Here is a 72089-nt window from a genome sequence, read left to right as displayed (position 1 = left end):
GACTAAATAAAAAAAAAAAATAATCTCACTATTTTCAAAATGTATTATTTCAATCTTTAAAGACTGAAAAAAATAGTGCAACTTTTATAAACCATCATTAGGGGTCCTTTTTAATGAGCCACACAAGCTAGGCAGACAAGAGATTTCATAATGAAAAGAGCAAAAGCTCTTGTGTCTTCAGTTTTTAAGTTGTTTATTCTTGTTGTTACACAGAAGGTCTCTAAAGATATTCTTCTAAAACAAATATTTACTAAATCTGAGAACATGACTAGTCAATTTGACAGTATTCTCTGTGATTAGATATTCCCTAGTTATGTTTTATTCCTATGGTGAGGTATGAAGAAGGACTAAGGTTCTGCTTTGATAAAATCATTGAGGTTTATAAATAAATCAAACTGAAAGCTAACCATTTAATTAATGTACAAAGTGTACATGTTCTACATCTTTGAAATCACATATCAGATGACAAGAATTTTATAAAATATTTAAATAAACTAAAATCTGAAAAAATAAAACCCTGGTTATTAGTTATTCATCATCTCCCATGAATACTCTCAATATAGCAGCCTTTCTATTTATCAAATTATATTCTTTTTTTTTTTTTTTGCCATACGCGGGCCTCTCACTGTTGTGGCCTCTCCCGTTGCAGAGCACAGGCTCCGGACGCGCAGGCCCAGCGGCCATGGCTCACGGGCCCAGTCACTCTGCGGCATGTGGGATCTTCCCGGACCGGGGCATGAACCTGTGTCCCCTGCATCGGCAGGTGGACTCTCAACCACTATGCCACCAGGGAAGCCCTATATTCTTATTTTATATATTTATTTTTAGAATACTTTAATGGTAACTTACATAGATTAAAAACACGTTTTTGAAAATAATACATTTTAAAATTTAGGTGAACAATTTATGTTAATATTTTAATGAAGAAGAGATCTTTTGTGAATATCAGGATCTTGGTCCATTTAAACAAATCAACTAATTTAACCATATATTTAGGTATATACGGAAAACATGAAAACTAAATTAAAACTAAAATCATTTAGATCAGTAGAAATCTTTTCTTACAAATACTTGAAGAGTATGTTGTATCCCTCTGTGAAGTAAACAGAGATCAATTTCAGAGAGATAAATATTTGAGCCAAATCAACTTATCTCTCTGAATGAGAACTCAGACTAAACCAGGGGCATGGCTATATCCTGGGACACCACTGATTAACCTTAAGAATATGCTTATAGTATTCCATTTCATAATTATGAATATAAGTTCATTAAACTGCCAGAATAGACAAGATAAATTGAACAATCTACATTGGATTTTTATATTTTACTTCAAATTCAAACTTAATTAATGGATGAATTATATTGACTATTGATTATATCTTGGTTTTAGTGTAGAGAAACTGATGATATTCTAGAAAAATTCCACTTACTTTATATAGGATTCTTCCTAAAGTGCATATTCAAACACGAGTGTGTCCAATGAATAGTATAAACTTTTAGCCTTATAATATTTTTAACCAGGAAAAAATTAACCTGATGACACTATATAACTATTTATATTGATCAGTATGTTCCAGAAAATGTAGCATACAAAATAAAATATACTTACAGAATCATTTTCTTTATGGAATTAATTTTCTCATATTAGTTTAAAAAAATCAAATTTCCCATGATAAAATACACATATGCATACACATGCAATAACCTGAAGTATCCATCTGTCAGTATTCTGGCTCTGTAATATTCAGAACTTGAAGATAAAATTATTCCATTTGGTTTTGTCACGAAAAAATTATTTAATTCACCTATTAAGTTGCAAAAGTGTATATATTTTAAATATCATGCAGTAAGAATAAACAGAGAAGTCGCCAGAACATTTTTAATATCTGTTGTTTGAATTATTTGAGAAACAATATTGTGTGATTCCTTAGAAGTACATTCATAGGTTATCACTGAGTCCAATTTGTTTTTGCTGTTACTCATTTCTTCTCTGATTCTTTCACTCCTTTTTCTTAAAATCTCTCCATATATGTGCTTTCACCTAGTAACATAATTGTTTGATTAATTTTCTTTAATAGAGTCTTTTAAAAAAATCTAAAATAGATATAATGACAATATAAAAAATTTTAATTGGATAAAAATTGACATGAAATGTTTATTAACAGAATATGACTGAAAATATTTTTCCAAAATATTTTCAAAATATTTTTCAATTTTATTTTGTTAAGAAGAGTTTAGATCATAGCCCTAGAGTATATATTTTAACTTTATTGGTTTTAATTAAGCCCCAAATAAAGTGGTAAACCTGACAGTAATTGCTAATTATTAATTATACAAAGGCTGCAGATGACCATTTATAAATACGACTTCTATTGGGACACATTCACATTGTTTTACTTGCATGTCAGTAGCATTATATTCATATATAACTAACACAACGTTTTAGTAGTGGAATTGTTCATTTTATGTTGATGTGTTTGGAGCTGGCATTGGTTAGAAGTTGTATTTCATCACTTTCACCAGGTTGCTGTAACTTCCTTATGCCAGACTTTTCCTATGGGTAAAGTGGGAAAAGTTTTTTGACCTATGTGTGTTGTTGTGAGGTTATTCAATATCATTCTATTATTTTAGAACATTTTATCCAATTGTTTATTTCAAATCTGTGTTGATGAGTAACTTAGTCATATCTAATGCTTATTTAAAAACTATATTAGAAAAGGGCCCAAGATGGTGGTGTGGGAAGATGCAGAGTTAGCTTCTCCCCACAACTAGGGTACCACTGGCTTCTGGTGGGGGACTCTGAAGCCTAAGGAGATGGGAGGAACCCCAAAGTACCAGTAGGACCCCCAAAGAACTGGTAGGAAGTAGGAGGACTGAGGGGGGGAGGAGAAGTGAAGGCCAGACAGGATCTGCGCCCCTAAGGCTGGGGAGATCAGTAGAGGCAGGCGGGAGGGGCCCTTCCAGACCAGAGGAGCAAGAGAGGAGAGGAGGGCATTTGCCCTGCCCACTCGAGCCCAGGAAGCCTACTGGGCTCCCAGGTGAGGTCCCCTGCCCTCTGAGACCAGGGGTGGGGGGCACGCCTGGGTACCTTCTGTTCCTTGAGCCTAAGCTCCACCTTCCACAGCCCCCAGGGCCTTTTCCACCCCTGTAGGGCCTAAGCATAGGCCCTGCCCACAGACTAAACCTCGCCCTTGCTTAGGCCACACCCTCCACAGCCAAGGCCTTTCCCCCCCCTTTTTTTTCTTTTCCCTCCTCCTCTTTTTTAAAATTGTGCTACTGATGTACCTTCCAGTTGTTGATTCATCTATATTTTTATTTTTATATTATTTCTAACATATCTGTTAGTTTCCTAGCCTAATTTTATTTTTAACTTTGTTATTGTTCTCTCTCTTTGTTTTTGAGAAACCACACCACTTGTGGGATCTTGGTTCATGAGCCTGGGGTCAGGCTGAAGCTCCTGAAGTGGAAGTTCCAAGTCCGAACCACTGGATTAACAGAGAACCTCAGATCCCAGGGAATATGCATCAGAATGAGGTCTCACAGAGTTCCTCATCTCAGCACCAAGACCCAGCTCTACCCAATAGCCTACAAACTCCAGTGTTGGAAGCTTCAAGCCAAACAACCACTAAGACAGGAAAACAATCCAACTCATTAAAAAAAAAAAAAAAAGAGACTGCAAAACAATATGTCACAGATGAAGGAGCAAGGTAAAAACTTATAAGACCAAATAAATGAAGAGGAAATAGGCAATCTACCTGAAAAAGAATTCAGAGTAATGATAGTAAAGATGATCCAGAATCTCGGAAATAGAATGGAGGCAAGGACTGAGAAAATACAAGAAATGTTTAACAAAGATTTAGAAGATCTAAAGAACAAGCAAACAGAGATGAACAACACAACTGAAATGAAAAATACACTAGAAGGAATCAATAACAGAATAACTGAGGTAGAAGAATGAGTAAGTGAGGTGGAAGACAAAATGGTGGAAATAACTGCTGAGGAGCAGAATAAAGAAAGAAGAATGAAAATAATTGAAAACAACCTCAGAGACCTCTGGGAAAACACTAAATGCACCAACATTCGAATTATGGGGGTCCCAGAAGAAGAAGAGAAAAAGAAAGGGTCTGAGAAAATATTTGAAGAGATTATAGATGAAAACTTCCCTAACATGGGAAAGGAAATAGTCACCCAAGTCCAAGAAGCACAGAGTCCCATCCAGGATAAACCCTAGGAAAAACACACTAAGACAAATATTAATCAAACAAACAAAAATTAAATTCAAAGAAAAACTATTAAAAAGAGCAAGGGAAAAATAAAAAATAACATACAAAGGAATTCCCATAAGGTTATCAGCTGATTTTTCAGCAGAAACTCTGAAGGCCAGAAGGGAGTGGCAGGATATCCTTAAAGTTATAAAAGAGAAAAACCTACAACCTAGATATCTCTATGCAGCAAGGATCTCATTCAGATTTGATGGAGAAGTCAAAAGCTTTTCAGACAAGCAAAAGTTAAGAGAATTCAGTATCACAAAACTAGCTTTACAAGTAGTATTAAAGAAACTTCTCTAGGTGGAAAACACAAGAGAAGAAAAAGACCCACAAAAACAAACCCAAAACAATTAAGAAAATGGTAATAGGAACGTACATACTGATAATAACCTTGAATATAAATGGAATAAATGCCCCAACCCAAAGACACAGACTGGCTGAATGGATACAAAAACAAGACAAATATATATGCTGTCTACAAGAGACCCACTTCAGATCTAGGGACACATACAGAATGAAAGTGAAGGGATGGAAAAAGATATTCCATGCAAGTGGAAATTAAAAGAAAGCTGGAGTAGCAATACTCATATAAGATAAAATAAACTTTAAAATAAAGACTGTTACAAGAGATAAGGAGAGACACTACATAATTATCAAAGGATAAATCCAAGAAGAAGATATAACAATTATAAATGTTTATATGAATATAATGCTACTGACATGCAAATGCACCCAACATAGAAGCACCTCAATGCATAAGGCAAATGCTAACAACCATGAAAGGAGAAATTGACAGTAACATGATAATGGTAGATTTTAACACCCCACCTACAGAAATGGACAGATCATCCAAACAGAAAATAAATAAGGAAACACAAGCTTTAAATGACACAATAGATGGATAGATCTAATTGGTATTTATAGAACATTCCACCCAAAAGTGGCAGAATACGTTTTCTTCTCAAGTGCACACGGAACATTCTCCAGATAGATCACATCTTGGGTCACAAATCAAGCCTCGGAAAATTTAAGAAAATTGTATCAAGCATCCTTTCTGACCACAACACTATGAGATTGGAAATCAATTACAGGAAAAAAACTATAAAAAACACAAATACATGGAGGTTAAACAGTGTGCTCTAAATAACCAAGAGATCACTGAAGAAATCAAAGAAGAAATTAAAAAATACATAGAAACAAATGACAATTAAAACATGATGACCTAAAACCTATGGGACTCAGCAAAAGCAGTTCTAAGCGGGAAGTTAATAGCAATTCAATCTCACCTCAAGAAACAAGAAAAATCTAAAATAAACAATCTAACCCTAAATTAAAACAACTAGAGAAAGAAGAGTAGAGAAAACCAAAATCAGTAGAAAGAATGAAATCATAAAGATCAAAGCAGAAATAAATGAAATAGCAATAAGGAAAACAATAATAAAGATCAGTAAAATTAAAAGCTGGTTATTGGGGCTTCCCTGGTGGTGCAGTGGTTGAGAGTCCGCCAGCTGATGCAGGGGATACGGGTTCATGCCCCGGTCTGGGAGGATCTCACATGCTGCGGAGTGGCTGGGCCCATGAGCCATGGCCACTGAGCCTGTGCATCCGGACCCTGTGCTCTGCAACAGGAGGGACCACAACAGTAAGAGGCCCACGTACCGCAAAAAAAAAAAAAAAGCTGGTTCTTTGAGAAGATAAACAAAATTGATAAACCCTTACCCAGACTCATCAAGAAAAAAAGGGAGAGGACGCAAATCAAGAAAATTAGAACTGAAAAAGGAGAAATCACAAATGACACTGCAGAAATACAAAGGATTTTAAGAGACTACTACAAATCACTATATGCCAATAAAATGGACAACCACGAAGAAATGAACAAGTTCTTGTAAAGGTACAATTTTCCAAGACTGAACCAGGAAGAATTAGAAAACATAAACAGACCTATCACTAGTAATGATATTGAAACCGTAATTAAAAATCTTCCAACAAACAAAAATCTAGGAACAGATGGCTTCACAGGAGAATTCTATCAAACATTTAGAGAAGACCTAACACCAATCTTTTTCAAACTCTTCTAAACAATTGCAGAGGGAGAAAAACTCCCAAATTCATTCTAAGAATCCACCATCATCCTGACACCAAATCCAGAAAAATATAACACAAAAAAAGAAAATTATAGACCAATAACACTGATGAACATAGATGCAAAAATCCTGAACAAAATACTAGCAAACAGAATCCAACAGCATATTAAAAGGATCATACACCATGATCAAGTGAGATTTATCCCAGGGATGGAAGGATTCTTCAATATATGCAAATCAATCAATGTGAAACAACACATTAACAAATTAAGGAATAAAAAACATATGATCATCTCAGTAGATGCAGAGAAAGCTTCTGACAAAATTCAATACCCATTTAGGATAAAAAATCTCCAGAAAATGGGCATAGAGGGAACCTACCTCAACATAATAAAGACCATATATGATAAACCCACAGCAAGCATCATACTCAATGGTGAAAAACTGAAAGCATTTCCACTAAGATCAGGAACAAGACAAGAATGTCCACTCTCATTACCCTTATTAACATAGTTTTGCAAGTCTTAGCCACAGCAATCAGAGAAGAAAAAGAAATAAAAGGCATACAAATTTGAAAAGAAGAAGTAAAACTGTCACTGTTTGCTGATGACATGATACTATACATAGAAAATCCTAAAGATGCCACCAAAAACTACTAGAACTAATCAATGAATTTGGTAAGGTTGCAGGATACAAAACTATTGCACAGAAATCTGTGGCATTCCTATACACCAACAATGAAAAATCAGAAAGAGAAATTAAGGAAACACTCCCATTTACCACTGCAATTAAAAGAATAAGATACCTAGGAATAAACCTGCCTAAGGAGGTGAAAGACTTGCACTCAGAAAACTATAAAACACTGATGAAAGAAATCAAAGATGACACAAACAGATGGAGAAATATACCATGTTCTTTGATTGGAAGAATCAATATTGTGAAAATGACTATACTATCCAAAGCAATCTACAAATTTAATGCAATCCCTATCAAACTACCAATGGCATTCTTCACAGAATTAGAACAAAAAGTTTCACAATTCGTATGGAAACATAATAGACCCCGAATAGTGAAAGCAATCTTGAGAAAGAAAAACGGAGTTGGAGGAGTCATGCTCCCCGACTTCAAACTATAACACAAAGCTACAGTAATCAAGAGAGTATGGTACTGGCACAAAAACAGAAATATAGATCAATGGTACAGGACAGAATGCCCAGAGATAAACCCATGCACATATGGTCACCTAATTTACGACAAAGGATGCAAGAACATACAATGGAGAAAAGACAGCCTCTTCAATAAGTGGTGCTGGGAAAACTGGACAGCTACATGTAAAAGAATGAAATTAGAACACTCCCTAACACCATACACAAAAATAAACTCCAAATGGATTAAAGACTTAAATGTAAGACCAGACACTATAGAACTCATAGAGGAAAACACAGGATAAACACTCTTTGCCATAAACCACAGCAAGATCTTTTTTGACCCACCTCCTAGAGTAATGGAAATAAAAACAAAAATAAACAAATGGGACTTCATTAAACTTAAATGCTTTTGCACAGCAAAGGAAACCGTAAACAAGACAAAAAGACAACCCTCAGAATGGGAGAAAATATTTACAAATTAAACAACAAATAAAGGATTAATCTCCAAAATATACAAACAGCTCATGGAGCTCAATATGAAAAAAAAATTTAGTTAAAAAACAATCCAGTTAAAAACCATCCAGTTAAAACAATCTAGTTAAAACAACCCAGTTGAAAAATGGGTGGAAGACCTAAATAGACTTTCCATAAGGAAGACATACAGATGGCCAAGATGCACATGAAATGATGCTCAACATCACTAGTTATTAGAGAAATGCAAATCAAAACTACAATGAGGTATCATCTCACGCAGATCAGAATGGCCATTATCAAAAAATCTAGAAACAATTATCAAAAACATTGTTTTGATAATCTAGAAACATTATCAAAATCTAGAAACAAATCTAGAAACATCTGACAATCTAGAAACATTGTTTTAAAAATCTAGAAACAATTATCAAAAACATTGCTTTGATAATCTAGAAACATTATCAAAAAATCTAGAAACAATAAATGCTGGAAAGGGTGTGGTGAAAAGGGAACTCTCCTTCACTGCTGGTGGGTATGTAAATTGATACACCATTATGGAAAACAGCATGGAGGTTCCTTAAAAAACTAAAAATAGAATACCATATGACCCAGCAATTCCACTACTGGGCATATACCCTGAGAAAACCATAATTCAAAAAGAGACATGTACCACAATGTTCACTGCAGCACTATTTACAATAGCCAGGACATGGAACCAACCTAAATGTCCATTGACAGATGAATGGATAAAGAAGGTGTGGCACATATATACAATGGAATATTACTCAAGCATAGAAAGAAATGAAATTGAGTTATTTGTAGTGAGGTGGATGGACCTAGAGTCTGTCATCCAGAGTGAATAAGTCAGAAAGAAAAAATAAATACCATATGCTAACGCATGTTTATGGAATCTAAAAAAAAAAAAAATGGTACTGATGAACCTAGTTGCAGGGCAGGAAAAAAGAGGTAGATATAGAGAATGGACTTGAGTACATGGGGTGGAAGGGTGAAGCTGGGGCGAAGTGAGAGTAGCATCAACATATATACACTACCAAATGTAAAATTGTTGGCTGGTGAGAAGCAGAAACATAGCATAGCGAGACTGGCTCAGTGCTTTACGATGACCTAGAGGGGTGGGATAGGGAGGATGGGAGGGAGGCTCAAGAGGGTGGGGATATGGGGATATATGTACGCATATGGCTGATTCACTTTGTTGTGCAACAGAAACTAACACAGTATTGTGAAGCAATTACACTCCAATAAAGATCTATTAAAAAAAACTACATTAAATTCTGAGTAGATAACTGTATGGGTAGGGTGTAAGAGGGGAGACATATTTATTATCTAACAATAAAATTTAGCTTAGAATGACTGTCTTCTATAGACATGACCTTAATTTACCTGACGTTTTATAAGGATCAAATTAGCATCCATCATTTAAATGTCTGTAATTTTCTATTATGTGTCTTTGAAATTTAACATTTGTTAAACTGCTCCTATGAAAAGGCACTTTGAAAACAGGAAAGCAATAAATGCAACCCTGGAATAGCAGGTTTATAAATGCATAGTGACAGGGTTTATTAATCACTGCAGTGAAATTAACAGTGCCTAGTTAAGATAAAATCATTCTGTTCATGGGCTTGAAGAATACCACAGAGACCTTTAAATGTATAAATGTGATCTACTATAAATTCAGTTTTAAACTTTAAAAATAATTATGAGGTTCAGTAAATTTCAAAGTCAAAAATATATTTGAAATATGGGGTATATTTTTCCTAACAAATCTAAATAATGCCTTTGAAGAACTCTGGAATGAACAGCTCAAAATCAACTGTAGTTACCAGGTACAAACAAGTGAAACTATGACACCGTGGAAGGTACATGAAAATATCAGATTATATTTGAAAATGGTTAGAGATGTTCGTTTTTCTCCCCATGATTTTAAAAACAAGTTATCTATAAAATGATATAAAACCAAAAATAAAATTCATGAAGACAGACATACAGGAAGGTACTGTGTTTATTTTAGGTATATATGATTAAAGCTACAGAAGCCATGTGTGACTCACTGATGCATCTGATATCTGGTTTCCTGTATAGCCCAAGCTGAGTATTTTACTGAAACCTCCAATAATCTCCAATACATAATATGTTAATATGTTTAAAATATCCTTATACAATTAATATGAAGTTCTAGCTTATAAATGTTCAGATAGTGTTAAAGAGAAGACACATCTAGTGCCACTGTTATGAGGAGTGAGTCATAGAGAACTATTTTATTAATTTGCTTTAATTTCCTGATAAGTTCCATAAATCTATGCAAAGTTGTATGAATTACTTTCCAAACAGTGCAGAATTCATTAATCCAGCATTTAGCAACTATGCTAATTATTGAGAAAAGTTAAGGACTGAGTCATTTTAATGAAAAAAATAATAAGGGGGATGATATTTAAAAGTCACAAATAATTCCTAAAATGAAATAATGGATAAAATGCTATGATTATAAATGATATAGAGTATATACTTTAACTCAAGAGAAATGAAAACACCATGTTCACACAAAAACTTGCATATAAACTTCACAGCAGCATTATTCATAATAGCCAAAAAGTAGAAACAATACAAATGTTCATCAATTAATGGCTGGATAATAAAATCCTCACGATCGAATATTATTTGGTAATAAAAAGGAATGAAGTACTGATACATGTTCCACTACAAGTGAACCTTAAAAACATTATGCAGAGTGAAACAAGCCTCTTACAAAGGCCATACATTGCATGACTGCATTTATATAAAATGTCTAGCACAGGCCAATTCATAGACAGAGAAAGTAGATTAGTGGTTGCCTCACTGTAGGAAAATAAGGGATGACTGCTAAAGGTATGGAATTTCTTTTTGGGGTGATGAAAAAGCTGTAAAGTTGATTGCAGTATTGGTTGCACAACTCTGTGAATATGCTAAAAACCACTGACATATACGTTAAGTGGGTAAATTGTACGGTTTGTAAATTATAGTTAATAAAGCTGTAACCAAAAATAAGGAGTATATAGAGTAAAATAGAAATGTGCTAGTTTTATGACCTTGAAATAATTATAAAACTGTTTGAGATACATTATTTTTTAATTTGTAAAAAATGAGTAAGTGCTTGACAAACTGAGTTACTGTGAGACTTAAATTACATGAGGCTATGGTCATACATGAAGTGTCAGTCAAATTATTAGTGGGCTTTTTTATTTGTTATTTAATCTCACAGCAACGACATGAGGGAAGTATCATTATGCCCACTTTTAAGAAGTATTTAAATATATTGCGTTATTTTTGTATGACAAAGTATGCTGAATACTAAACAAAAGAAATGTGTTTATATTTATCATGGCTCATATCCCATTACAGGAACAAAGTCATGTAAAAATTTACAGTGTTAATTATTTCATTATAATCATGTCAATTATCTAATGGAGAAGTAAAAGTGATATGAAAGCATCTAATAGGAAACCTAATCTAGTCTAGTATGTCCAGAAAGACTTCTTCATTTCCAATTTGATTTGTGATAGATAAATTGGAGTTAGACCATAATAAGAAAATGTATAACAGTAATAACAGTATGTGAATTTTCTGAAAGCTGTATGGGCTGAGTTTTCTGAGAACTGAAATTTGATCATTCTGCTTTGATGTTGGTAAGCAATGGGGAAAAAGCTCTGGATGCCTTTGGGGAGTTAGTAAGAGGCCAGTTTATGTTATAGGATATATAATTTATAATATAGGATATAGATCTCTATTACAAAGGCAACAAGAAGTCGTAGAAGAATCATCAATGGGAAAATGACACGATCAGAACTGGACTGTTACTTCTTTTTGAATTATGGCAACAGAAGTGTGTGTTGAGTGAGGGGGCAGCAGTAATGGTTCTGAGCCCTCAACCACCACTGCCCCAAAGATAGTGTGGACAACTGCCTCCTGTGGCATCTTTCCATTTCGTGACTGCCTCTGAGAAGAAAAGGGAGGCTGCTTCATACTTTATTTATACCCACTGAAACCACAATAGTGGGAAAATGAGCAGCATATTCAATACTTGAAGCAACTTCAATTATGAGGGCTGTGTAAAATCTAAGTCATCTATAAATTAAACCTTCTCCTACATAATCTCATGCCCTATTTTCTACAGTAAGGCTGCATAGTGGTTCTTCCCTCTCTTCTTGTTGTTGAGATAGTCTTTTCTCCCACACTATTCATGAATAATTCTTTCAGCTTAAAGTTTTTACTCACTATAACATTTAATAAATTTTATTTTCCCACATGTCGGCCATATGAAATACATCTTATTTTTATTAGTATATATGCCATACACAAAATATTTCCAAGCATGGTTGACAGTAGAGAGAGACTCTTACAGGGTACATTTTCCATATGAATTATGATCTAAACCACTTTTCCGATTTTAACACAATGCCTTCCCTTCCTGAATATATCTATCAGTATTTTTCATGAGAGACACTAAAGTGACCTGGAAAATAAGGAGTAAGTAGCTTTTAGAGTACCCAGATAATAATAGTCTATTAATTCCTTTGGAAACTTTTTTTTTTTTAATGAGGCATCCTAATTCAGAAAGATATGATACTTAAGCAGCCATCTGAAAAAAAAATACATGTTTCCCTGGTATATTAAAGGATGGTTATTTTCCAGGGAGAAGAGAGAATGTAGAGAACAACATATAATAGACTGTGCAGACGGAAGAGCAAGAAGCTTCACTGTCTTGTTTGTCATCACAGAAGAGCAAAAGAATCAGAGCTGAGCAAGCATGTAAACACACTGCTCTTGCAGTGTGTTTAAAAATCATTTAACTGGTTTTATTTGTTTATAGAATTGTGATTATTAACATATATGTTTATTTCTATATTATTATTTTGTGTTATTTATAGCACACATTTCCCTTTTTCATTTTTCTCATTTTCTTCCTTCCATTTACCTAGTTTTCTACCGTTTTATGTCTAATTTTGTTCTTTTAATGGTTACCCTTATAAATTGAGCACACTTTCAGGAGATTATCTTTCTACTCAACAAGCAGTATTTCTGCCCTGCAAACCGGTTCATCTGTACCATTTTTCTAGATTCCACATATATGCATTAACATATGATATCTGATTTTCTCTTTCTGACTTACTTCACTCTGTATGACAGTCTCTAGATCCATCCACGTCTCTACAAATGACCTAACACAGATGTAGAGAACAAACGTATGGACACCAAGCGGGCAAAGTGGTGGTGGGGGTGATGGTGGTGGGATGAATTGGGAGATTGGGATTGACATATATACACTAATATGTATAAAATAGATAACTAATAACCTGCTGTATAAAAAATAAAATAAAATTCAAAAACAACAGTATTAATAAATAAGAATATTTTAACTTAAATTTCATTCATCCTTAGTGTCCATACTATTGCTGCCTGAAACTCAGTTCTCGTTTTATTAATGTCTTCAATATATTTTTGTCATTCAGTTATTTTTTATGATTGTCCATGTATTTACCATTTATTTCCTCTATAATACTTAATTCCCCTTTCTTGCTTTAATTTCTTTCTCTCTTAAATTTATCCTTGCTATTTCTCTCATTGAGTAACTGTTGGTAGCAAACTTTCTCAGTTTGTCTGTCTTAATGTTTTTTCTTATTATTGGAGATAGTTGAGCTAGATGCAAAATTGCAATATGACATTTATTTTATCTCAGTCTTTGAAAGATACAATTTTATGTGTTTTGTTGTTGTTACGAAAAGTTTTTTTCACTTTAATATTTTGTCTTTTGTAGGTAACTTATTTTTTTTTCCTTTGGATACTCTTAAAATCATAAAATCTTTTTGCCTGTAATAATTTCTATTTTATTACATATTTCTAAGTATTATTTTACTTTCATGGATTTTTTGTTGTTTTTGTTGTTATCAGTGTTCAATCAATTAGGACATTTATCTGTTCCAGAAAACTTCAGTCATTATGTATTTAAATATTATTTATTCCCATTCTTTCTACTTTCTTGTTTTGAATCTCCTAAAAGACCCACATTGGCTTTCTTATTTTGTCATGTCCCTTAATCTCCTTTTTAAAAAAATTCTATTCCAATCTCTGTGTTGTATTCTGAATGCTTTCCACAATTGTATTTACAATGACAATTCCAACCACGTCTAATTTTTAACTCGTTGTCTTCCTACTAAATTTGATTTTTAAGTTAACTATTTGGTTACATCTATCTTAGAATTTTATTATTTCATACTGAAGTAAAATCTGTTTACTTATTGTATATTACTCATATAATATAGTTGTAAATTTTCAAATCTTTTCTCTTATACCTCTGACTCTATTTATGTTAGAACTATTTCCATTTGTATATTGTTTATGGAACTAATTTTCTAAAAGATTGGCTTCTGTTTTTAATTTATATTATTTGAATTACATATTGGTACAAAACAAATTCTAGACTGAAATAGATTTAAAGCAATTCTTAGAAAGATATTTTCATTTTCTTTCTCCCTCCCCATCCGCCTTCCCTCCCTCCCTTCCTTCCTTCCTTGCTTCTTTTCTTCCTTTTTTTCTTTTTTCCTCATGCAATGTGCCATTGGGGTTTTACCAGCTTGGAATTGGTTTGTAAAATAATTATTCACCTTGGAAATTCTTACCTTTATGCTCAATATACATTTGGACTCTATGCCATTATGTGATATATTTTGGTTGTTAATTCCTAACAAGTTTTTAATATATGTGAGTGTGTGCGTGCATGTGCCCACGCACACGTGTGTGTTTTCATCCGCTGTTGCATGCTATGGCTAACTTACTTTAGTTTTTAAGGACCTATGTTATTTCATTTATTTATTTGATTACTGGTCTTTAGTTCCTTTGGTAATAAGTGTGAAACTTCCGGAACCTTGGCTTTATGCAGTGATCTTACTTCTGGCTACTGAGCTTTCTTGGGTCTAAACACAATTCTCCTGACTTTCTGTCTCAAATTTCAGCCATTGGTCATTAATATGGAATCCAAACCATCACACTCCTTTGCTTCAAGGCCTGTTGTCTCTGGATTTAATGTCTTCTTGAGCAAACCAAGTCTGTGATGCATTTAATAACTATTTTATAATAGATGAGTTAGTATACTCAGAATTTTCATGTTTCTAATAAATATCTATTTTGATCAGGCTCTGACATTTCCAAAATTGGAAACGACTGCTATTATTTCTTTGCTCACTACATAAATTTAAAAAATGTGTCTAAAATAATGTTGAATTAAGTTTTTCAATATTGTGAGTAGACACTTGCTGTATATACCATTCCTTTTGTCTTTTATTTTTCTGCTCATAGTTATGAAGTGAACTGGAAGTTTATTTCTTTGTTAAAAAATCTCTAATATTTTCCACACAGGCTGGTTAATAGGCTTATCAATCTTCAGTTTTAGCTGAGTCTATGCCTAGAATTTGAATATTATGTTTAAATGAGAAAAAATGAATGACAGCTGAATTATTTATCAGGACTGTAGGAGTTTAAGTCAAGTTTTCAAGGATTTATCACATACAAATGCTACACTAAATCCTAGGTCTTCTTCTAAAAATTAAGTAAATATAGATTATTTTAAGATGCTATCCATAGGAAACTGACACGTGTTTAAAAATTTTCTGTTCCTTAAAACTATTATTTGAACTATAAAAAACTCAGGGGAAAATCATTTATTACTGAAATACTGACAATCTTAGCAACCTGGCACTTTTTTTTTTTTTTTTTTTTTTTTTTTGCGGTATGCGGGCCTCTCACTGTTGTGGCCTCTCCTGTTGCGGAGCACAGGCTCCGGACGTGCAGGCTCAGCAGCCATGGCTCACGGGCCCAGCCGCTCCGCGGCATGTGGGATCCTCCCGGACCGGGGCACAACCCCGTGTCCCCTGCATCGGCAGGCGGACTCTCAACCACTGCGCCACCAGGGAAGCCCAACCTGCCACTTCTTAAATGAAGTTTTAAGAAAATTGTATCTCCATCAATATACTCTCTATCAATCCAGAAAGCATGGGTAAAAAATATAATGTGAAAACATGCAATTCTCAAGGGGCTACCTTAACAGTAGGGATTTCGGAGAGTGTACTGTTTTTCTTGAGATTTTCTTGGCATAAAAGATACTAAAGTCGGGCACCCCTGGTGGCGCAGTGGTTGAGAGTCCGCCTGCCGATGCAGGGGACACGGGTTTGTGCCCCGGTCCGGGAAGATCCCACATGCCGCAGAGCGGCTGGACCCATGAGCCATGGCCGCTGAGCCTGAGTGTCTGGAGCCTGTGCTACGCAACCGGAGAGGCCACAACAGTGAGAGGCCCGTGTACCGGAAAAAAAAAAAAAAAAGATACTAAAGTCATTTTGTTCTTTTCAACAATATTACTCCATGTCTACTCATAGCACAGCACATTAGCTTGTCAAGAAAAATCATCACCTAGCAGATCCAAATATGTTTATAACATTTTTATGGGTTCCTTCTAATGGATGCATGTCATCAAGAAAAACCATTTTGATATAACATTTATGCTACACAATGATGTTTCATAGTCTATATGAGATTTTCCATTTACAAGAGTTAGAGAAATTTACATATAAAGTGGGATAGTCCAAAAAGTGCCACATCATTAAGTTAAAACATAGCACAACATACCCATTAGTTTAAAATTCTGTTGCATTTCTTTTTTTTTTTTTTTCTGCGGTATGCGGGCCTCTCACTGTTGTGTCCTCTCCTGTTGAGGAGCACAGGCTCCGGACGCGCAGGCTCAACGGCCATGGCTCACGGGCCCAGCCGCTCCGCGGCATGTGGGATCTTTCCGGACTAGGGCACCAACCCCAGGCGGGCTCTCAACGACTGTGCTACCAGGGAAGCCCTGTTGCATTTTAGTTAAGCAATTTCTGCATGCTATCATATTTCCACAGATAAGTACAGGAAAACAAGAAGCCATAAGAATGATTATTTGAGATACACAGGGTGTTTTTTTTGTTTTGTTTTTTTTGCGGTACGTGGGCCTCTCACTGTTGTGGCCTCTCCTGTTGTGGAGCACAGGCTCCGGACGCGCAGGCTCAGCGGCCATGGCTCATGGGCCCAGCTGCTCCGCGGCATGTGGGATCCTCCCGGACCGGGGCACGAACCCACGTCCCCTACATTGGTAGGCAGACTCTCAACCACTGTGCCACCAGGGAAGCCCCACAGGTTTGTTTTTTAAGGTACTGGTTTTTTTTCCCCTAATGTTCCCAGAGCTTTTATCAGCTATGCCTAAAAAGCTTCTCTGCTCTCCGTCCTTCCACACCATGTTAGTAATGGGACTAGCACCTTGTTGTAACATACTGCAGCCTGGGAAAGATACATCCTTCTCCAAAAAGTCATCACCTTGGATGTTCACTAGAAAATTTTGTGATCTTTTACTTTATCCAGAACATAAATTTGTTCAAATGAGAAATAACCTGGGAATGACACTGGATTCAGTCTTATTGATTCAGCACAGTAACAAATCTGGGTAACAGGGAATACACTTGTTCCCTCCTCATTACTCACAAAATATTTGCATCTTGAAGTGGCCAGTTAGAATATTTTATTCAGGCATGGTTTTTCATGTCACAGCTCCTTTAAGAATCCACAGGGAGTCTAAAGGAAATGTCTATGCATTTGTATTAAACATTGTGAAACCAAAGATTCCCAGTATGGTCTCTGGAGTGTCACACACCCTGCTCCTGAGATAAATTTGATCACTTTCCTACTTCTCTAAATGGACAAGTTACTGGAGAAAATGTTAGTTTTTATGGATGTATTCCTCGCTTTTCTTAGTTTACTTAAACTTTTACTTACCTAAGTTACTGACACACATGTTTTAAATTCTTCTATTCCTTTGTCTAGTGATTTTACACAATGCTCTCCTGACTACTAATGGGTCACATATATACAAATGTTTATAATATAAATGTAACAAAAATGTCCCAGTTATATACAATGAAAACTAAAAATCATTGCTCTGAGAAACTAAAAAGGCCAAAATAAATGGTGAGATGTACCATATTTATGAGTTAGAAGACTCAAGAGGTTAAAATGTCTCTTCTCTCCAAGTTGATTTTGATTCCAATCATAAGCAGTCTCTGTGTGTGTGAGTGTGTGAATGGTAATATAATTCTATTTTTCATGTGAAAATGAGAAGTGCCCAGAAAAAAACAAGGAAACCTTGAAAAAGAAGAAAATAATAGATGGGCATATATCACCACATTTAAAATCTAACTATAAAGATATACTGGCATAAGCACAGTCAAAAGATAGGTTGAATAGGCATTCCAGAAAATGATCGGCACATATATATTGGCCTGACTTGCAGCAAAATGGCCATTGCAGTTCACCGGGGAAATGATGGTCTTTTTAAGAAATGGTCCTAAGTGAAAGTGAATCTCTATATGAAAAAATGTACTTTGACCTTATTTTTCAAAGAAGGGAAATGCTTATTGGAGTGGGGGGACAAGGGAACATCACTCTTTCTCTGACATCTCCTATTGTAACTTCATGATTTATGAGTAAGGATGCTGGTCAACCACTGTCAAATGAGTTTCCAGTTCTCCACATTGCTGTAGTTGAGGGCTCAGACTTGGCCCCATCATTGGGGGTATCCTGTGTCTCTGGCTGCAGTGGGGAAGGTATGCAGAATCTGCAGGCATCTCCAGGTGGCCCAGGGGCTATGGGCGAAAGCAGCTTGTACACCTAACGACTCTTGCTGTTGGTGACCTCTGAAACCTCTGCATCCTCAAACACTGTGATTAGCAGTGAGCTGGACGAGCGTTGACACATTAGCAATGAGAGGCTACTGCACATCCAGGCGCTACAGATTGACTACAGCAGTGTGTTCTCCCTAAACCGAGCTAAATCACCACTCCAGTCAAACAGCTTGATCACACACTTATTGGCTTCCTGCAGTCTCCCTCTGCCAGCCCATCCATCTTCCTCTTCTTCCTCATTTGCTGGTGGCAGAAGTGGGCAGATGGCCTTTTGCCGGTGGCCACAATGATGGAGCAATCCATGCTGTGGGTATCTGAGTGGGTCTTCCAGGCTTCCTCAGCCAGATGCACCCTGTCCTTGTAACTCTTCTCCAACAGACACTGCGGAAGGGCATCCAGTTTGTTCCTGGTCTGGGACATCTTCAATTCTTATTTCTCTACTTTCACCTTCACCGGGAATTTAGTTTGGGTCTCACTACACACAAAAATTAAGCTCAGATGCTATAAATATTCATAGAGTGATAAAACTTAGAGAAAAGAAGGAAGAATACATGACCAGGGTACAAAAACATTTGTTAAACACATCACAGAAATCAATAACCGTAAAAGTAAAGATGGATAGTTTGCTCATCACTAAAATTGATAACTTCTATCAACCAAAAATCACAGAAGAAGGAACAAGCCAGAAACAGAAAATATTTGCAGAACTTAGTAAGTTCTCCTATCTGGATTTTTTAATCCCATAAATTAATAAAACAAAGTATAAATAATCTGAGAGATAATAATAATAAATGAGGATATCAAAGACTCCTAAGAATAAAAAAAGTTGTTTCAGCACAGTACTTATCAAGTAAGTGCATATCAAACTATAAGAAGGACAGACACACACACTGGAATTATAATTAAACGGTGATAATAATAAGTGTTGGATAAAATGTGAAGTCAGAGGGAATCATAATTTTCTAGATGGAAGTAAAGATTGATACAATAAGTTTTGAACACTCTTTGACAATACTGTTAAAACTAAACAAACACCTATTTTATGACCCAGCATTTATACTCATAGGTATGTGCGCAAAGGAAATGAGTGCCAATGTCCACACATACACACACGCACAAAGTGAAATTATTTTCATAGCATTTCATGCATAACAGTTAAAAAACAAAAACAACCCAGTGTCCATTAGTGGTAGAATGTATTACTAAATTATGAAATACCCATAAAACACAATGCCTTTTTTTTTGCTAAAAAAGCAAAAACACACACAAAAATAACTTTTTACACACAACAACACACAAAAAAGTAAGCACAAATAATATATACTCCATGATACCATACATATATAGTTCAAAAACAGTCAAGATTACTTTGTGTTGTTAGAACCGCCTTTGTTGGGGACCTACTGACTGAAAAAAAGATTAAAGGATGCTAGAAAAATCTTGATAAGGGTTATGATAAAACAAATGTACATCTATGTAAAAAGTCATCTAGCTACAGTTATTTTAGTGCTTTTTATCTCTCTATCTCAAAGTTTTTAATAAATAGATCATAGCAGCTTTTCTTCTAATATATTCATTTAATGGTAAAAATTTTATGTTGGTTACAGTAAATGGTGTAAAACCTGCAGCTTGTACTGACACTTCAAGTTGCAATTCCTAATTAAGGTTATTATTTTAATAATCATTGTTTAAAATTTCATATATCACTAAGACATTTACACGGGTTAATTGTAGCTTTTCTTTCTGTACATCAAGTACATACACCCTAGAAGACACCAGAGAAAGAGCTTGAAAAATATATTTATTTTTCAAATGCCATAAATAAATAAATACTATCTATTTAATATAGTTAAAAATATCAGTGACTAGTGAGTCAACAGTCAAAATCTAGGGGAAAAAATCTAGAGGCTTAAAAACAAGCTTATTATGCAATCTTTTAAAATATCAATGCCAGTATTTGATTCCAACTTTAAAACACTTGCAGTGTATACATCTGAATAAGGTAGACACCATAGGATATGTTTTACCAGGTGGCAGTTAGAATTGCTTTTGAATGCATCCATGGTTTAAATACTTGAAGAAACACACACATATTAATATCTACTCAGCAAATATCTAAGATCTACAAAATGATCGAACACTATAGATGTTAATCTTTTACAAGTAGCGAAAAAGATCCCCCAAATACAAGAAAAACATTGGCATTATATAAAAAGAAATGAGATGAACAACAATTCTAAGTATGTTTGCACATCCAAAGATGGGACTGCCTACAAACCTACCCAACGTAATACTCCCATATAAAATATTTATAACATTTTATATTTGGATTAACTGCTTAAAGGAGATTTTAAATTGTAGATGGCATGTAACCACAATAAGAATAAAAATAGACCCCAAATAACAATACACTCTTATAATTTATTCTTCTCAACAAATAAAAATGAATGCCTTTTACTTGGTTTTTATGCCTAACCATTTCTTGGTTTTCTTGCTTAACCATTTTTATGCCTAACCATTTAAGTAAAGATCATTGTTTTAAGTCATTTATTCAAGTATCAATAGCAGGATACTTGAATAATGTGATGCCTAGTTAAATGATAAAAGGTAACTTATCTAATATGTATAAAATAGATAACTAATAAGAACCTGCTATATAAAAAATTAAAATAAAATTCAAATAGAAGAAAAAAAGGTAAAATATGTTTTATTAGAAAACAGCACAATTAAATAGCCACTCATGTGAAAAGCTACAAATAGCTCTCAGGTAACCTGGTAGAATGTTACCTTAAACTACAAGTACATATTAAACTAGCAGTAAGAAATAGTTTTCAAAACTGAGCAGAATATAAACCAAAATAGCAGTTATCTATGGGTGGTAAAATTATGGGAGAATTTTTCTTTTTCTTTTTTTTAATATACATTTTTTCCAGTTGTCCACATTGAATACAAATGCCTCTGAGACAAAAAGCACCATGATCACATGGACAGCAACCACAGGAAAAAATATTGGCATAAACACAGTTGTCTCTATACCAAAGGCTCTTTCAAATATATGCGATTTAGTAGTAAAATATAACCCTATAGGAACAGTGATTATTAAACCAGTGAGAAACAGAAGCAGCTTCAGATAGAAACTCTCATATGTGAAAAGTTTGCAGCATGTTCAGCGCCGCTTTGTCACGGTTCAAGCTGGTTTCACTGGGCCAGCAGTGGGCAGGTCAGAAGTACCCATCTGACTTTATGATCTAATGGATGTTACACATGAAACGCTATTGAGATTTGGATGTTTTACCTTCTTGAAAGGATAATTTAAGTTTCTCATGTCCTGAAAACATAATAGAGATTTTCAGCAGAAATTTTTTTTTTCAGAAAATTTTTGATGGAAGAAATTTTTGCATATTGGGGTACGGGGAAGCCATTCTGGCTTATACATAATTTCACCTGAAGTTTATGTGAAATAGAACAGCCTGACTTGTGGCCTGTCAAACATACATTGTACATCTGCTTTAATCATTAAAGTAAAGAATGTCCACTTTGAAGATAGAAAATGCCTCCCTTCCTATGACAACAATGTTGCCATGCCTTCAAAGATAAGTTTCCCTTCCCAGATGCCAGGGTCATGAGACTTTCTGTGTACATGCTAATCTGTAACTATACACCTCTGTTGAAACCTGAAGGAACGTACCCCTGTCATGTTTGATGAATGTTTTTTGTTCTAATAAGGTATAAAACTGTACTGAAAACCATGCTTGTCTGGAGCAGTTTCTTCCTTGGTAGAGGCTGCACTCCTGAGCTAGTCCTCAGTTTGGCTTGAATAAAACTCTATTCTATTTCTTAGTATAGATTCTTTACTGATTATTTGCGTCAACATTGCAATATCTAAAAGAGATTCAATATCTAAAAACAAATCAAATGGAAATTTTAGAATTTAAAATGAAATTAGGATTTCAATATATCCTTTTAAAAGCAGGCTAGACCCAATGTAAGATTATTGAATTGAACACACAGAAATAAAGAGAAGAGATAAATAAAGAGAATGGATAGTGCAGAAAAAAATGGAGGGGGGGGGGAAGAAATATGTGAGAAGCATAAGAAATTCTAAAATATATATAATTTAAGTGGAAATATTTGAAGAAACACTAGCTAAACATTTTCTAAAAAACATAATAGACATTAACCCCCAGATTCCTGAAGTACAATAAAACTAATAAAAAGAAAATCACACCTAGGCACATCTTAATACAGCTGCTGAAATACAAAGAAATTTTTTAAAAAATGCTTTGCATGAGAAACACTTTTTTTTTTTTAATGGGGACACAGAAAATGTGAGATTAGAATAGACATAAAATCTATATCACACAAATAACAACCAAATAAATCTTTGATTACATACTGATATTTGACAGAGTAGGCTTTAGATTAAAAATTGCTAGTGCTAAAGAGGGATGAAATGTATTTATATTTAATTTTGTAATATAATGTATCTACAACAATGCCAAAGTAGAGTAGATGTTCATTATTTGCTGTTTCTATGCCTGAGTATAATACATACACTAAAGTAAAAATCATCCAGTTTTGTGGGCATATTGTTTGTTTATTTTGTTCAAAAAGTAACCAGTACTATATTGGAGATAGAATTTTCACTTGTGCTTTTGAAAGTAATCTAAAGTAATCTACTCCACGAAGGACACTGATATACACTTACAGATATGCTGAAATAGTATTTACAATTGCCCCTAAACCAAAATCCTAGAAACAATATTAATAACTAGAAATATAGGTTGAATTAGACAAATTCTGTAGTTTCAAGATAGCCTTACAATGGAAAACCATAGAATAATAAAGCGAAGTTGAAGATATATATTGAGCATCATCTTGCTTATCTAAAACACATTCTCACTTTTGAATACGTCTAAAATATATTTGCAATTTTATTTGCATCTATGTATAATCTGTGCATATGTATGGAAGGATACATAAAATATGTTGCGCTTACCTCTGAGTAGTTGGACTGCGAAACTGAGAGTGGTAAAAAGAGAATCTTTATTTTCTTCCTATTCCCTTTGAAACTTTGTATAATTTTGCTTTGCTATGATTTGTGTGTGTGTGTGTGTGTTGATGTTTCAAAGAACATTTTTTCCTTCATAGAAAAATAGAAACATGCTGTTTTTAAAAAAGATTGCCAACACACACACACACACACACACACACACACACACACACGGTAAAAAAGTGTTCCACAACACTCGCATTATCAGGATTACAGTGAATTGGTTTATCCATTTTGGATAGAATGCTACACTAAGCATATGTCACTGTTTCCCACAGCATTATGAAATTACAACTGTACTTTGCCAAAAAAAGCCAGATGGTCATGATGTACCAATTGCTTATACTGACTATTGTGCCACATTTCAAGCCTGAAATAAGGCTGAAATAGGATGCAAAATACCACCAATTTCCCAGAACAGATTGTTAGAAGATATTGGCCAATATGAATTTCCAGGCATCATCTCCACCTTGCACATTTCACTGGATGTTTAAAAAAATAGTAAAATAATAAAGCAATTCTATGTCTAGAAGGAATAAGCAGCATTTAATATTTATTCTATATCTTCAATGAATGGTATGGAATTGTCCCTTAGATGACAATCGTATTTTCATAACACTTTGTGGGTGCTTGTGAAATCTGCCTCAGTCTTCCAGAGAAAACCTAACTTATTTGATCTATTTGGATTTCAGTTCTCATCCTTAAAAGAACCATCTCAACTAAAATTTAAAAAAATAATGTAAAATCATGTTTAAATGCTCAACTTCAAACTACCATATGAAATAAACCATACACTTATAAAATGTAAAGGTTATTTAATGATTAAAATACACAAAAATGTAGGAAAAATAATTTGCCTTAACACCCACCTGACTCTTCTTAAATATCTCATCCAAAGAATGCTTATAAGAAAGTGAACTTCTCCCTCAAGATGGTACTGAACCAGGACTTCACTCTTGCTGATCTACATTTTCAGTTGTGTGTTTTACATGGTAAGTCACAGGGATGCAAAGATTGCAAAGCATCAACTAAAAAACCAAAATTCAAGCTGGCACAGCAACACTCTACTACACCTTACCACTGTCACTCATTTTATATACAACCTTTCTTCTCTTTAATGATTTTGCTTTCCAAATCTTAAACCTCAAAACTATACCACTGATGTTTTCTTGCATGTTCTCTAGGCTCATAAATCAGAAGTAGTGTTTACCTCTTTTAGATTTTTGATCCTGAAAATTTGGAGTTTACTTAATATTTGCTTGGCTGCATTTTCTTGCTTTGTATACATTCAAACAGTAAATTTTTTTTTTATGGCCAGTATCTTGCAAAATTCTATTAACGTTTAAAAATCAAATAAAATATAGTTTTAATTAAATTGTTATTATTTTACTTTTCAATTTTCCTAGGCAAAGTGCTAATAATAAAATTGTAAGAAACATTTCATTAAAATGAAAAATGTTTTAAATTATTTCATATTATGTAAAATATTGACATCAGGACTACACAGAAGTGTCATTAGGTCCGTAAGATTTATAATCAAGGCTTCAGGAGATCTTTGGTTTTCTTCTGATTTCTCTGTCTCTCATTTTGCGGGGGAGGGCAGCTTAGGGTCTAGCTGCCTTTACTTTATATTTAAAAATTACATGTTTAAATCAACTCAACACTTGATAAAATATTTGTTAGCATTTCCTTAGGTTTATTTTTCTTAACTCATATTTAGCTAATTTTAAGAAACCATATGTTTTTATACTCAAGATTTAAAATTTTGTATAAAATTGATAACTTTAATACTTTAACCAAATTTTAGTGTCCCTGTACTTTGGTAAATATATGACTAACTTAAAAATTTTTTAAGTAACTCCTAATTTTTTGTTGTTTTGGCTTAAAGGTAATATCTATTACTCACTAAATATTTATAAATACAGAAGTAGAGAAGAAATGGCAGTATCTTTTATAACCTCACCACAGACAAACACATGAACAGATAATTTTCTTCATAGTCTCTCCACAGTCTAGGATCGAGAAAATGCAATAAATCTTTCTGTGCCTGAAAAGCACTATTCACATTTCTATTCAGAACAAATAAGATGTTTGAATGGGTACCATGAAGTGGCTTCAAAAGGTATTTAGAATAGGATGATAGGATAAACATTATAGGAGACAGGTTTCAGCTTGGTTTCAGAGGAATCTCTTTGCTGTATTAAACTGGATCAGAGTATATTATAGCTACATTGCTGAAATCTGTATCTTTGATAGAGTCCAGTACCTTTAATTTTCCCCTTCCTGGGCGTGTCACGTATTTTAGAAAAAAATCAAGTTTCTTTACTTGATTTAATATGTAAAAAAGTATTGCCCTTGCTGTCAAACACTTTATATTTTGTAAGTATAATTAATAGGTTATACCAATCTGTTTAACCAAAAGATTAAATAAAAACCACATATCATGGGAAGCACATACAAAAATTTAAAATATTATGAATTCTACATTTATAACTAAAAGAACTGCTTTTAAGTTATTCAGCAAATAAGCAGATTACTTAGTAATTCAAATAAAAATATATCACACGATGTTTCAGAAACAATTTGAAGAATTATATGTAATCCTCTAACGTTTCTGTAGTATTTAAATAAAGCTTCTCATAGAATTAACATTACATACTAAACCATTAAAGATTTTCTTTCTCTAATGTTGCCTCAGTTTTCTTATTTTTGTTTGCATTTATTTCTAGAAATATTATATACATGGTTCCCTTTTCATTTTAGATAATTTGTGGTCTAAAAGTTAAATTTTAGGTTACTAAGAGACTTTAAAGGGATTATGTAAATTTTTTTCATAGATCATTGTAATTCATTAAAAGAACATGTTTTTAAGTGTTATTATGATACAAATCATAACCATAAAATTCACCTATTTAAAATGTATTATTCAATCTTTTATTAGTACGTTGGCAGAGTTGTGAATATATCACCACAATCTAATTCTGGGGAATTTTATCAGCTCCCCAAAAAACTCTGTAAACATTAGTAGTCACTTCCCATTCTATTTTACCCACTTTACCCCCATCTTTAGCTCTAGGCAACCAATATACTTTATCTATAGATTTGCCTATTCTGAACATTTCATACGAATGGAATCACATACGGTCCTCTGTGACTCACTTCTTTCATTTAGCATAGTATTTCACAATTTATCCATGTTGTAGCATGTATCAGTACTTGTTCCTTACTTTGGTGCTATGTACACCTACATACTGGACAAAACTCAACGAATGGCCAGACATGGAAAAGCTTTTACATAGCACTATCAGTGTTCATTATTCCACTAATGTAATGCAGTTTAAGTAAAACTTGTTTATGCACATATTACATTCATTTCTCTTTTATAATTTACCATTTATAGATACATTTATTTTGCCTCATTCATTTTTAGTTTTCCATGAATTTTGATTACATATTACATATATGCCCTGTATTATCAATGTAGTATTTTATTGTTATGATCGGCCAAAAAAGGCAAAGCAAATAAAGCAAACTAAAAATTTCAACATATAAACTACACAAGAAGCAAAACAAATTGTAAAAAATTAAAACTCATGTGTAAATAGTAAAATGATTATTAACTTTCAGAGGCAGCAATTATTTGCTGATTATGGATTTGATTTATATTATATTTATTTAAATATTTAATTATATACAATCTTATTTCAAGCAAGATGAATAAGGGTAATAACCTGAACAGATTTTTTTCTCAATATAACAGGGAAAGATTTAGAGATAAGGAAGGAAGGAAGGAAGGAAGAAAGGGAGGAAGGAGGAGGAGGGAAAACAGAAAAGAGCAAAGGGGGAAAGACAAGAGGGAGGGGAGGAAAGCAGGGGAGACAGAAGAAAGCAGAAAAGGCTGGGAAAAAGGAAGAGAAAAAAATGGAAGGAAGAAGACCTTACATGGGTGACTCAGCTATATCTTTAAACATTAGGAAAGATGTGGAAAGCTAAGTGACAAAATTAATATCAGCTACATTAAAGGTTTTAGAAAAGAGTAGAAACATATTGTCATTTGTTTCATGTTTTAAAATTTATTTTATCATGTTGTATTAAAAAATATCTGCCCAACTTGTTTTCTTTATCTTTCATTATGTATATATTCATCTAGAAAAAGGCATATAATATTTATCCAAGACTAGATATCACTAACAAGATTTATCTAAGACTAAATATCACTAAAAATTGATATTTTTCTAATGTATTTGTATAAATATATATTATTTAACCTTTTAAATATTTATTAGGTGTTTTTAATCATATTTGTCCTATTTACTTGTTTCAGACAAATTGTATTGAAGTTGTTTTTTGTGGAACTGTATTTCCGTGAGTTTCTTGAGTTATTTTAATCATTATAATTGAATATTTTTGAAGATAGTTTATCTGGTACACACATAATCATGACTTGTATGTTTCTGCAATTTTATTCATTTCAATTTACATAAAATGCCTCATATAATATTTAATACTTATTGTCTTCAATGCTATTTGATATAATATTAATATTTATTGATATTATAATTATACAACTTTAATAATTATTAAACAAAATTTGAAATTATGGGTAAAATTTCTTAAGACTGTATTTCATCATATATAAGGCATCACTATGCTATGCACTATGCAGTCTTATTTCATCTATCACTAAGAAAGCAAAAACACTGCCAGTAAAACTGTATGAAAATGATTTCTCATTCCTGCATTTTTCTTAAATAACATTGTCTTCTGGACCATCGAAGGCATTTGTGAAGCATCATTCTTCCCCCCCACCAAGTGGTACAGAAGTATAATTAACAAATAAAAATTATATATATTTAAGGTATACCACTTTATGTTTTGATTTACTTATACATTGTGAAGTAATCATAACAATTGAGCTAATTAACATATTCATCACCTCACACAGTGAACATTGTCTTTTTTCTTTTTTTTTCCCATGGTGCTGAGAACACTTAAGATCTAACCACTTAGCAAATTTCAAATATCCAATATAGTATTGTTAACTATAGTCACATTGCTGTACATTAGATCTTCAGACCTTATTAATCTTGCATAACTGAAACTTTGTACCCCTTGATCAACAGGTCCCTGTTTCCATACTCTAGTCCCTGGCAACCACGATTCTATTCTATTTTTGTGAGTCTGACAATTTAATATTTCACACATAAATGAGATAATGCAGTATTTGTTCTTCTCTCTCTGACTACTTATTTCACTTAGCATAATGTCCTACAGTTGACCATTCTCCAGATGACGAAACTTTTATCTGTGTTGCCACAAATGGCAGGATTTCCTTCTTTTTAAATAATGAAAAATATTCCATTTCATGTATATACCACATTTTCTTTATCCACACATCCATTGATGGCTGTTTAGTTTGTTTCCATATCTTAGCGCTTGTGAATAATGCTACAATGAACATGGAGTGCAGATATTTCTTCGAAGAACTGATTTCATTTCCTTCGGATATATACCCAGAAGTGGAGTTGCTGGATCATATGGTAGTTCTATTTTTAAATTTTCCAGGAATCTCCATACTGTTTTCCATAATGACTGTGCCAATTTACACTCCCACCAACAGCATAAAAATGTTCCATTTTCTCCGTATGTTAGAATGATATCTACATTCTAACAGGTGTAAGATGATACCTCATTGTGGTTTTGATTTGCATTTCCCAATGATTGGTGATGTTCAGCTCCTTTTCATATAACTCTTTGACATTTGTATTTCTTTTGAGAAATGTCTGTTTAGGTCCTTTGCTCATTTTTAAGTCAGACTATTTGCTTGTATACTTTGGATATTAAACCCTTACAGATATATGGCTTGCAAATATTTTCTCCCATTCCATAGGTTGCCTTTTCACCCTTTTGACTGTTTCCTTTGCTGTGCAGAAGATTTTTAGTTTGATGCAATCCTGCTTGTCATTTTTTGCTTTTGTTGCCATTGCTTTTAGAGTCATATCCAAAAAATTAATTGACCAGACTCATGTCAAGAAGCTTTTTTGCCATATCTTCTTCCAGTACTTTTACTGTTTCAGGCTTCATGTTTAATCAATTTTGAGTTGATTTTTGTATATGGCTAGAGTCATATCCAAAAAATTAATTGACCAGACTCATGTCAAGAAGCTTTTTTGCCATATCTTCTTCCAGTACTTTTACTGTTTCAGGCTTCATGTTTACATCTTTAATCAATTTTGAGTTGATTTTTGTATATGGTATGAGATAAGGGCTTAGTTTCAGTCTTATCCATGTGGATAACCAGTTTTCCATCATAATTTATTGAAGAGGTAATCTTTCCCCATTGTATGTTCTTGGTACACAATTCTGAAGATGAATTGATCATAAATTTATGGATTTATTTCTGGGTTCTCTCTTCTGTTCAATTGGCCTATATGTCTGTTTTTAAGCCAATCTATACTGTTTTGCTTGCTGTAACTTTGTAATTTATTTTGAAGTCAGGAAGTATAATGCCTCCAACTTTGCTCTTGCTGCTCAACATTGCTTTGATTACTTTGGGTCTTTTGTGGCTACGTATGATTTTTAGGATTGTCTTCTTTATTTCTGTAAAGGTATTTTAATACAGATTGCATTGAATCTGTAGATCATTTTGGGTAGTATAGACATTTTGACAATATTCATTTTTCCATGAACATGGAATGTCTTTAAATTTATCTGTGTCTCCTTTAGTTTTCTTTATTAATATTTTATAATTTTCAGTGAACAACATTTACGGTTAGGTTTATTCCTAAGTTATTTTGTTCATTATTTTGCTATTTTGAATGGGATTGTTTTCTTAAATTCTTTTTTGGATAGTTCATTGTCTGCATATAAAAGATGACTGGTGTTTGTAAGTTACTTTTGATCCTGCAATATTACTAAATTCATTTATTAGTACTAGCAGTTATCTTGTTGTGTCTCTAGGATTTTCTACATATATCTGCAAACAGAGGTAATTTTACTTCTTCTTTTCTGAATTGGATGCCTTCTTTTTCTTGTCCAATTCATCTCGCTAAGAGTTCCAGTACTATACAAATAGAAGTGGCAACAGTGGGCAACCTTGCTTTGTACTATCTTAGAGGAAAAGCTTTCATGTTTTTTCCCCATTGATTATGATGTTAGCTGTGGGCTTTTCATATATGGACTATTGTGCTGAGGTGCATTCCTTCTATACCGATTTTGTTAAGAGTTTAAAAAAAAATTTATCATTAATAAATGTTAAATTTTGTCAAAACTTTTTCCTGCATCTATTGAGATAATCATTTTTTTTCATTCTGTTAACGTTGTGGGTATAATGTATCATTTCTTAAAAAAGCTCTCCAGTACTGTTTCAAACATTTTCTTCAAATCTTGACAACCCTTACCCAAGTGTTAAGACTGGTTGTAATACTATGGAATGAAAATTAGGTGACAACTTAATTAAATGTAAGTGGAATCACTGATGCATATATTTCAGTCGAGGTGAGGAAACAGAAATAGACATAAGCTATTTTACATATGTTCAGGCAATGTCAACAAGAATGGCTATAATGAGTAATCATTTAATTTGTCTTGGTTTGGGAAGTTTTTCAATACAAAAAAAATATAATGTCTTAAAGTTCATAAAATACAGAACATGAAACATGCCATTAAATGGGTAACATCTATGCAAACCAATTATCTGTACAAGGGTTAATGTTTTTGCTTATGTTTAGCTTATATACTGACTAAACCTATTTGGCATTTTATATCATTTTTAAGCAGACTTCTATCAAATTGTAAATAAAGTAATTTCAAACCCACAATGTGGATTTCTTGTCTAAAAAAAAATTAATACTGCAGACTTCTGTGGTATTCTTCCTATATCCCCCAACAAGACCAAGGCCCCATTCCTCCATCTTCTAGGAATGTTGACGGATTACAATTTTAATCTAAGTCCTTCTCCGGGAACTGTCTTCAGTCTCTTTATCAGGGTAGCCTGCAGCCCATAAGTGTTTAAGCACAATGTTTGCTTTACCACAAAATATAAAGCTGATTTATCTCCTCTCTTCCACACGGGGGACACATTTTAAAACTGATAACATCCAAGAGCAAAATAACTCTTGAAATAGAACTAGAAATCCATATATGATGCAGAAGCCAAACTTGGATTCAATTATTCCAGTGGGAAGACATAAAAATGCCTATTTCAGAAATGGCATATACAGAACAGATGTTTTGATAACAGTTATCAAACAGATTTCATGTTTATAGTACAGAAAAGTATTAGCTGCTACTGGCTAAAAAAAATAAAAAGACCAAATATGCCATAGCACTTGAATAAAAGTAAATCTACACATTTATTTTCCTTTAACTTTAGAATCTGCATGTTGCATACTGCCTGCTCTAACTGATCATGAAAAACTCAAATCTAGAACCTCCTGGCACAGCTATTCAATACTTCCACCCCTACACCAAATAATTATGAGTATTTGTAAAGCTTAATTACCGGACATTTCCTATTTAAAGTCTGAGTTAATGCACAATTAAATATAAATTTATCAGTTACTAAAATTTGCTTATTTATAATGAAAATATAAAGAAATTGTAGCACATATTATAAATCACATCATTTACTGCCTCACTCTAATAATTAGTTGCCAATAGCGTTATTTTTCCAGGGAGGATTGAGAAGTACATGCATATTTGAAAGGTCAAGTAGAAAACTTATCTATAATTATGTGCAGGGAAGCATAGTGTTCTACATCAATTTAAATAATTTCAGCTGATTTACCTTTTATTCTTTATGGCATGAAGTGTTGTTTGTTTTGTTCCCTACATAGCTCATATATATAACAGTATCTAAAAGTTTTATCTCCCTGATTTCCTCCATACAGGTTCACCTATCAGCTTTTGGGAAATTAGTATGAAACTGAATATAAACTAAGTTTATTAATGAGGTAAGTGATCAGTCTCAGGGGTTGATTAACAATGGATGTTTCAGTTGTACTACAGATTTGCCTGTACTTTTAATGAAGTTTAATAAAACTGCATCAGTTAACTACTGTTATATAAAACCACCCAACACCCCTGGCTTGTAACAACACTCATTTATTTTTTCTAATGCATCTGCTTGTCACTGGGGGTTTGCTGCTTAAGGCAGGTCTTGGCTGGGGCAGTTCAGTTGTGGTGGTTCTGCTGCCCATGGCTTTCCTCTTCCTGGGTCCATGATCCTCTCATGGTGATGTCAAAAGTGCAACCAAGCTAGTGAAAACGCATAAGACTTTTTCAGACCTCAGCTTGGATTTAGTGCATTAAAAATTCAACTACTTGTACTTACCATTGTCCTTAGCAAGACATTGGGCCAAACCCAATGCCAAGGGACTCTGCCCACAATGAGGCTATGACAAGGCTATGGATACAGGGAGGAATGAAGGATCAGAGTCAAGAATCCCACCCACCACACATACACACAAACCACAATAGAACAAACTATCAGTACTCCACTGTTATAGTTTTTATTTATTTTTTAATGCAATGGAGAATAGAGGGCTTTTTCTACACTGGTATTAGTTACGCATTTTATAATCTTAGGAGTACAAACTCTTCCCTAAGAACATAAGTACTTGCAACCCAGATAATAGACATTTATCTTATTTTTGATGATGAAAGAAGAGACTGTGAACCCTCTTATTGTCCTAAAATCTACCCAAGTTTATTATTCATTCAATAAAATTATTGGAGCTCTCTACGCGATCAGCATTTACTAAAACATGGGAATACAAAGGTTTATAGAGTGGATATTCTTGCCGTCTCATATAGGACAGTCTAGGGAAGTTTATATGGCATAAAAGATAACGCAAAGTATAGATAAGAGAGTAAGGGCAACTATGTCCCAGCTTCAGCGTGAAGTAGTTAGGAAAGATATGTTAAACATTTATCACATTTGGGTTTTAGAAACAGAATATTTCAATACAAATCTAAAGATAGATAAACAATACTAGTAACTACAATAAGCAAGGTGAGAATTATAATGGTGTGTTTTACAGCTATAGCACTGAGTAGGAGAGAAATGGACAGTTTGATCATCATATAAGGGGCAGAATCAACATGAGTTTGTGACTGACTAGAAAGAGGAATGGAGGAGTGAAAGTCAAGTATAGCGCTAGTATTTAAACGCAAATAACATAAGAGAAATCAGCAGAAAAGCAGGTTTAGGAGAAAGGTGGTAAGATGATGAGAGATTATTTAATGATATAGATGATAATTTAATATTTCTTAATGGATTTTCAAGTAGATGTTTTCATAACCCATCAGACATATGGATTTGGAACTTATGAGTATAATTGGGAATGAGACTCATAGAACTGTGTACAAAGGTAGTAGAAGCCAAGAAAAATTGGATGAAATGCAAGAGCTGTGTATCAATTGAGATGAGAAAGGGAGACTGAGAAAATCCCGAGGACCACCAAATGAAAGAGATAGACAGAAGTTGTGAATATGGTTCCTAAGACAAGGATAGGAGAAATAGAGAGGATATAGTGATGTTTAGTTTTCTTATGTTTCAGTTTATCCATAGGTCCTCTTGTCCTGCACTCAGCTGAGATCAAAGAAGAAGACAAAAAGTTAACTTCTATTTGCTAGAAAATCAATTAAACCAAATTTCCAATTTACTTTCAATGACTTAGCTATCAAATCTTCCCTCCTTTGATAGATACTTAGGAGTCCCCAGTTGTGCTGGAATTTCAGAATCTCTTTGGATCAGTGTTAAAACCATGAGCCACTGTGACATATATTCTGCCAGCCTGTGGTGTGGGCACTGGAGCAGCTAGTGTATCCTTGTCATTGACCAATTACTCTCTACCTTAGGTAGGTAGATTCTACGTAAGGTAGAATCTCAGGGTAAATTATTTTCTTCCCCCAACTTTATTGAGATACAATTGACAAATACAATTGTACATATTTAAAGTGTACAACGTGATGTTTTGATATATGTATACATTGTGAAATGATAAGCACAATCAAGTTAATTAACACGTTCATCACCTCAAGGAGTTACCTGTTGTGTTTGCGTGGTGAGAATGCTTAAAATCTACTCTATTGTCAAATTTCGAGTATATAAATACAGCATTATTAACTAGAGTCACCATGCTGTGCATTAGACCCCCAGAACTTATTTATTTTATAACTGAAAGTTTGTACCCTGTGACCAACATCTCTTCATTTCCCTGACTCCCCAGTTCCTAGCAATCACTCTGTTTCTATGAGTTAAACTTCTTTTTAGATTACACATAAGAGTGAGATGATACAGAATTTGTCTTTCTCTGCCTTGTCTATTTAATTTATCATAATGTCCTCCAGGTTTACCTACACTGTTGCAATAGGCAAGATTTCCTTCTTTCTCGTGGCTAAATAATATTCAATTCATATCCTAAAGAAATCACTGCAGCACCAATACCAAGGTGCTTTCTCCTTATGTTTTCTTCTGGGAATTGTATGGTTTCAGGTTAAAAATTTTAATCCATTTCAAGTTAATTTTTCTAGGTGGTGTAAGATAAGGGTCTAGTTTCATTCTTTCACATGTGGATATTCAGTTTTCCCAACACCATTTACTGAAGAGGGTCCTTTCCTCATTGTGTGTTCCTGATACCCTTGTCAAAGATTAATTGACTGTATAAGTGTGGATTTATTGTTGGTCTAGTATGTTCAAGAATTTGAAGAATTAATATTATTAAAATGTCCATATGACCCAAGGAAATCTACGTATTCCACACAATCCCTACCAAAACTGCAATGGCATTTTTCATCTAGTATGTTCAAGAATTTGAAGAATTAATATTATTAAAATGTCCATATGACCCAAGGAAATCTACATATTCCACACAATCCCTACCAAAAACAATGAAAACTCTTAGAGTTTAATGGAACCACAAAAGACACCCCAATAGCCAAAGCAAACTTGAGAAAGACAAACAAAGCTTGGAGGTATCACATTTTCTGATTTCAAACTATATTACAATGCTCAGGGTAAATTCTAAGCTTTTAAAGGCAACAGATTTCCACAGAAAGTTTGAGACATTTGAAAATAAAAAGTAATTACTGTAGTAGTCACATATCTTGAAATTCCTCATGTTTCTATGTCTATTAGCTGTCTGGTTATATTCAGGGCACTCTGCTGATTCTAGCTAAATTCCACATTATATTTCACTCTGATAAATGATGGAATTTGGGGCATTCACATTCACCTCATTCTGAGCATATCATAGTGATATTCCTTGCAAGAGTCCAACTGGCTACATGCTAAACCCGATACCAAGGAAGGAACTGCATCTATTGACAAGTTCTTCATTACAGGGAAAATAATTAGCTTAAACACATCAGTTAAGCCACTCAGCAACAAATTAGCTTGGTTTTGTAAACAGATAGTATATTAACAATATTATTTTCAAATGCTGTGAATTTTCTTCAGGGTCTAATCTAATGGGCTCCTTAACTGATTTTAATTATTGATGGCCACACATGGTCTTTCTTCCCTTTACTGCCATAGTTCACTCCTGTATTGTACTGCCTACTGGAGTCTCATTGACAAGTCTAGAAAAAAATTGTTAAGTATAAATATCTACTAGTTCCCAATTCAAGTTACCATATACCTATATTGCACTACCAGTCCTGGGGAACTCTGTCCAGGTCCTGATTTTTGTCTGTCCTCATGCCTACTTTCCCACACCCTAAATACCTAAACTGAACAACAGGGAACCTGCTTATTGAAGAGCTGCAAGTAAGAACATTTTTAAACATTTTTTTCTTACTATGTATTTTCTATCTACATCTTTGGGCTCTGACTTTTAAATTTCATATTGTATACATTTTCCCTTCCGTGTCAAGTATGACAGATGAATCAACTTGGTATCAGAGGAATTTTTCAAAATTCCTAACCATCTTCTTGAGGGAGGAAGCTGTATCATGCTTCCTATTCACAGACATAATCTAAAGAAATATAATCTTCTCTGCTACAGATTTCAATCATACCTGGATTTATTTAGTGAGTGCTTTCTATTTTCCAGGCACTGTTCTTTTATTTCACATGACCTATCCAATTAAACTCACGCAATAGCTCTATATATTTGGCATTTCCCCCAAATTTTACAGAAGTACCTAATACACATAAAAGTTAAATCACTTGCTAAATGTAATGAAGTTAATAGTCAGTGGAAGCAGAATTTGAAACAGATATTACCATCTCAAATAATATGTAACAGTGCCTCTTCCTACATTTAAACAAAAATATTTTTTTGCGTCGATTACTTCAGAATCTTTTAGAAAATTACACTTAGACTATGGACCTTGCCTCTTATTTATCATTATAAATTGGGTCACTACTGATTTTTAATTCATGTACTCTATATCCCTTTTATTTTTTATATTTTTAAAAAATAATTGAGATATATTTTTTATATCCTTCCAATTTATCAAGATATTATCTTCTTAGCAAATCTTTCAAATAGAGGTCAGCCAAGCTCTTTGAAAAATTCAGTATCATGCCATATGCACACAGTACATTTACTTATACAAATGTTCAAGAATGCTAGATAAATAACACTTATTTGTATTCTTAAGTTAACATTGATGCAAAAACTATTGCTTTATCTTCATCAGTGCTGTTAATAAGATGTCTTTAAAAACATATATATGTGTAACTGAATCACTTTGTTGCATACCTGAAACTACTACAACATTGTTAATCAACAATGTTGATTAACAATCTAAATAAAAAGTTAAAAAATATCATAAAAATAAATAAATAAAAATTCCTCCTTTAAAAAAAAAATCACATTGAAAAGACCATGACAAATTATTGTTGAAGTTCTTAAGGATGGAGATGGCGAGGTGGATAATAGAAATGTCAGAAAGGTTATCTTTTCATTGTTAGAAAATTATTTATGCAATTTATCAAATATGCAGTGAATACTTACTCTACCTATTTATCTGACCGAAAAAATAGTCTCCTAAGGTACATTTAATTTGTTCATATTTTTTTGATTATTGAATGTTTGGATATTTTTTTATTACCTAATTTAGTTATGCTTATATGTTGTGCTTTTCCCCCTCATCGATTAGATCAATTATTTTTTCTTGATTCTGTGTTCTTTTGCTGTGTTGGTTTGGAATTATAGATTATATTTCTCCAAAATACACTTTCATTCTTATCTCCACATCCCTCCAACTTATAAGTTATATTGATCTAAATTATAGGTTTATAACCTTTTATTTCTTCAGATCAGAAAAATAATGTGCACATCACACACACATAGAGAAATTTACTTCTTCACCACAGCTTTTTGCATTTTGTTTTTTTAATCAATTTTAGTTCCATCCTCATGAAGAATATCTTAAAATTATTATTTTTTCCAGAAGAATTGGTGAAGAGTAAATTCTCTATTGTCTTGTGTGCGTTATAGTTTTTATTTCTGTGACTGTTTTAAAAATACTAAGTCTTCCTTAATTCTTCTTCTGTGATTCCTATTAGACATATAGCTTGGACTTCACATCCTAATCTCCAGGCTCCTGAAGTCTTTCATATTCTGGTGTTTCACCTCTCTGTGCTGCATTCAATGCAATTCTCTGACATGGGGGATTATGTTTTCATAGGGTTTTAATGACACATTTGAGTTTTTGCTCACATTTGGTGGGCTTACTTTTGTGTGAAAATCTTTTCTAATATGAGCTTTTGGAGAATCATTAGTCAAGCAATAATTTTATATTTAAAAAATTAGTTTCTGGCAGGGGGTCAGGTAGCATTTATTCTCACACAATGTGAACCATGTAAATTCAAACCCCAAAACACCATGAAGCCCAGTGTTTTTAAATGATCTGGAGATCCACAGCTGAGGGAAGAAAAGATAACACATGATTGTCATATTTTACCTCTGTGATAGTAGAGTTTTTGTTTTAGTTTTTCTAATCTAACACGTCATTAGAAGTATAGTTTCAGAGTGAGTATTTAATTGCAATTTGCTGCTTTTACAAGGAGTCAAAAATTTCTCAACTTTCATAGCTTTACATTTTTTATTATTTTTAAAGATATTATTGATGTGGTCTCTCACATTGCCAGAACAAAAAATAACCTGGTCAATTTCTCATATAATTATTGCTCTATCAATATTAACATATCCTTAGATAAAATTAATTTAAAAATTATTAGAACTTTATCTTATTCTACACACATTCATACTAGCACAACACTATACTTTGAAATAAAGTCTTCTTTTTTTAGAAATTAAAAATACTATAATCTGTATAATTAATTCACAAAAATGTTCCCTTGTTATATGAGATTAAGCTCTAGTCAGTTTTTTCTTATAATAATTTACTGACTGTTTACACTTTGTGGAAATACATTCTCTATTAAGCTTGAAGCAATAACGTTTTCAAAATGCTATGGATTTTATTTTATGCATAAATAAAACTTCTTAAATTAACTTCAGCTTATAATGATTTCTGTGTGCATTTTTTCACTGTGTAAACATGCTAGAGAATTAATGAACAGTGAGAGTGCTTGTGGGTTCCATCCAAATACTACCGATTGTTCACACAATTGATAAATTGAGAAATTACTCTTGAAAACTGTATATTACACTGAAAATAGAGATGTGAAAAATCCAAACCCAGCCCCTGATCTCACAGAATATTTGAACATAAGTTTTTTAATGTCATATGAACACCATTTATTTTCCCTCAATCAAGGTGAGAATACTATTATTTCTCAAATAAGAGGTGTAACCCCAACAGAGAGAATGTATTCTGCTTAAAAAAATTTTGATCTGTGAGTCACAGAGAAACTGTGCCCAAGATTTTTAAAGTTCCTGTCTAATGCAATAAGAATGGTATGTGAAATAGTGTGTCACTCCTGAAATGCAAAGAAAATTGGAATTTTACAAGTCTGGCTCTATGAAGAAAGAATGAAAGGAAGGAAGGAAGGGAAGGAAAGGAGGAAGGGAAGAAGGATCTATTATTTAATGGATTGGGCACTATAATCAAAAAAGAGCAAAACAGCCAGTTAGTTGAAAGCCCTAGTAAATGAAGAAAGACCCTAGTTGTCAAGATAAGAAAATATTTCTTATAGGAATAAACTAACAAGAAATCTGAGAAGAGGGGATTGGCTCTTGATTTCTTTCTACTTTTGAATATACAAATCATTGTTTTACAACTAGCAGTCACAGAGAGAAAAAATCTAGTTACTTACTACAGTGTATTAATTTTTAAAACTACCATTCATGTTATAGTAATATAGCCTAGGTAACCTAAATGATGTAGTTTTGAAACATGAAGGGAGTAGCTATAAGGACATTACTCACTGCACTATTTCCAGTGTATCTGAAGCAACCATATTCTACTGTTATATTTCTAGCACACGGCAGAGGGCTCTAGTAGTATTGACTATAGAATTGAACACTGTGTTCATAACTTGAGCAGAATATAGAAACAGATATTTATTAAACACATTAGAATATAAAAATAAAATGAAAAAGGAGAAGTTATTTAAATTGATGAGTTTGTTCAACTCATCAATTTTTTTGTGTGTGTGTTTTTCTACAGGTTTTTGTTTTGTTTTGTTGTTTTTAGAATTGTATTAAGCCTGCTCAGGTTTAAACCAGAGCTTTTGTTTAACCTCTGGAAAGTAATGATGAAAGAGACTGTTGATTCCTCCCTAAATCATTTTTGCAATAATATCATTAAAAGCATCATTATTATAGTAAAAATAACAATCTTATTCTCAAAGTAGATGGGATTATAGCTCATAAATAAAACATAATTGCTGAAAAATTGATACGCATAAGGCACTGTGCTAACCACTGAAATGAGACAATTATGATAAAATACGGTATCTTTTCTGGTTCAGTATAAATAAAAATAAAAATGTAAGACAAGATAGAGCAAGTGTCATGAAAGATAAAACTAAAGCAAGGCACTTTGACAGTTCAGTTGAGAAGAATCACGTAAATTGCTTACTTAGGTGGGTAAATGGGGAGAATTAGGGTGCAGAGCTTTGTAGGCAGAGTAAAAAGTCTCTATCAGGCACAGCATTAGGGGAGTCAGGAAAACTACCCAGGGAATTACAGATGCTCAGAAGAGTAGTGTTCAAAAAGATAGTAAGAAAGACATAAGCATTGTGAGTTACAGTGGATTAATTTCATCAATAATGTATAAACACCTTGATGAATTGTTTTACTTAAAATCAGGTAGGCTTCAGTATGGCTCCTGCTAAAACCAGAAGAAGACTCAAAATCCTACATATGTCAAGTATCTTAAAGTTATCAGGCAGTCATGTATTGATATATCCACATAGTTAATTAAGCTCAATAAATATTGATAGCATTATATATGTAAGAACCTCTACTGGAATATACAGAAATCATTTTTATTGGATCTGATACAATTTAACAATTGTTTAAATATTTTTGCTTTGCTGTAGCATCACAGTTTGATACCATAAACCTCATGAATATTCAGTAAGTTTCCATTCTATTTTTCCCTAAAATACATGATGGATTTCTAGTAGAGAAAGCAAAACCAAAAAGCCTTCTGTATATTTTACTGGCTAAGTTTTGACAAGAAAGTGCCATGGAACCCTTAATCCATTTAAATTTATTATTATTACTAATATGTTTTAAAAGGCCAATTGCACTGTGCTTTCAGCTGAACAAGTTCATTGTTTATCTCTTGAGATGGGTTTTTCAAATTAGTCTCTCAAAATATGCATGGGACACAATATCTCAAATATTTCAATTAAAGCCACACTATCCAACAAGTTTTTTTTTTTTTTTTCCCATAGCTTAGGCCTACCATAGAGTTCTTATAAATGAAGTGCCTCCCCCAATGCCAACTTGTCCTCTAGGACTCCTGAATGATTTCAAAGATTCCACAGTAATAGAAATCTTTAATATTCCTTCCTGGGTGAGAGTAAAGGCCTCCTCCAGTGTTGCTGATGAGTATCCTTTTCAGCTTGGAAGCAAACCCTGTCCACTGACGTGAAGATCACTGCGAACTCTTGGAAAAGAGCTCCCTCTAGTGCCACTATTTGGACTTTCACCTAGGAACAGCACATTCTCTGATAAAGACAGCTGTCTGGGTGCTCTATAGGACTCCCCACTAGTGGCCCATATGAAACACCAGAGGATAATTACCAGTGATATTTGGCCACTTTATCATCACTGTCACTGTCTTCAAGGCTATCCAGGTCCCATTATCTCTCTTCTTAAAGGCATTTCATCCACATTCGGATTTGGTAGAGGTGAAAAAGTAAAGACATGACAAACTAAGTAGGTGGCAAAATCTGCTTCTCATCATATCCAGACATCTGGCCTAACAATGTGTCATTTAATCCAGCGACACAGTGTGCAGATGCTGAGCTATCCAACAGTCTTTATCCTGTGTGATACAAAGGTAATATTTCTTAAGTTTTTGAAAAAGAACAGAAAATAGAATTCTAATGTCATGAACCAAATGTTAGCTCCAAGAAGGCAATGGCCAGTTAGGAAGTGCTACACATCTTAAATCCAGACTATACAGGTCGAGCCTTTAGGCAGACACTTGAAGTAAGCAGTGACCCAGTATTTCTTTTCTGGAAAAATGACTATAGATAGCTGTTTTTAGCATCAGCTTTGTCAGCAAGAAACCTGAAAAAAAGTTGGTAGTAGTATTGTTCTTTCTCTGAGGAGGTCTTATGAGTCTTCTCATTTGCCACCGTCTCCATCAGCATCTATCTGTCATCTCATTGAACCCACCCTGGTAGATTAGCCTCATTTGGCAGTACAGCTTAGCCATAAAGCAAGCAATGATAACACTGATATGGTTTCTCCTTTGCCTCCTCCCCTGGAAGATGCCATGTCATCTGACTGGTAAAGAACTACACAACTGCCTTCTACTTGCTAATGTGGTCACAGCTAACCCTATTTTAACTACACAGGAGGATGTTATGATCCACTGAAGGTTTTATTCAGGAATGCACAAGCCAAATTCAGTGTTATAGGTTCCTGTCTTTTTCAGTGACATATCCAACTGGCCCAGTGTAGCTGCTATCTTTAGACAATCAAGTCAGTCAAAGTAAAATAAAAAGTTCTGAGAAATAATAAAGATAATAAAGCTGCATAATTACATCATTCCCATAACTTATTTCTACACCCCAATCCTTGAAAGCTTTTCAATAGTATCTCCACCTTCTCTCCTCCCACATTCAATTGGAAATCACATCTGCATTGTAACTTTCAAGACGTTTTCCCCTTCTGAATTAAACAACATGTTTTATTGCTTATTAAAACTTTCCATGAGACCACTGTATTGAGGGTGATAAGGAATGTATTACGTCCATATAATACTATGTTTCTTCGTCCATTTCTGTATTTTAGTAGTAGTTTGTAGCCTGATGGGAAGAAATATATACAAGTGGGCCAAACTGATATACTATTCTCTGTTCTGAACCTTTAAATGTTGGCAATTTTTCTCCTACAGCATAAACAAAGCCTAGAATAGAATAATAATTCCAACATAATCTAGGGGAGTATACTCCCTGAACTACTGATATGGCTTAAAATATATTCCACTTGCAAGCTATTCTCAGATTCATAGTATTATCAAAATTTTATAAGTTTAATAAAAATACTAGATACATTGATTATACTTATTTTTATTTTTCAATTTTTATTGAGATATGATTGACATATGACATACTAGTTTCATGTGTACAACATAATGATTCAATATTTGTATGTATTGCAAAATGATTACCACAATAAGTCTCTACTTATTTTTAAATATCATTCACGCAATAAGGTTTTCTGGAACAATAGATGGCGTACCATTCTAATGATCCACAATTGGCAAAATGAATATACTATAAATTCTTATTCCATAAAGTTAATCATCTACATATGCTATGTGATCCTAAAACATTACTTCATATCAAATTTTAAAGTAACATTTCTTTTTCTAACTAAAAAAATTAAAACTGTAGTAGTGTAACTGAGCAGGACGTTATTGGAGCCTTCCTGGGACAGACCTCCCTGCCGCCATGTCCTCTACCTGCCTCTACCACGTACAAAAAAAAAAAACCTGGGGAGTTGGGAATTGGTTCCTTGGGACATGAGTCCACTTCCTCCCCCAGGTTGCCGGCTTCCCGAATAAAGCTGTCTTTCTTTTTACCCAACACTTGTCTCTCAGTATTGGATCCTTGAGCAACTAGCAACCAAACCTGAGTTCGGTAATAGTAGGTCACTTTATAGCGTGTTGTACATGTTAAATGGTCTTCCCAAGTACCTCGGAGGTGGTTTATATTACTCTACCAATTTTAAAAATGAGGAAGTTAAAGCACAGAAGGGTATCTTACTCATGGTCACTAAATTGGAAATTTCTAGAGCTGACAGCTAAATATACATAGTCTGGTTTGATTACTTGCTGACTGTACAGTATGTTATTCTAGTTTTAATTATGTAGAACAAGTAAGCAATAATGTTCAGCCATATATGGGATAATTTTCCCAATACTTAATTTTCAAACTTCTCACATTGCCAACATTGTTTTTAATACAAATATTTTGGTTAATATTTTTATTTATTTTTTGCGGTAAGCGGGCCCCCCACTGCTGTGGCCTCTCCCGTTGCGAAGCACAGGCTCCAGACGCGCAGGCTCAGCGGCCATGGCTCACGGGCCCAGCCGCTCCGCGGCATGTGGGATCTTCCCGGACCGGGGCACGAACCCGTGTCCCCTGCATCGGCAGGCGGACTCTCAACCACTGCGCCACCAGGGAAGCCCCTGTTTAATATTTTTTAATGATTATTTATACCTTTTAACTGTGCTATAGACAAAGAAAATAATTGCAGTGTAATATACTGCTATTACAGGGCCACAGGTGGCCTTCTACAATGTGGAACCCAGGGATACAGAGGGCTGACTGTATATTTGTTGAAAATAATCTGTGTATAAGTGGATCCATGCAGTTCAAACCCCTGGTGTTCAAGGGCCAACTGAACTTAAGTTTCAAGATCAGAGTCACTGTAATAAACATAGTAACATGTTAATAATTTAAATGTATTAAATTTTTAATCCAAAATATTTAAGATTGCAGAGAAAAGAAAGGGAGATAAACAAAATGGTAACGGAATTTTCCATGCTTATTTTTTTGTTCCAGTTTGAAAATGATTTAGAAACTGTGCAAGGATTCATAGACTGTAGATATGCTTTATGACAGATGAATAAGCATAGATTCTGTAGTTGGCATGCCTGCTACTTTAATAAGCTCTCTTCAGTGACAGGCTTTCATAACCTTGGGTGAAATAAAACATTGTAAGGCACTACCTTATGCAGCACACTAAAACCTATAATAAGGCTATATCATTTGGGAAGGCGATATTAACTCAAGAAACACAGTAAGATCAATTTGTGGTGGCCATGAAAATCTGCCACTTAAGTCTTCGCATGATTCATCGATAGCCCTAGCCATTAGTCCTGTGGATCCACCAATACATTCCACACACTCCTCCCCTGGGATACTCCCTAGGGAAAAATACATATCCTCACTGGGACTCTTGGAATCAAGAGATACAAATGACAGAACAGATTTACATGATAGAAATACAATTAGAAAAGTATTGAAAGGAGGAAGCAGATTCTTAAAAGTCAACTTACTCCCTGTAAGTATATATATACCTTGCTTGCATTAAATTTTTTAAAAAATCATGGGAGATTATACATTTGTTTTTATAAAATTAAGAGATTTCTTTATTGAGGATGAAATAATAGAACATCCCTATTTGCGCTGTTAAGAGTTCTAAATAAAATAAAAAAGTGTTGTTCTTTATATAAAAGTTTTTAAAGATTACTAATGAATAGAGGTAAAGAGTTGTTACAAATGAACACTTTTCTCTACCTGCTACAAAAAAAGTAAATTCTCAGAAAATTGCTTTATAAATCAAATATTTATCAGCTGATGTTAGGGTGCCTACGGCTGGATACATTTCCTAAATTGACCACATTCATAGTAGTTGTATCTCCTAAGCACAGGTGGCTAGATTGTGAGTTCCAGTGAACATCACCGGCCTTGCCTGCAGCACATATATGTAGCCTGAGCAGGCTTCAGATTCCTCCCGGTGCTCTTACCCTGAGCACGACCAAATATTATCCTTAGATCACTGTCTCCCATAGAGCCTAGAGGATCAGTTTAGTGTTCTTTTGGGTGTTTTTCCAGATGTTTCCTTGAGCCCTGAAAAATCGTGCATTCATTCTGAAATGAAAATAAAGTTGAAATGAAGTTTAAAAAAAAGAAACAAGTCAAAGCCTTCTCTCTTTCCATATATTGTTGCACTGAACTTCTCCCATTTTGGTCTCCTTTTTGTCCTAGGATTATATTAAAAATTGTCTAGTGATAAAGTGAAAAAGTGAGAGGTCTTGATCACCCACATTTTAGGGTATAAAAAGGAAGATACATGATCTTAATAACTATAGATAAATTTAGTAAATAATATTAGTCTTATTCTTTTGGACAAAAAAATTCACCTTTAGTATTAAAACAACTGTAATTAATCTTATTTGCTTTCCTTTGAATACATACTCTTTTTATATATTTTAAGCATCAAATCATAATGCAATGTATGCATTAAAATTGTTCATCTACTTATGTTCCCACTTATTCCACTGTCCACTTCACTTTATAGATAACCACTATCTTCATTTAGTCTTCAGGGTTTTCAAAATTTAGATATAATCAAACATATATAATAATATTTTATATACAGTTTTCTACATTTTGATTATAAAAGGTAATAAATACAGCAGAGTCTATAGTGTCTTGGCTGATTTTATCCTTTAAAGTGTTGGCAGAGACCAGAGAACATGCTGCCACCACAGGGTGCCTGAAGAGAGTTTAACGGAGAGAGTGTTTTAGAGGTGGATTAGTCAGGTTCTCCTGAGAAACAGAAGCAATAGGAGATAGATAGATACATAGATAGATAGATAGATAGATAGATAGATAGATAGATAGATAGATAGATAATATATGAGAAGATTTATTGTAGGAATTGGTTCACACAGTTATGGAGGCCAAGAGTCCAATGATCTGGAGTCTACAAGACTGAGAAACAAACCAGGAAAGCCTGCGATGTAATTCAGTCCCAGTCTGAAGGTCTGAGAAGGGTGGCGGGCAATGGTGTAGACCTATTCTCAGTTTAAGAACCTGAGAACTAAGAGCACCAGTATCTGAGGGAAGGGGAAGATGGATGTCTCGGCTCAAGCAGAGAGACAGAGAGAGAGAGAGACAGAGACAGAGAGAGAGAGAATTTGCCCTTTCTCCTCCTTTTTGCTCTATTCAGTTCCTTAATGGACTGGATGGTGCCTGTGTGGGTGAGGGCAGATCTTCTGTATACAATCTACTGCTTCAAATGCTGATCTCTTCCTGAGACACCCTCACCAATACGTGCAGAAATGATGTTTTACCAGCTGCCTGGGCATCCATTATCCCAGTCTGGTTGATACACAAAATTAACCATAACAAAAGGTACTGACAGAGTTAAGAGCATCCACAAGAGATGGAAAAGTACCCAAAGCGAGAAACATTGGGAAACTGTTACCCTTGCAGGACATTTATTAGGTTCTGTTCAAAATGTCCATGAGCATATTTGGTCCACACCAAATGCTAATGGATATGATCAAATAGGGCCAAACGTCTTATGGACATTTTGGACAGAACCAAATGTCTGCTAACCACTGTTACCACTGATAGGTCTGAGGGGAGAGAGCTGTTTCTAGAACCCAGGTGTAGGAGCCATAGTTTTTGGTAGGAACTCACTGGAAAACATGCGTGCAGAAGAGAAGGAATCAGGATAACAAATACTTATTTCTCCCCCCACCATCCAATATTCTGCACGTACCTCCAATTAGACAAACCCAGACAAAACTCAGAGGAAAAAGGAGCAGAGTAGATTCAGTTCATCTAAAAACAAACTCAGAAGATTATATCATTAACTTTCTTTCATAGCAGAAAGAAAGCAGGTCTTTCATAGCACGAATTTCAGTAGTTGTAGACTGGCTGAGAACATAAGTTTTGGAGACAAGACAAAAGTTGGTTCAAGCTCCAACTCTCAAACAAATTACGTGATTTCAGACAAGCCATTTAACCTCCATAAAACTTGATATCCTCTACTGAAACCACTTTATGGTTATTTTAATGAAAACAGTAGATGAAGCACAAATATTAGCCTAGAATATGTAAGGTTGCAAGAAACAATTACATGACTCTAATGAAAATTATACACACAAATATATATATAATGTATGTAAATATATATGCATATATATATTATCCTCATATAAAATAAGAAGTTAGAAGGTACAATTTGCTAATTTGATGACATTGGTTTAACAATTTGACCATAGGGCCTGTTTAATATCTCTGATTTTCTTGGCCTTTCCCTTATGGCTGACATAATTCTAGCTGTCATAACCACACTCAGTTCAGGAAAAGAATGATGGGGGAAAAGGGGTGGGTACAACGGATTCTGCTTCTATCTCATTGTCTGGAACTTTATAACAACTGTTCTGCTATCTAGGGGTGCTTGGATAAAGTAGTATTCCCTGCTTCAGGATCTACAGTAGAGGCAAAGAAGGTAGTAGAAGGTTGGAAATGGATGTCAGGTAAGCAAAAGCAGAGTGCATATTTAAACAGAAAATCCATTAACTCAGTTTATAATGTATAATGGGCATTGATAGTTGCCAACTAATGCTATTATCATTATTATCTTGCATGAATATTATATAATCAATTCATTAACACTCTAATTTTGACATTTATTCTTTTAGTTAAAATATCTCATAAATATTTGTACATCAGACATGCTTATATTTAATTCATTAGAATAAATCTATACAAGTAAAAAGTAAAATAATCTGAGATATACACATAAAGTTAAACTTATATATAGAGATCTTATATATGTATATTTATAAATTTACATATATGTAAATTTAGTAGTATGTGAAGTCCTAGCTTTATACCTACTGCTGAATTTACATCCAGCAAAATTTACCCCCTTGAAATATTATTAATAAATGTATTATTTTCTCTCTTTAAGGAATATTTATTTTTTCAGTCTGTTTTTATTTTATTTCAAGCTATTCCAACTTTTATTTTAATTCTGTGCAAGTCTGAGTACTCCAACCAATTGCTCTGAACTTCTGCATGTATTTAATGGAAGATTAAAACATTTTTAGCAGAGGCTTATAGTAATCTAAACGTATGTAATAAACTCTTCCTACTCCCTTTCTAAGGAGAAGGAAAACTTAAGCTTTATCTGGTGTTATAAATATATGCAAAGGCATCAACTTGACTGCATTAACGTTAAACAAATAATGTCTTATCATCTTGAATTAAACAACTCATGGAAATTCAATTTTTAATTATATTCAAGAGAAGTTCCAATTTCAATTGAAATTCTCTATTAGGGAACCTAATATCCCCCTGAGCATGATGCCATCATCAGGTAAAAGAAAGGTCTAAGTTCATGTTCAGTATCTCAGCATTGGCTAAGGAAAACATTTTTTTAAATCCAGTATTTTGGTCAGAGATTGGTGTCTGAGCTCTGGGAGACAACTTTCCTACCTCTTTAATGTTCTGGAATGTACAGAAAATTATAATACATTACAGTGGGCATATACTGGAAATAATTTGGGGGACTTGGGAGCATCCATATATGGTTTGGTAAAATTTAATTCTGTGCATTATATATTACAGTAAAAACTAAAATACAAAATATTAAGGGATATAGTAAATATCAAATATAAAGAAGATTTTAAAACAAATTATTAACAGTTTTAAAACAGCTTGCTTCCATTAATAAACATTTTCATATCAGGTTTTACACTGGAAATGACCTCATGTAGTTTTTTATAATAAATTTTAATAATGGTCTCTTCAAATTTTAGATAAAGACACAACTATCATTTTTACATAACTAAAATATTTTACAACTGTCTTTTTACCATCTTTTAAAAATTTACAACAGATGAAATTAAATGATTTAATACCTTCACTTTATTTTCTATGAGCAACTGTAGCATTTCAACTTCTTGAACTTTTAAATGAATTAAATGAATTTGAATCCACTTAATGTATGAATCAAATCTATTTGAATGTATTAATATCAAGAATTTAAAATTACTGAGAAGTCCCATTTTGCAGCACATCCATCTTGGCAGGGTAGTAACCCTGGGAGTTTGTTTGGATAATATTAAAAGGGACGACAGCTGCAAAGATACAAGACTGCTGCCTGGAACTGAACCAGCGGAACTGAAATAGCGGCCATATTTCTTGGACTATGTGTTGTCCTCCTTGGCTCCTGGAACATGAACCCATCCGTTGATTCCAAGGGTCATTTGTCTAAGATACTCTTGAAATAAATGCTCAGAGGTGAGAAGTTCTTGGCTATAGTCAGCATAAAGTGACAAAGTACTGAATGCCAAACCTAGCTCACATGCTTTCTAATTTCTGGGCTCATGGGACACAGTGTCAGACCATGTTCTGGTAGAACCACAAACTGAAGACTCCCCACAAGGTTTATTGTACCTGAAAGCAACAAACTGAGGGGATACCTGTTACCCCAGCACCTGTCCAGCTTTCCTGAGATAGCTTGCATTTGTAGTCTATTAACATTTTCATATCAGTAAAAATGAAGAATAATTTCTTATTGAATACTTATTAATTTTTTGAAGAGACATAAAGGCATTTTTCAAATGTGTACCTCTTGCCTAGAATGATTACATTCTATTTAAATAAAAGCTTATTTAACATTCTCACAAAATATTATAAATTAGGTACTTTGGTTAGCTCTGTTTCACAAAAGGGGAAATTTAAGTGCAGAAAACTCATAAAACTTGCCCCCCAAAATAGAGCTAGGGAACAACCTCAGGCACTCTAGTATCAGGGTCTATGCTCAGAGCTCAGTCTCAACTCTACTGTCTTTTTTTTTTTTTTTTTTTTTGGCCGTGCCCCATGGGATCATAGCTCCCCAACCAGGAATCAAACCTGTGCCCCCTGCAGTGGAAGTGTGGAGTCTTAACCACTGGACCACCAGGGAAGTCCCTCTACTGCCTTATTTTAACTAATAACCAAAGGTGGAAAATATGTTTAAGGAGAAGGAATCTGGATACTACTTCACAAAAACAGGTAGAGGAGAAAATATATACCTGACATTTTTGGCTCTTATACAGACCAATCAGCCCAAGCAGTGTACCCAGAAGAAAAATTCACAATTTGCCTCATTTTTCTCAGAAATATTTACCATTTTTCTTCCATCTTGCCTTGCCGTTAGTTTCTCAAATCTTTATCATCCTAGTGCCCAACAAGGTTGCTCCTTTCCCCGTGTCAACTGATAATCCAATTCAGACACTTTTTACCTACTTATGTCCATAACCCTTGACCAAGATTTTGAGTACTTAAACTGTGTATCATCCACAAAGAGTTATACTGAATTGAGTGAATTGTTGGCATGGAATCCTTTATTTCTTAAGTACTGCATAACAAAGACATGTAGGTCGAAAGCTGATTACACCTAGATGTATGGTAATAATTTACCTTATGATTCATTGTAGTTTCTTCATCATTCTTCATTATTATTAGGAGTTTAGTTAGTGATTTAACTCAAAAAGTTTTAGAGTTGATAAGTAAGGGATACGGTAAATGAAACTTTCTTATAGCTCAAATGATCCGCTAAATTACAAACACACAATATTTCCTAGAGTAGGTATTAATACTACTTAGTGAATCAAAATTACATATTTAGCATTTTGTTCTGATTTACTGTCTCTTCCCTAACAAAGAGATTGACGATTTGACTTATGCTTTCCATTGAATGATGTCATAGTTATAAATGAGAAGTATATCCCTGCCTCCTGGATTCTTATTTCACTTGCAAGATAATATCAAAAAGATAAAATGTATTGATCATATAAGAAACATCCTTCAAAATGTAATTAATTACATGAATGAATGTAATCATTTCTTAATTTTAAATCTCAAAATTTAAAAACTGACTCCCACTAGCAAAATGTTTAAATAACAATTCAGGAGTGAAACAAAAGTTTGAATTTAACTTTTGGAGCTATAGCATAAAGGTAATGTAATTATGAGATATTACCAAATAGGTTATCTAATAAATATGTATTGCTTGAATATTAGTTTCTGAATACTTTATAGAAAACATTCTAAAAATCAAAATATTATTGAAAAATAGGTATTTTCATCTCTGTCAATTAACATGAAATAGTAATCATTATGAACCAAAACCAAACTTCTCACTCTAATGGGAAGTCAACGATCTAAAAAATGCAGAGTGAACAGGTACATTATACAGATTAAATGGCCAGTACTGTTAGGAATGTACAGCACAGCATTAACACAAAAGTCTTGCACAATATTTTCCTGAACTTGTGGTTTTTTGAACTGGGTTTAAATCTGAACTGAGCACGGCCACACGATATTAGAGCAAAAAATATAATGCTGGAATGCACTGAACCCCTGGATTGGGGGAGAATTTATTTCTGGTCACCTAGCAAGCCAATCTAAGACCTGCCCCCTTAACAAATGTTTGTGATGTTTGCGTACATTACACAGTATTATTAACTATAGGTACACTGTTGTACAACAGATCTCTAGAACCTATTTATCGAGCAAAACTGAAATTTTATACCCATTGAAGAGCAACTCCTCGTTTCCTCCTCCCCCCAGTACCTGGAAATCACGATTCTAATATCTATTTCTGTGAGTTTGATTTATTTTAGAGGCCTGAGATAAGTGGAGTAGAAGTATTTGTCCTGTGACAAGCTTATTTTACTTAGCATAATGTGCTCCATTTTCACCCAAGTTTCACATACGACAGGATTTCCTTCTTTTTTTTAAGGCTGAATAACATCCCATTGTATGTTTTAAAGGGAAGTACAACATTGGGATGTTAATCGAATGTACAAGCACTGATATAGACATTTTCTATTTTTCTTTTATTGTTAGTATTTTCTTTTGCGCACAGGTAGATACACCTGACATATCTTCAAATAAATGGTTTAGAATTTGTGTATTTGCTAAGCAGAATTAAGAGCCCTCCTGTGGCCACAGTCATGTATTTAACATGAGACCAGTCACCCTGGTGTGTGTGTGTGTGTTTGCGTGCATGTGTGTGTGTTTTCTCCAGCCAATTTAAGCTAAATAGATGCTAGCAAAAGAGTAGCAACAGAGTTATATTTAATTAGGGGCAAGGCTTTCCCAAGTAAGGGTAAAAGAGCAGGTAAGGGAATAGGAGTTGACAGTATTAAAGGGAGAGATTCTATGGTTTCCATGATATTTGATTTTTGAAAGAATAGAAGTCAGTACATAAGGGGCAGATGTGCTAAAAGGAGTTACAAGCAAGAGGGGGAGAGATTGCACCTGCTCACAAATCAAATGTGAAGCCTTCCCTGGAAAACCAATATGAAATTTAAATTTATTCCCAGAAATCTTTATTCTGCCCTCTGCTTTATTTTCCTCTATAGCATTTATTGCATTTTAATATAGTAAATAGTATTTATTTTCATAAACTATATCTCCATTCTCACACCTCCTAGAAATATAAGCTTGCTTTTTTATCCCCCCAATGTTTTATCGAAGAGTTTTAAGAATATAATATTGTGCTGTAATCACTATACCTGTCGTAAGACTAGCTCAGAGAAGCGATGGTTATATTGTGTTCTAAAACCTAAGGATAAGCAACAAATAGAGAAGCTGCGATTAGAATTGCTGAGTTCATTAAACTGAGAATAGAATGTATATTTATTCTCCTCTCTAACCTCTGCTAGTCAGGCATTTCTTTGGAGTTGAGGCAAAGGTTGAGGCTAAAAGGACAAAAGAGGCAGGTGAGACTGGCCTTACAGACCCTAGAGATAGAGAAGTTCCTTCAGAAGTCAAGGAATGACTATTTTTGTCAAGGAGATATTTCCTAATTATATTTACAAATTAGGCATGCACCCTCTTTGTTCTCATCAAGTCCTATTTCTTTAGAAGCTCCTTCCAGAAAAGAATACCCCTCAGTAAGGAGGGTAAAATAATACATATAATTATTTTTCTGAGCATTTATCCTTAGTTTTATTATCTTGCCTTTATTTTCATTTAGTTGGAATCAAATTATTTCCTCATAAAACAGGACAATAATACTATTACAGCTCTTGTTTTATAGTTTGAAGACTAATATTCTATATAACCATACCCTGAATTTCAGGATTTGTAAAGTCAGAAATAAATATTTTTACACTGGAGGATGGAGTGGAAGAAGAAATACTACGCACTATAGACAACCTTTCCTATCACCTTGACTTCATTATATTCTAGTGGAAAAATAAACAGCTCAAACTTGGATTACTGTGATTCGTTTTGAATGTTCAAAAAGGTGCAAACACAATTCAATAATCCAATTCATATTACATTATCAAAATAGAGGAATCGCTTAGCATTCAAGATTCCATTATCGTAAAGCTAAGAGAATACCATTAGTCACAAAACTAAGTTTTTTTGGCATTGTCCTTTATGTAGCATTAGAAACTTAATCACAGATACCAGAATATTATGTGATTATTTCAAAGCTAATCTGGATTAAAATTCATTAAATTCATGAAATGTATGGAGTTTCCTGAAGCAATTTTTTTTACATTTCTGGATTTTCAAGATGACTATTTTGATACTGTGATTTATAAGAAATATATATTTGGTGTTTACCCCCTTTCTGGCACAGAGCTCCCAAATCCCTGGGAATTTCTTAAGTGAGAGAGCAACAAAGGTGTCTTTTGTTACATTAATGAGGGGACTTTGGGACCTTACCTCAGGTTGGGGTCTGGTTACCAGGAAAATCATCTATGTCATTAGAGAGTTGAAACTTTCAGCCCATCCCCATCCCCATCTCAGGAGAGAAAAGAGGGACTGGAGGTTGAACTGATCTCCAATGACCAATGACAGACTCAGTCATACCTATGTAATGAACCCTCCGTAAACCCCAAAATAACCGGGTTAGGAGAGCTTCTGTGTTGGCGAACATGTGGAGATTTGGAGAGTGGCGTGCTTGAAGAGGGCATGGAAGCTCTGAATCCTTTCCCCATACCTTGCCCTATTCATTTCTTTCTTCTGGCTGTTCCTGAGTTATATCCTTTTATAATTAATTGGTATCTAGTAAGTAAAATGTGATATCCTAGGCTTACTGTGTCTGAAGTGAGGGTGAGGGGTCTGGTAGAACTAAGCCCTCAAACCATGGAATTTGATGGTATCTCAGGGTGGATAGTGTCAGAATTGAGTTGAACTGTAGGACACCAGCTGGTGTCCTGAGAACTGTTTAGATGTGTGTGGGGTTTTGATCTGAAATAAACAGACTGCCAGATATTTCTCCAGCAAAGATGGGATTATTTGGATCAGCAGAGAATTGTAATTCTGGGTCTGCAACTACAGCAAGCCATGTGCAAGTCCCTGCAGGGCAAGAGAAGAACACTTTTATAGAGAGAGAAAAGGAAGTTGGAAGCTCTATAGTAAACGAAGGGCCCATGGCTTTTCACTGGCTGAGTCCTTGCCAGGAAAGAAGATGAGTCCTTCAACTTCTCTCCCTACACACATATACTGGAAATTGGGTCTCAGAGAATAAATAACTATATATTCAATAATGTAGATTATTAAAAAACAAAATTCAACTGAGTAAATCTGAAGATTAAATTGGCTTTATTTAATGATTCATGAATCAGGCAGCATCCCAACTAGCAAGGAGAGAGGAGCTCCAAGGAATTGTACAAAATATAAGATTTTTATAGGCAGGAGCGGGAAGGGAAAAGGAGAAAGTAGATTACCTCATCATCCTTTGGGGGTAGAAGGGCCTATGTGGTAGATTACCTCACTGGTGCTGACCAGAAAATTCCAGACCAACTGGTTAAGACTACATTCCTGGGGGAGATTATAACTACAATTTGATTAGGAATTAAGTCTTGATTTGCTGACATGGCGCTTAGCACAAGTGACTCCATTTTGAGCCTAGCATTACTTTTTTTAACAAATATATGAGAATGTAATTTTCCTAGAACTTTTGCATCATATTGCAGATGTACTGGCAGAGGAATTTAATGAAATATGCATAGCCAAGCTCAAATTATCTTAAGCATAAGCAAATGTTATCTTCAAATCTTTCTCGTGTTTCATGGACATATGCAAATAGTGTAGAAAACTATTTCAATATGTGATTTACTAGAATAGCAATCATTTGGATATTTAAGGAGTATATATTAGCAGGTCCTATGGATTTATTGTGATTTACAGTGGGAGACTGCAGACAGCACATGAGAGATGTTTGTGTATTTTCCCTCCACATCTAAATTTAAGAACTTCAGTAATGTTTGCATAATTCCGTACTGTTTCTTCATGTATTTGATTGTTAAAGAGACCCATGCTGTTAATATCACCTAGCTTAGATGATATTATTTTTTCTTTAGAGAGAATACCATAAATGCCTGTCTTAGTCATCTTAGGTTGCCATAACAAAATACCACAGACTGGGTTGTTCAAACAACAGAAATGTATTTTCTCACAGTTCTGGAAGCTGGAAGTCTGAGATCAGGGTGACAGCATAGTTGATTTATGAGTGCTCTCTTCCCTAGCTTACATATGGCTGTCTTTTAGCTGTATCCCCACATGGCTTTTCCTGGCACATGCAGGTACAGAGAGAGAATGAGCTCTTTTGTTATTGCTTCTTATAAGGACACAAATTCTATTGGATCAGGGCCCCACTCTTACTGCCTTATTAAACCTTAATTACTTCTTTAGAAATCCCTCTTTAAAATATCACCACACCGGGGTTTAAGGTTTCAATGTGTGAATTTGGGGCTGGGGCAGGATACGAACATTCAGTCCAAACCAATGCCAGAGCACATCATTTTGATTGTGATAGTTTGTACACAGAATTCACCTTGGAGAAATCCGGGTCATCTGTGAAACAGACACAGAGTGGATATTATACAAAAGGTTTCTTTGGCAATTTTTGGAAAATTTTAACTATGATTATAAATTGCCATTGAACATATATATTTTATCTAGTATGGCTCACTGAATTTTTACTTGGATAATTGTCACACCACCTAAAATTTATTTACTATGTTTAAATAGCCTTGGTATATAATTCTCTTCTAGCACTAAAATAATCAAGATCATATTTATTTTATACAATTATAATTAACTCCAAAATTCAAACTTTTTTGTTTACATACAAATTTAAAATGGCATGCAAAAATTTCTGCTTTGTAAATGTATAATATAGCTCTACAATAATTTATATTTCCTTGCCTACGTCACGTGCCTTTGTTTTATTACTGGGCAGTGTTAGTAAGGTCAGTGACAATCTTCTGGATTTCTATGCAGTCACCTTCACGTCACCAGGCCTTCCAAATCACTAGCTCCCATTCTCTGCTCCTGACTTCTGTCTGGAGGGAGTTAATGTCTTTCTCTCTGTGTCCTGTTCAGTCTTCACCTCAGCAGTCTCAATACTGTTTTCTAGGGGTTAGATTATCACCTGTGAACTTTTTCGTAGATGTTGTTGGTGACCTTACTTTGATACATTGTTTGCTTAAAATGTGCACATTAACTATACTGGATAGTTAAGATATAGATACTCTGCAGGTATGATGGAGAAGTGCTATAAAAAGAAACCCCTGTGCAGGAAACAACAGCTCCTTGTGTGAGTGATTATTCATGCACAGATAAATCAAGAAGTAAGTGAAATTAACAACCTGGATGCATAAAAATAGATCAGTCATTCATTTTTTCAAAGACCATTGTTTTTCCAATGGACTTTCGGGAAAAACTGATAAAACAAACAAACAAAGAGGAGATTGTGAATTTAAGAAAAACAAAAATAATTTTCATTTAGCAGAGACTTTGGATAGATGAATAAACTCTGTTCATAGGAGGCAAAGGAAGTCAGATAGTTCTTGTCACTTAGAAGACAAAATAGATAAAGAAAACTTAAAATACTTCTCTAGTAAAAACATAAGAGAGATTACCTTAGAAGAAGGTTTTTAATTTTGTTTTTAGCAAAATAAAGAGGTTTTCAGTGGCTACTATTATTTTGGATAAGTATTTTACTATCAAAATGATTATTTTAAAGTATGTTGTTTTTCTTTCTTGTTGAACTTTCTATTCTCACAGTTTTCCCTTGAATTCTTCCTTTAAAAGAGAAAGTATTTTCTGAGCATATAGTATATGCCAGAGAGTCTGACAAATACATAAAAAATAGAAATGAAATCTACTGGTTCTACCCAGAAATATAAAACAGTTCTGTGTCTTCCTGAAAAAAATTATGATAGAGAATAGACACATTTGAATGTAGGGATAGAAATAAATAACTTTTAAACAGAAAAATAATGTCAGATAGCAACCAAAGTATATTAATCAGAATCTTTGTTGCAAATAGCAGATATGGTTGACAATCAGCAAATATTTCATTCGAAGAATATATTGAAAAAAAAAACCACAGTCCCTAGGAAAATGACAGAAAATATCACCAACAACGGTAAAAAAGCAAGGAAGGCTAGAAGAGCAGAAACAGGCACCAAAGTGCTGCTGATCAGGTGGTGAGACCATCGCCTTATTCTCATTCCGTATGCTCACTTAGTCTCACCTCTGCCTTTTTTCTATATGCCCTTGCTTTAATCTCATGGTATGCAAAACAGTCATAGGCTACCCTTCTTCTAGCTTCAGGGGTGGAGAGGAGAGTTTTTCTAATACTGTGTAGCAAAACTAAAATAAAACAAGTTTTCTCTTCAGTATGTAAAGGACATAATTGATATTGCAAAAAACTGTGATACTACATAGGGGTTATTTTGAGTAATCATTTTTAAGACCACAGTAGAACAAAAAAAGTACATTAAAAAGTGACATGGATATACAAAGACATATTCAGAAAATTAAATCCAACTCAGATATGGAAGGTTTCAGAAGCTGAAACATTAAAAAAAAATAGAAGCAATAATCAAATAAATAGTGGAATTAATCATCCTTAAATGTACAAAGATTTGACTCAGTTACATTAAAAATGGTCTTTTTATTTGAGAAAATATCAAACGTAAAATAAGGAAGAAAATGGTTTTCCTCAAAGGAACAAAAATTAGTTGACTTTATTCTTTTCTACAAATCTCAATGCTCTACTCAAAAAATAAATGAAACATAGTTTTAAGAAGAACCATAAATAATTTAGTAATACCAGTCAAATTGTCACCTATTGTTAAGACAAAAGAAAATATTTTAACATATAAAAATAAAGAAAATAAAGCCAAATATATATTTTTATGAAAACTGTCTTGAAAAAGAATTATAGCACTAATTGATAAAATGTTAAAGAAAAAAGGATGAGAAAGAAGTCTTCAAACACATAAATATAAAATGCTGATTATAGGGCTTCCCTGGTGGCGCAGTGGTTGAGAGTCCGCCTGCCGATGCAGGGGACACGGGTTCGTGCCCCGGTCTGTAAAAAAAAAAAAAAAAAAAAAAAAAAAAAAAAAAAAAAAAAAAAAAAAAAAAATGCTGATTATAAATGATCTCTGCAAATGCAGTCAGAATACTGAATAAAAACAAAGATATTTTAGAAGGAATTATTACACCTTAAAGTAATTTAATCTGAGGATATAAACCCAATTATTATAAAAATCATTCAAATTAGGACTTCCAAATGGCTAGCACTTCCAAAACTATGTTGAACAATAGTGGCGAGAATGGACATCCTTGTCTTGTTCCTGATCTTAGAGGAAATGCTTCAAGTTTTTCACCACTGAGAATGATGTTTGCTGTGGGTTTGTCGTATATGGCCTTTATTATGTTGAGGTAGGTTCCCTCTATGCCTACTTTCTGGAGAGCTTTTAACATAAATGGTTGTTGAATTTTGTCAAAAGCTTTTTCTGCATCTATTGAGATGATCATATGTTTTTTTTTTAATAAATTTATTTATTTTATTTTTGGCTGTGTTGGGTCTTTGTAGCCGCACGCAGGCTTTCTCTAGTTATGATAAGTGGGGGCCACTCTTCGTTGCGATGCGCGGGCCTCCCATAGCGGTGGCCTCTCCTGTTGCAGAGCACGGGCTCTAGGCATGCAGTCTTCAGTAGTTGTGGTGCGTGGGCTCAGCAGTTGTGGCTCACGGGCTCTAGAGTACAGACTCAGTAGCTGTGACGCGCGAGCTGAGTTGCTCCGCGGCATGTGGGATCCTCCTGGACCAGGGCTCGAACCCGTGTCCTCTGCATTGGCAGGCAGATTCCTAACCACTGTGCCACCAGGGAAGCCCGATCATATGGTTTTTATTCTTCAATTTGTTAATACGGTGTATCACACTGATTGATTTGCATATATTGAAGAATTCTTGCATCCCTGGGATAAATCCCACTTGACCATGGTGTATGATCCTTTTAATGTGTTGCTGGATTCTGTTTGCTAGTATTTTGTTGAGGATTTTTGCATCTATATTCATCAGTAATATTGGTCTTTAATTTTCTTTTTTTGTAGTATCTCTGACTGGTTTTGGTATCAAGGTGATGGTGGCCGCGTAGAATGAGTCTGGGAGTGTTCCTTACTCTGCAAGTTTTTGGAAGAGTTTGAGAAGGCTGGGTGTTAGCTCTTCTCTAAATGTTTGATAGAATTCACCTGTGAAACCATCTGGTCCTGTACTTTTATTTGTTGGTGGATTTTTAATCATGGTTTCAATTTTATTACTTGTGATTAGTCTGTTCATATTTTCTATTTCCTCCTGGTTCAGTCTTGGAAGATTATACCTTTCTAAGAATTTGTCCATTGATTACAGGTTGTCCACTTTACTGGCATAGAGTCACTTGCAGTAGTCTCTTATGATGCTTTGTACTTCTGCCGTGTCCGTTGTAACTTCTCCTTTTTCATTTCTAATTTTATTGTTTTGAGTTCTCTCCCTCTTTTTCTTGATGAGTCTGGCTAAAGGTTTATCAATCTTTTTTATCTTCTCAAAGAATCAGCTTTTAGTTTTATTGATCTTTATTATTGTTTTCGTTTCATTTATTTCCGCTCTGATCTTTATGATTTCATTCCTTCTACTAACTCTGGGTTTTGTTTATTCTTCTTCTTTAGTTCCTTTGGGTGTAAGGTTAAATTGTTTATTTGAGATTTTTCTTGTTTCTGGAGGTAGTATTGTAGTGCTATAAACTTCCCTCTTACAACTCCTTTTGCTGCATCCCATAGGTTTTGGATCGTTGTGTTTTCATTGTCATTTGTCTCTCAGTATTTTTTGATTTCCTGTTTGATTTATTCAGTGATCTCTTGGTTATTTAGTAACGTATTGTTTAGCCTCTATGTCTTTGAATTTTTTACGTTTTTTCCCCTATAATTGATTTCTAATCTCATAGTGTCATAGTTGGAAAAGATGCTTGATATGATTTCAATTTTCTTGAATTTACCAAGGCTTGAACTGTGACCCAAGATGTGATCTATCCTGGAGAATGTTCCGTGTGCACTTGAAAAGAAAGTGTAATCTGCTGTTTTCAGATGGAATGTCCTATAAATATCAATTAAATCTATCCAGTCTATTGTGTCATTTAAAGCTTGTGTTTCCTTATTAATTTTCTGTCTCGATGATCTGTCCATTGGTGTAAGTGAGGTGTTAAAGTCCCCCACTATTATTGTGTTACTGTACATTTCCTCTTTTAGAGCTGTTAGCATTTGCCTTATATATTCAGGGGCTCCTATGTTGGGTGCATATATATTTATAATTGTTATATCTTCTTCTTGGATTGATCCCTTGATCATTATGTAGTGTCCTTCCTTGTCTCTTGGAACATTCTTTATTTTAAAGTCTATTTTATCTGATATGAGTATTGCTATTCCAGCTTTCTTTTGATTTCCATTTGCATGGAATATCTTTTTCCATCCCCTCACTTTCAGTCCGTATGTGTCTCTAGGTCTGAAGTGGGTCTCTTGTAGACAGCACATATATGGGTCTTATTTTTGTATCCATTCAGCAAGCCTGTGTCTTTGGTTGGAACATTTAATCCATTCATATTTAAGGTATTTATTGATATGTATGTTCCTATTACCATTTTCTTAATTGTTTTGGGTTTGTTTTTGTAGGTCTTTTTCTTCTCTTGTGTTTCCCACTTAGAGAAGTTCCTTTAGCATTTGTTGTAGAGCTGGTTTGGTGGTGCTGAATTCTCTTAGCTTTTGCTTGTCTGTAAAGCTTTTGATTTCTCTGTTGAATCTGAATGAGATCCTTGCTGGGTAATCCTGGTTGTATGTTCTTCCCTTTCATCACTTTAAATATATTGTGCCTGTAGAGTTTCTCTGGCCTGTAGAGTTTCTGCTGAGAAATCAGCTGTTAAACTTATGGGAGTTCCCTTGTACGTTATTTTTCATTTTTGCCTTGTTGCTTTTAATAATTTTTCTTTGTCTTTAATTTTTGTCACTTTGATTACTATATGTCTTGGCATGTTTCTCCCTGGGTTTATCCTGCTTGGCACTCTCTGCACTTCCTGGACTTGGGTGGCTATTTCCTTTCCCATGTTAGGGAAGTTTTCGACTATAATCTCTTCAAATATCTTCTTGGGTCCTTTCTCTCTCTCTTCTCCTTTTGGGACCCCTATAATGCAAATGTTGATGCATTTCATGTTGTCCCAGAGGTCTCTTAGGCTGTCTTCATTTCTTTACATTCTTTTTTCTTTATCATGTTCCATGGCAGTGATTTCCACCATTCTGTCTTCTAGGTCACTTAATCCGTTCTTCTGCTTCAGTTATTCTGCTGTTGATTCCTTCTAGTGTATTTTTCATTTCAGTTATTGTATTGTTCATCTCTGTTTGGTTTGTTCTTTAATTCTTCTAGGTGCTTGTTCTTTTATTCTTCTAGGTCTTTGTTTGTTAAAGATTTCTTGCATCTTCTCAACCTTTGCCTCCATTCATTTTCTGAGGTCCTGGATCATCTTTACTATCGTTATTCTGAATTCTTTTCCTGGAAGGTTGCCTAGCTTCATTTAATTGTTTTGCTGGGGGTTTATCTTGTTCCTTCGTCTGGTACAAGATACCTTTTCATTTTGTCTATCTTTCTGTGAATGTGGTTTTCATTCTACAGGCTGCAAGACTGTAATTCTTCTTGCTTCTTCTGTCTGCCCTCTGGTGGATGAGGCTATCTAAGAGGCTTGTGCAAGCTTCCTGATGTGAGTGACTGGTGGTGGGTAGAGCTGGGTGTTGCCCACTTTAATCCACTTGTCTGCTGATGCGTGGTGCTGAGTTCCCTCCCTGTTGGTTGTTTGGCCTGAGGCAACCCAGCACTGGAGGCTACAGGCTCTTTGGTGGGGTAAATGGCAGACTCCAGGAGGGCTTATGCCAAGGAGTACTTCCCAGAACTTCTGCTGCCAATATCCCTGTCCCCACAGTGAGCCTCAGCTGCTCCCCGCCTCTGCAGGAGACCCTCCAACAATAACAGGTGGGTCTGATTCAGTCTCTTATGGGGTCACTGCTCCTTCCCCTGAGTCCTGATGCGCACACTACTTTGTGTGTGCCCTCCAAGAGTGGAATCTCTGTTTCCCCCAGTCCTGTCGAAGTCCTGCAATCAAATCCCGCTAGCCTTCAAAGTCTGATTCTCTGGGAATTCCTCCTCCCATTGCCAGACCCCCAGTTTGGGAAGTGTGACGTGGGGCTCAGAACCTTCACTCCAGTGGGTGGACTTCTGTGGTATAAGCGTTCTCCAGTTTGTGAGTCACCCACCCAGCGGTTATGGGGTTTGATTTTATTGTGATGGCACCCCTCCTACTGTCTCGTTGTGGCTTCTCCTTTTTCTTTGGATGTGGGGGATCTTTTTTGGTGAGTTCCAGTTCCTTCATATCGATGATTGTTCAGCAGTTAGCTGTGAGTCTGGTGCTCTCACAAGAGGGAGTGAGTGCATGTCCTTCTCCACCATCTTGAACCAATCTCTTCACTGTGGTTTGGTGAAAAAAAACTACCACAAAGTCATAATAATATTTTTCTATACCAAGTTAGTCCAGAAACTTAGAGTGATAATACATAATTTTATCACTATATTACTAATATCACTATATCACTAATTAGTGACATATTACTAATATCACTAATATTAGCAATAATATTATTATTATTATTTTGGCTGTGTTGGGTCTTCATAGCTGCATGCAGGCTTTCTCTAGTTGTGGCTAGCGGGGGATACTTGTCATTGCAGTATGCGGACTTCTCATTGCGGTGGCTTCTCTTGTTGCAGAGCATGGGCTCTAGGCAGGTGGTCTTCAGTAATTGCACACACAGGCTCAGTAGCTGTGGCTCGTGGGCTCTATAGTGCAGACTCAGTAGTTGTGGCACACGGGCTTAGCTGCTCTGCAGCATGTGGGATCTTCTCAGACCAGGGCTCGAACCTGTGTCCCCTGCACTGGCAGGAGGATTCTTAATCACTGCACCATCAGTGAAGTCCTAGACATTTTTCACAAGAATAGTTTAATGTATTCTTCAGTTTATCAATCAAATCAAGTTCTTGTAAGCCTTGGTTATATTTGTATTCACCAAACTCTATCTAGTGTCTGGACAAGTACTATGCAGTAAAATTTTCTGCAATGATGGGAACTATATCTTTCCTGTCCAATATATTAGCCACCAATCCTCTGCAGCTTCTATGTGTATGAAATATGGCTCGAGTGACTGAGGAATTATATTAATTTTCTTTCATCTTAATTTAAATTTATAATAGTCTCGTGGGTAGCAGCTACTGTTTTGTGCATTGCAGGTCCTCACAATGTTCTGTAGGTATATCAAGTGTGAGTGCTTTCCATGTATGTTGTGCATATATAACATTATAATTAAGAGCCTTTTAAAAAGGAATAAGTTAGATTCTGAAAGTCTTGTTTCCTTGTTACAGTTCCTGAAGTAATTCAGATATATGCTACTTTTCAAAATCAGTTTTCTTATCTATAAAATGATAAGTTGAATGTAACTCTTCACTAATCCATTGTTTACCTCTAAGAATCTATAATTACACAATATATCAGTAAATACTTATGTAATAATGTATAAGAATTTATAGTTCTGGGTGTAATAATCTGGACATTGCACTCATAACATGAGACTAAGATTGATTATTTCATAAATAGAGAAAATAATGAGTAACACATTGATAGCAGATGTTGATCTAACAAAGTCCCTGGAACACAACAAAAGTCAGTAGTTGTATTATTTCTGATATACAGCAAAGGTTGCTAATTTTTCGACAAAAGTCTTCTTCCTTATTGTAATAGAACTACTGAGTTCGTGCAAGCATATTTCTTAGCTTGGTTTGTAAACAGGTATGGTTTTGTGGCGAACCATGGCCATTAGGTTGTGTGTGGAAATGATATGCACAGATTATATATCACCTCCTTAAAAAGAGGTTTGCCCTTCAATTCCTTTATCCTATGTGCTATAAGGCAAAAATAGTGTGCCAGTTGGCAGTGAAGACTAGGGTAACACCTTAGGGAGTATTTTATCAAGAACTTAAACGTCCTTATAGAACAGAGCTTTCTACCCACTGTGAACCATCAAATATCCTCTGCAATATTACATGAGAAGAAAAAATATTCATTTTTCTGTTGGAACTCTGTTACAGAGGCTTAATTTACACTCCATGAATACACGAAATTGGTACTTGAAAGCATGAGGCTCTCATAACCAAAAAAATCTAAAGTATGTGGTACTGGCTTAGCAGCTGGCATGCAGGCAATGTATTTATAATGCAGGGTAGAAAGTTTACAATTATCTTGGCAATACAGGTGGTAAAACTGTCCCCCATGTATGGGCATGGAGCACATGTAGAACACATGTGCTTATTGAATCTGCGATTTAAAAAACTGAAAGTACTGGTGCTTCTTCATGCTTTTTGCAGACATAAGAAAGGGATTCAATCGGAAAAATCAGTTAATTTGCAAGCAGAGATAGAAGGGAATTCAACTCTGCTTTAAGAAAATTTCTATGCATATGGCCTACAATTTAAACTGATTGAAATTTCGATAACTTTGGGCCTCAGTGGCGGGAAAGCCAAAGGCTTCTGAAGTCCAAGAAGCAGGAGATAGGACTGACATTCAGTGTCTTTTTCTAGAGCCTCCAGTTAAGGGCCAGACAGTGGAGCCAGCTCAGCTGCAAAGAAGAGATTAATGGTAGTGGTCTTCCCAGCTCACTCCAAGCCTGCTGTTTCAGCTGGCTTCTCAAGAATTGTGACCAGATGTGATCTGTAACTGCTGAAATCATGGGAAGCAAATAAACCAAAAGCCTCTGAGGCTATCTGTATCCCCAAAGAAATATAAGCCCACAATCACAAGGCTGCAAAGTCTGTTCAGTCCATAGACTTCAGTGCCCACTTTATATGGGGCCAAAGAGGATAACTGACTAGAAAGGTCTTTCGACAGTGAAAAGCCAGGCACCACTGAGGATAATGGAAAAGAGAATTTCTAAAGGCTAGAACTAGGGTTGCCAGGGGGATAATCGTGGAAATTTCTCACAATTACCACCAACAGAGGTTAATAATTGCTATAAAATACTGACTGCAGTATGCTTTCCGCACTCCCCTCCCCCCACAGCCGCTTTTTGCAGTAATCTTGCTCATTCTTCACCAATTTATATTGGGTAGAGAAGAAAATGTGTCTTTTAGGTAAAGATCAACAGAAAATGAAGAGCCATCTCTTGACTGGCTCCAAAGTACAGTGACTCTTCCCAAAAATCTGCATGATGAGCTCCATTCAGTAACTAGTTAGTTCTCTGAAGAGTGACTGACAATTACATACAGAGACTTGAGTATAGTGAAGCAGATACTTTTAATAGATTCCTAACTTTTGCCTGATGTTTTTCTTTTAGTAATAGGATCCACAAGTTTCAAATGAGCACATGGCCACACAGCACTGGTCCAACCCAAGTCTCCTCTGCATCTAATGACAGTGTTGTATATAGCAATGTTTTGGTCACTGGTATGCAGAAATGAGATAGGCAGCTTTTGTTGAGCGTATCCACAGAAGGAAGCTGCTTGTCCTCTATTTACTATTTCCTTCCTCTTGCAAGCTGCAGGAGTGACATATTATGAATGCTTTAGTTTTTTTTTAAATATAAATTTATTTATTTATTTTTGGCTGTGTTTGGTCTTTATTGCTGTGTGCAGGCTTTCTCTAGCTATGGCGAGCAGGGGGTACTCTTCATTGCAGTGTGCGGATTTCTCATTGTGGTGTCTTCTCTTGTTGCAGAGCACGGGCTCTAGGCGCCAGGGCTTCAGTTGTTGTGGCATGCGGGCTCAGTAGTTGTGGCTCACAGGCTCTAGAGAGCAGACTCAGTAGTTGTGGCACACGGGCTTAGCTGCTCCATGGCATGTGGGATCTTCCCAGACCAGGGCTCGAACCCGTGTCCCCTGCATTGGTAGGTGGATTCTTAGCCACTGTGCCACCAGGGAATCCCTGAATGCTTTAGTTTTTGACCATGTAAATGAATAAAACATCCTAAGGCATTATAGAACTACAAGAATAAAGAAACCTGAAATTCCTGGGTGACCTCTTACAATTCAGCCAGCTATTCATTCTGGTTTGCCTATTTATCTACTATGTTCCTCCTTGAGAATTTTGTAAATATGTATTCTCTCTCTTCTACCAATGACTGTTGCTTAGGAAAATTCTGGGTCTAATCCAACTTTCTAGCTTTAATCATGGAATATCATTTTAACTACATACATGACAAATTATTCCTTATCTTTGAAGTGCAAGAAATTTACAGAATGATTGCAATGCTTTCTGGAGCCTCTAGAGAATAATCTGTTATTTTGCCTTTTACAGACTCTAAAAGATCCCAGAATCCAAGGTATTCCATCTTCTCTTCCTCCATCTTAAAAGCCAGCTATTTGTCATCTCTCTCACCTTTCCTCTGGCCTCACATTTCCTCTGTAGCCACAGCCCTGGAAAGACCCTCTGCATTTCAGGATTCACATAATTATACTGGGCCTAACTGGATAACTGAGGAAATCTCTCCAATTCAACGTCCATATCCTTAATCATATCTGCAAAGTCCCTTTTGCCATTTAACATACAATTCACAGGTTCTGAGGATTAGGGTGTGACTACCTTTGGAGGACTAGTATTCTAACACACAGGGTTTATTATTTTCTTTTGTTTGTTTCAAACATTTAAGGAGGAAATAAAAATTTTACACAAACTCTTTCTGAAAATAGTTGAGAAATGAACACTTTCTAACTAACTTTATGGGCCAGCTACCATAAAACCAAAGCCAGACAAAAAAATTACAGACGCAGATTAAGACAATCCAATATCCCTCAAACACAGATCCAAAAATCCTTGTGATGATATTTACATTATTCTGAATTATCCAATAGCATCTTCTAAATGACAGGTTTCGTTATTTATGTCTTCATATTTGCACCTAAAAATACTACAGGGAAGGATATTCAGGTGGTCTGGACAGTCTTTTGGGCCAGTACAGCTTTTTAAAAAAAATTAACTTTTGGTGTTCATTGCTTTTCTCCATGGAAGGTACACAAATATTTGGTTTCTGTGAACAAAAGCATACAAAAATCTTTACTTTCTGTTGTATACTCTATAGTTAGGATTCTTTTTCTTTCTTTCTAAACCATAAAAACTATCTTTACTCCTTAGCCAGAAGGAAATATATTATTCCCTGTCTCACCTCTTCAATGTACACTGACTAGACCTTTCTTGCTAAATTTTCTCACTCTTTTATCCTGTCAGATCCATTGCTTTTTCTGTCCATACTCAGATTTTGCATCATTAAATTTAATAAATTAGTCTGACTGAGATAGATACTTTTTGGAGACTAGAGAGAGCATAAGAAAAAAAATTACTTTAAAGTTGTTTTACTGTATAACATACGTTCAAGTAAAATGTAGTTTAAATTTAAGTCATGATTGCTGGATATGCCTACCTGCTGGCTAGAAAAAAGTTTAAACAACTATAATAGGTCTTACAGTGATTGTATGAACATAGAAAGAACCATTAACCAAAGATGGTAGGGGTTATGGCTGTGTGTTATTGCTGCTGGAGATATTATGAACTGTTAGTAAAATCTCCTACAGGTATACTGATAATGAAATTAAGAAAACTGCAGGGAACAACTTTACTCTTCTAATATATTCTTCTCTTCAAAATAAATTATATATTTTCTTGAGAGTGGTCTTAAGACAAAAATCAACTAAATTGAAAATTAAAACTATGGATAGAATTTTAAACATCTGGATTATAATCAATTACTAAACAATAAACTGTAAAAGTAAATCATAAATCATACCAGACCAATATAATTGCCTCTTTTACAAAATTCTAAACTTAGATGTTGATTTTAGTACATACATTAACTATACCATCATATTTTCACTATGTGTTTACTTTAGCTTGAAAATGCATGATCACTTCCATATGGAATAAACACTAGTGTGGCTGTTAAAAGCAACTATATTACTATCAATTAACCACAGTTATATACGTTAGGATACAACTAAATTATCTAATAATGAGGGCAGTAGTGAGCGTTATGTGACTAGTTAAGATTTTTCCATAGTACTAGAAACCAATTCTGACTAATGGAGCTTAGTGGGATTTGGGTGAAAGGTACTGATTTATTGGTAGGTACCTTTTTTCGAGTTAAAAATTCTGATGAAAATAACTTGTCTTTGGTCATATACTCACTGATATTGCTTGGAATATAGAATGTGTTGGTATAAAAAGTGATGTTGGATACAAAAATGTCAGACAAAAGTTATGATCACTGATTTATGTTATAAAATACAAAGAGTATTAAAATTCCAGAAGTTAAAAATAAAAGGAATCTTAAAAAGAAACAGAAATACATATAGACCTTAATAAAAAATATCTTTGAAAAGACAACCCTCAGAATGGGAGAAAATATTTGCAAATGAATCAACAGACAAAGGATTAATCTCCAAAATATATAAACAGCTCATGCAGCTCAATATTAAAGAAACAAACAACCCAATCTCAAAATGCGCAGAAGACCTAAATAGACATTCTCCAAAGAAGACATACAGATGGCCAAGAAGCACATGAAAAGCTGCTCAACATCACTAATTATTAGAGAAATGCAAATCAAAACTACAATGAGGTATCACCTCACACCAGTTAGAATGGGCATCATTAGAAAATCTACAAACAACAAATGCTGGAGAGGGTGTGGAGAAAAGGGAACCTTCTTGCACTGTTGGTGGGAATGTAAATTGATACAGCCACTATGGAGAACAGTATGGAGGTTCCTTAAAAAACTAAAAATAGAATTACCATATGATCCAGCAATCCCACTACTGGGCATATACCCAGAGAAAACCATAATTCAAAAAGACACATGCACCCCAATGTGCACTGCAGCACGATTCTAAATGCCCATCGACAGATGAATGGATAAAGAAGTTGTGGTACATATATACAATGGAATATTCCTCAGCCATAAAAAGGAACGAAACTGAGTCATTTGTTGAGACGCAGGTGGATCTAAAGACTGTCATACAGAGTGATGTAAGTCAGAAATAGAAAAACAAATATTGTATATTAACGCATGTATGTGGAACCTAGTACAGATGAACTGGTTTGCAGGACAGAAGTTGAGACACAGATGTAGAGAACAAACGTATAGACACCAAGGGGGGAAAACTGTGGTGGGGTGGGGATGGTGGTGTGCTGAATTGGGCAATTTGGATTGACATGTATACACTGATGTGTATAAAACTGATGACTAATAAGAACTTGCAGTATAAACAAACAAACAAAACAACAACTAATACTAAACTTTCTCTGGGTTATTTGTATGGAAATATGTTAATATAAATGTTTCAGACATTACATGAAATTTCTAAAAATCTTATATGCTCTGGTATAATGTTATAAGTCATAATTCTAGTTATTACTTTAAAATGTATATCTCAGAAATAACTAAATTTCCTTGTCAATTGCATTATTATGAACTTTCATCAAATCTTTAACCATGGTCATTTTTAAGTCTTTTGTCATTTACAGACAGTTCTGGGTGTACTCTGATGCTTTTGCAAAAATGTTTCTATAAAAGGGTTTCATCTTCAAGGAATTCATGGAAAAGACTCTGACAAGTACAGGTTTCTGGTAACTGACTATACTGCTGAACTGAATGAATAAGCATTTTCAGAACTCTAATGGAAAACTGATGAATTCATAAAAGTGCTAGCAAAAGATCAAGATGAAAAAAATTAATTACATGGGACTGAGTGAACTGATGAGGATGATTATAATTTTGGGGACTTTCTGTTTGAATAAAAATCCCACAAGGACTCAGAGGCAAAAAATATACGAATCAATTTTCACTGCAAAGTAAAGGAGCTGTTACAGTGGAGGATCACTGGACTGAATGTCAATATTATGACATAGTATGAGTGTGTTTCGTGTTTGGTGTGTGCCTTCTCTTTTTTAATCTACCATCGTGTACTAAAGTCTTGAAATTTCTCTGGTGGTTGATTTCACTGTCATATTTTGAGTGTGAGGTATAGAATTCTAGAGGACCTCTCCTTAGCTTCAGATTTCAGACAACAGGTCTTGCACACCTGTCCAACAGAGGATGTCTCACCCCACACTCCTCCCACAAGGTAGACTGCCTGAGTCTCTGGTTGGGACACTCTTAGCATTCTTGTACTTCTCCAGCAAGAAACACTTTCTTCCTCCTTCTCACTGTGGAGTTCAGAGCACAGGCAGGCTTCCAGCTCTGCCCCCAGGACTGTAGCCTCTACCTTGTATCATAGAAAGTTTCTGGTCTAGTGGCAGATGGCTTCTTCCTTCTGTTAGTGGAGGGTGCAGGATAGCTGGTTCTCTTGTCCCTCCTCCAATGGAGTCAAAATGTGCCTAGAGTAAGTGCAGAGTCCATCCTCATATCTACTTTTGCTTTAGTGTAAATATACATTAAATGTATCCAGTGCTCATCAATTGCCATTTTGCTGATATTCCTTCAGTCAACCTTTGTTTGATTGAAATTGATATTTAAGATTAGTGGTTCTCAAACTTTAACATGCACAGAACCACCTAGAGTTTATGTGACACAGAGATTGCTAAGCATTTCCTCTAAAATTTATGATTCAGTAGATCTGGGAAAAAGTGGGAAATTTTCCATTTCTACCAAGTTCCTGGGTGTTATGGATGGTGCTGGCCTAGGGGCAACACACTGAGAATAGTTGCACTAGAGCACAATCAACAAATTATACATCCAAATACTTTGGCCTCCTGTT

The 72089-nt window shown here is 34.6% G+C and overlaps 1 pseudogene; it reads right to left on the bottom strand.

Annotated features, from left to right (window-relative positions):
• Positions 1–18537: 18537 nt before the first annotated feature.
• Positions 18538–47272, bottom strand: LOC112413726 (protein lin-37 homolog pseudogene; annotated as a pseudogene).
• Positions 47273–72089: the final 24817 nt, after the last annotated feature.

This window comes from Neophocaena asiaeorientalis, unplaced genomic scaffold, assembly GCF_003031525.2.
Source record: "Neophocaena asiaeorientalis asiaeorientalis breed wild unplaced genomic scaffold, Neophocaena_asiaeorientalis_V1.1 scaffold175, whole genome shotgun sequence".
NCBI classification, from domain to species: domain Eukaryota; kingdom Metazoa; phylum Chordata; class Mammalia; order Artiodactyla; family Phocoenidae; genus Neophocaena; species Neophocaena asiaeorientalis.
The sequence above is the reverse complement of the archived record's forward strand: the minus strand, read 5'-3'. Positions and strand labels throughout refer to the sequence as shown.